The 72,089-nt window shown below is 32.5% G+C and overlaps 5 protein-coding genes and 1 long non-coding RNA gene across 10 annotated transcripts; 3 read left to right on the top strand and 3 right to left on the bottom strand.

The window, feature by feature from the left end:
* Window positions 1-8,442: 8,442 nt before the first annotated feature.
* On the bottom strand, window positions 8,443-14,827 carry LOC120088445 (probable galacturonosyltransferase 15). Its single transcript, XM_039045749.1, has 6 exons — window positions 14,461-14,827; window positions 14,325-14,371; window positions 10,787-10,942; window positions 10,131-10,712; window positions 9,203-9,505; window positions 8,443-9,117 (listed from the first exon to the last, which is right to left on the bottom strand). The coding sequence occupies exons 1-6, from the start codon at window positions 14,687-14,689 to the stop codon at window positions 8,830-8,832; spliced, it is 1,605 nt and encodes a 534-aa protein (XP_038901677.1). The 5' UTR covers window positions 14,690-14,827; the 3' UTR covers window positions 8,443-8,829.
* A 23,578-nt stretch (window positions 14,828-38,405) lies between these two features.
* Window positions 38,406-41,070, top strand: LOC120087615. The gene is made up of 2 exons (XR_005484631.1): window positions 38,406-38,556; window positions 38,745-41,070. It is a non-coding gene; the product is annotated as an uncharacterized LOC120087615 (long non-coding RNA).
* A 2,394-nt stretch (window positions 41,071-43,464) lies between these two features.
* Window positions 43,465-49,550, top strand: LOC120087610 (putative pentatricopeptide repeat-containing protein At5g08490). Of its 4 annotated transcripts, XM_039044438.1 has the most exons (3): window positions 43,465-43,605; window positions 43,944-44,041; window positions 46,754-49,550. In XM_039044438.1, the coding sequence occupies exon 3, from the start codon at window positions 46,863-46,865 to the stop codon at window positions 49,482-49,484; it is 2,622 nt and encodes an 873-aa protein (XP_038900366.1). In that variant the 5' UTR covers window positions 43,465-43,605; window positions 43,944-44,041; window positions 46,754-46,862; the 3' UTR covers window positions 49,485-49,550. The 4 variants fall into 4 exon arrangements, with proteins under 4 accessions (XP_038900366.1, XP_038900364.1, XP_038900365.1 ...); XM_039044436.1 differs by having other exon boundaries at window positions 43,944-49,550; XM_039044437.1 differs by lacking the exon at window positions 43,944-44,041 and having other exon boundaries at window positions 43,468-43,605.
* Window positions 43,467-51,947, top strand: LOC120087612. 2 transcript variants are annotated; one of them, XM_039044441.1, is made up of 3 exons: window positions 43,467-43,605; window positions 49,631-49,681; window positions 49,775-51,947. In XM_039044441.1, the coding sequence occupies exon 3, from the start codon at window positions 50,689-50,691 to the stop codon at window positions 51,727-51,729; it is 1,041 nt and encodes a 346-aa protein (XP_038900369.1). In that variant the 5' UTR covers window positions 43,467-43,605; window positions 49,631-49,681; window positions 49,775-50,688; the 3' UTR covers window positions 51,730-51,947. The 2 variants fall into 2 exon arrangements, with proteins under 2 accessions (XP_038900369.1, XP_038900370.1); XM_039044442.1 differs by lacking the exon at window positions 49,631-49,681 and having other exon boundaries at window positions 50,687-51,947.
* A 572-nt stretch (window positions 51,948-52,519) lies between these two features.
* LOC120087614 (protodermal factor 1-like) lies at window positions 52,520-53,826 on the bottom strand. The gene is made up of 3 exons (XM_039044443.1): window positions 53,580-53,826; window positions 53,227-53,476; window positions 52,520-53,146 (listed from the first exon to the last, which is right to left on the bottom strand). The coding sequence occupies exons 1-3, from the start codon at window positions 53,731-53,733 to the stop codon at window positions 52,816-52,818; spliced, it is 735 nt and encodes a 244-aa protein (XP_038900371.1). The 5' UTR covers window positions 53,734-53,826; the 3' UTR covers window positions 52,520-52,815.
* A 1,584-nt stretch (window positions 53,827-55,410) lies between these two features.
* LOC120087611 (peroxisomal and mitochondrial division factor 2) lies at window positions 55,411-57,364 on the bottom strand. Its single transcript, XM_039044440.1, has 2 exons — window positions 57,133-57,364; window positions 55,411-56,807 (listed from the first exon to the last, which is right to left on the bottom strand). The coding sequence occupies exons 1-2, from the start codon at window positions 57,347-57,349 to the stop codon at window positions 55,807-55,809; spliced, it is 1,218 nt and encodes a 405-aa protein (XP_038900368.1). The 5' UTR covers window positions 57,350-57,364; the 3' UTR covers window positions 55,411-55,806.
* Between the last annotated feature and the right edge of the window lie 14,725 nt (window positions 57,365-72,089).

Genomic DNA, 72,089 nt, shown 5'->3' with positions numbered 1-72,089 from the left:
AGTGATAAGGTTGCATTCTATAAGTGGATGAAATCAGTCAAATTTTCTGATGGGTTTGTATCATATATATCAAGATGTGTGAGTGGGAAAGATGGAAAGCTATGGTAGCTAAAAACTCACGACTCGCATGTTATGCTTCAGAGACTTCTTAAAAAAAGATGTGTCCACTATTAATGTTTGAGCATACTTAAAAAAAGATGTGTCCACTGTTGTCCTTGAGTTAGGAATTTTTTTGTGATCTATGTGCAAAAATAATATCTATAGGAGAGTTGAATCGATTACAAAAAGACATTATAATCATACTTTGTAAGTTAGAAAAAATATTTCCACGGCATATTTTGATGTAATGGTGCACCTAGCAGTCCATTTACTCTATGAAACAAAAGTTGCAAGTCCAGTTAGTTATAGTTGAATGTACCCTATCGAAAGAAGTTTACGGACATTGAAACAATACGTAAGAAACAAAGCACGTCCTGAGGGTTCTATAGCAGAAGCATATATAATGAATAAATCATTGGTATTTTGTTCTTTGTACATAATTGGAATTGAAACAAGGTTCAATAGAGATGAAAGAAATGATGATAGACTTCCAGAAAATGAGATATGTGGTGAATTTTCAATGTTTAGACAAAATGCATGACCATTAGGAGCATCAAGAGTAAGGATATTATCGAGAGAAGAGAAATGCAGTGCACATTGGTACATCTTGAACAATTGCATGGAAATAAAATCTTATCCAATGTATGTTTTGAACATTCTATTGTAATTAATGATTTTGAAACAAAGAGTGAAATAGAAAATAGAGACGTCTCTTTTTTATAGGAAATATTTGAGACTAATTCGACATGAAGCTCAAAGTTGGGATGATTTATATGGAAGGAACTAACGAGGCTTTTCTGATTGGTTTGAACCACACATAAGTATAGGTTTAGAAGACAAGTAAAAATTCCATTGAATTAATGTGATTTGTCATTAGTTTTTAAGATCTAGTCTGTTATACTGAATTAACAGGTTCTTCATTGTGTGAAAATGGAGATATGTCTGATGATATATATTCATTAGCAATGGGGCCGACTTCAGAAGTGCGCTCATACAGTGGATGTATTGTTAATGGAGTACGCTATCATAATATTGAGTGTGATAATTGTCAGAGTACACAAAATAGCGAGATCATGGTGCCTTCAAAAAGTGAAGGTGGAGGAGATCTCCATAATTTCTATGGTGTTGTCAATAAAGTATTGGACTTCCAGTATGCCAAGAGAAGGCGTGTAATTATGTTTAAGTGTATCTGGTTCGATATAGACTCTAAAAAGGCCAATAGAATACACATGGATTTGGGATATATATCAATGAATACATCTTGTCAGTGGTTTATTAACGAGCCTTTTGTATTTGTCAGTCAAGCTAAACAAGTGTTTACCTCAACGATCCCAAATATGGTAATAATTAAAAAGTGGTGTAAGTAATCCAAAACAAACATATGTGAGACATGTCAGCAGTAGAAGAACGTGAGAATGACCAACATGAGTTATTAGAAGTTGTGAATAGTATTCCTTGTACAATCCATGAATCAATGAACAATATCAGTTTATGTAGAGTTGATGTTGATTCTATACTCACAGAAGAATGGATAATTCAACGAGTTGATGATGACTTCATAAATGACGAGGAAGAGGATATATAATCATCTTCTGATAAGAGTTTGAGTCTTAATGAACATCTTAATGATACGGAATAATCATGTAAATATGTATCTTCTTTTTCATTTCACAACTTACGTATTGTTGTATAACATATATATTTTTGTTTGCACATGAACAATGGTAGATCACACTAATGAGGAGGCAGTAATGGAGTATTTAGAGTCCGAGCATATCAACGCATCATCCTCTGTGGGAGATAATTCAGTTTCTTTAGATCCACATTTTATTTGTATAAAAGAATGTATAATTTGTAATTAAACTAATGTTTATATAAATTAACGACATATAATTTCTTCAGAGGCCAGTTGTACGACTAATAGGATGAGACGCGGATACTCTCAGAATGTTGATTTGGATAAATATGTCCAAGCATTTGGGAGAATTCCTATCGAGATCGACCTTGTATGGGAGAAACCAATTTGTAACAATGCAACAAAGTTTAGTAATGCTATTGTTACCAACATTCGGGAATCCTTTTCTATTCGTTATGGAACATGGAGAGAGGTACCAATAGAAACTAGAGAGCTAGTTAAAAGTCGATTAATGGTAAGATGGTTATTTGATATTTTACAAATTATATATATGAGTCTGCATGGATACTAACTAGTTTTTCTTTTCTTTTCAATTAAGAACTATTTTATGTTTGACTTGTCCAATCAACTAGTCAATGATTTCATCGATGAACAGATGAAAAATTCGTTTAAAGAGTATGGAAGGGAACTACAAACACTATAGAAAATATGAAAGTTCTGAAGAGGCACGAGCATACCCACCTGATCGACTTAAAGAAGCCATTGAAGATTGGTACTTTTTATACACCAAGTTTGAATCGAACTTTTGTGTTTATTTTGGTTTACTTACATTTCAATTACTCATTTCTTCTTAATTTCTCAATTTCTTAAAAAGTGGTAGAGACTAATCAAAAGAATCGGTCAGCTCTAAAGTTCACTCATACAACTGGTTCTAAGATTATCATACGCATATGAGAATCCACGATAGAAATAAAAGTATTTCTATATTTTATTTCTAAGAAATTATTATTAATATCTTCTATGTGAATTATTTTACAAAAAGGACCTGACAGTGAAACAATGGACCTAGTAGACTTATTTAAGCGTACGCACTATAAGAGTGACAACTCGTTTGTTAATCAGGTCACTAATGATGCATATGTAAGTCTTTATTCCGCAATGTAACTTTATTGGTATACAGTTGTCATACAATTATTAGTCCTAATTATTGATGTAGAGTCAAATGGTCGAGCTGAGAGAAATATCCACCCAGGAAGGTCTGAACCAATATCAGAAGAAGAAATATGCGGGCAGGTATTAGCCATATGAGTGGGCCTTGGTAGGACACCAAAGTGTAAAAAACAAAAAAAAACAAAAACAAAAAAACAAAAAAAAAAAGTTATCATTGTCTAGTGCATCCTCCTCGAAAGTTATAGAGGAGCAACAACAAGAGATAGAATCCTTAAAGGCTAGATTGACTAAATTATACGAACTAGAAGAAAGAAGAAAATCTAAGATGGATGATATGAAAACTATGATCTTATAGCTCATGAAAGATAAATCAAACTAGGTATGACCTCTTCAACTTTCGTAGTAAACTAATTAGAAGACTGTGTATGTTGTTATCCTGCAGTTAAGGTAACAACATAAACGATAATTATGTAAAGTATAGTTAGTGTTCTGAAATTGAGTTTGAAGTTGAGTTTATGGTTAAAATAAGTGGGGTTTTAAGTTAAAATAAATTGGGCTTTAAGTTGAGTTTTAAGTCCTATATTGAGATTGAGAATAATTTGCGATTGTCTAATTATGTTTATGCTTAAGTTGATTTTTAAGTTATATATTGATGTTGAGATTGTTATTTGTATATTGAGTTTGAGTTTAAAATGTGTAAATACGGGTTGATTTCAAGCTAGTGTGGGTTTTATTTGTTAATGTTCTTATATAGGGTTTAAAGTTGGTATAAGGGTAAATGTATGATTATGATTAAGTTTAAGTGACGTTTTAAATTCTATATTGAGTTTGAGATTGAAATATGCAGATATGAGTTGGTTTGATTCAATTTTTAATGTTCACAGTTGAGTTTTAAGTTCTATATTCATTTTGAGATTGGTATATGGTATATTGAGCATTAAACTTATTTAAAATTGTATTTTATAGGTATCTCAAAATTTATGTTGAAGATGCATCTCCTGACAAGCTTAGTTAGGTTGCAGAATTGTGTTTTATAGGTAGTTCGTTATTATGCAATGTTATTTTGGAATTAAGGATTTGAGGATGTTATGTTATATTTAAGACAAATAATATTAGTAGTTGTTTACTTGAAAAACTCTTAAGATTCAACTATGTTAGATATTATTTACTATTGTAGACATCTACTTGATTTTGGCAATTTTTATTTTAGTTTATTTGATATTTGTAAGATTCAAACAGGTATGACATTTGAAATATATTATATATAATATTATATATATAATTATAATAGTAAATAAAGAAAAAAGTTATTTTTGACGCTTAAATATATAATCCCGACGGTACATGGAGACGGAATAAAGTATAATTTCATGTATTTTTTTACTTTTTTCCGACATTAAAATAGATTACCGTCGGCTTAAGTAACCATCTCCCGATGGTCTAGGGATCGAAAAAAGTGTAATTTTACGCTAAAATAGTTCCACAATAACTTTTCCCGATGGTAGCATCGTAGAGCAAGCATCGGGATAAGTAACAATATTCCGACGACCAAAACGAATCGTTGGCATAAGCTACTTCTCCTGACGATCGTAATTTATTATTATCGTCAGGAGAAAGGACTTAGCCTGATGCTTAAAAGGAACCGTCGGCATAAGCTAACATTTCCTCATGGTTGTAAATTATTCTTATCGTCCGGAGAAAGGACTTATCTCGACGACTTTGTAAAGGGTTGACAAAAAATCTCATCCTTGATCTGTTGATATATCTTTTTCTTTCCTACGACACAGTTTTTTTTGGGTCGGGAAAGGTTCCCCTGATGATGCTTTCTCGATGATTTTGCCAACAATTGAATGACCGTCAGAATAGGTTTTGCCGATGGTGTTTTAAACTTTTCCCGACGGTTTCCGTCGAAAAATGTCCAACTTCTTGTAGTAGAACATGTACATTCTATAAAAGTAAAAATTGGAAGATGAAAATGCCCATTAAAATAATGATTGAAAAATTATAAGAGGAAGTACCAAACACCTATTAAGCACCAACAAAATGTAATCCCAATTGTCTACAAAACTTGTCCACCATTAACAAAGAAAATGAAAATAAACTACTAATCAGTTATCACCATTTAACCTTTAAGGTTGAAACAAAGACTCGCATGAACTTGACCTAGATCTTTTATTATTTCCACGTGGATTTGCTCCTTCATCCTATTAACAATATTAAAATAACAAAAATATTATCAAAAGAATAATACTAAAATACATTAACTAATATCCCGTACCTCTTACACATTGTCATTCAAAGATGATGCACTACTCCTACCAGCAACTTGTGTAGAATTCATTTGTCCCAATAAAACTGAAAGTACTGTTTTCATATCTAACGGCATGTCTGTCATTTCAACATCTAATTTTGTTAGTCTAGCTCTTTTTTAGATAAATACCAATTAAACAACTCATCACATAATCATACTAGATAGCTATAATAACTCCATAATAGCTATACCACAAGATTTTATCTAAAAAAACAACCTAAATCCATATAAATCAAGCATTGTGGACTTAGGAGTTTAAAACAATTACAAAAATTCAGAATTGATACATAACGATATGCATTAAGCATAGGTATAACGTATTAAATTGTTACACAATAATAGGATGAATAACCAAAATACAAATTGATAACTTAATTCTGCTTCTCCCCTTTTTCTCTCTATCACTTGATGCTATAGATTTAGAGTTGTGTAGGGAAATTCAGAAATTCAGAACATTGGTAAGTTGTTATGTGTACATGAAGTCCTTTTGTTTCAGCTAATTTCATTTACCAACAATAATTAGCTTACATCTTTATTTTTCAGTAACCAAACATAAACAAAAGGACTCAATTTTACAAGTTCTCAACTCTGTAGCATGTAATTTTGGAAAGAAAAATTATGTAATCTTCGTACAGATTTGTCTATATGTTCATAAAAATTGTTGTCATTTTAAATGCACTTTTGGGATTGTCTTTTGAAATGATTAAAAATCACTCTCAAACATACATTTAATCATTGAAAATCAATTCAATATATTTAATTTTACAATTCCAATCGCATTTTTCAAACTACTAAAATTGATTTTAAATTATTAAAATTACATTTCGAGTTATTTTCAAAATGACGAAAGTGATCATTTTAACTATTTTAGAATCACTCTCAAACATGACCTAAACTATTGCAATAACTATTGTAATTGCATTAAAATAGAGTGACAATTTTTAAACATTGTATAATAACAGTAGTAATCAACTCTATTGTAACATTTACAAAAAGTCGTAACTTATGTGTTGCGATAAACCTATCTGTAACCGTTTGTAAATACATCGTTAGAAAAGTTCTACAGTTGAATATATATCATGACAATTTTAAAACCATTGCAAAAGAACTATTGAATTACATACGAATTTGCAACGGTCTTTCTATGTGTTGCTACAAATTGTTGTATGATTTGCGTCTTTTTTCCATGATTGAATTTTTAGCCAAATTTTAAAAATAAAAACTACTTTTTTTAGTTTTCAAATTTTGGCTTAGTTTTTTAAACCATTGATAAAAAGTAGATAACAAATGAAGAAATTTGAGGTCTATAGACTTAATTTTTAAAATTTAGCTTGATTTTTTAAACCATTGGTAAAAGTTTGATGACAAAGAAAGAAATTTAAAGGTGGAAATAGTGCCTACATACTTAATTTTTAAATTAAAAAAAAAAAAACCAAAAATCAAATTGTTACCAAATGGGTCTTAGTTTTTTTGCTTTTGATTTTGAAAATTAAACTTATAAACACAATTTCTACTCGTAAATTTTTATGTTTTGCTTTTTCCTTTCTACCATTGTTTTAAAAAATTAAGTCAAATTTTTTAGAACTTAAAAGAATAGTTGGTAAAAAAACTTGTTGACTTCTTGTTATTTGAAGAATTTAGTTCGAAGTTTAAGTGTTCTTTTTAAGAAATGTGGAAACTATAATTAAAAAATTGAGTAAAAATAATAAGTATAAATTTTGAAAACAGAAAACTCAAAATCAAATTATTCATGGTTGTAGTTAGGGCAATCAAGGAATCCATATAAGATTTGAGTGTCATGAGACTATACTCTATACAAGTTCAATATTGTCTAAACAATATAATACTGAAGTTTAATTAAAATATCATGGTGTATCTACTAAATCTACTTGCTAAAAAAAAGTTTAATTAGAATATATGTTTTTATTTAAGTATTTAATTTGTCATTTTCAACACCATTTAGAACATATGTTTTTTTTTTTAAGAAAATGTCCAAGTGTTTGCTATATCGTAATCAGATCAGAATTCAGCCAAAATAATTTCATGAGTATGTTATATTGGAGGTTTTTTTTAGATTAAATAGAATCATAATTCCAAATTGAGAACATCATGATAACTTTTTAAAAAATTTAATAACTAAGGTCTCATTTGGTAATCATATAGACTCCATTTGGTAATCATTTTGTTTTTTATTTTTTTTTAAAAAAAAAATTAAATCTGTGAATACTATTTCCACCTCCAAATTTCTTTCGTTGTTATATACTTTTCACCAATGGTTTAAAAAATCAAGCCAAATTTTGAGAACTAAAAAAGAGTAGCTTTCAAAAAGTTATTTTTGTTTTTGAAATTTTGTTAAGAATTCAACTATTATACTTAAGAAAGATACAAATCATTGGAAAAAAAATGTGAATGAAATATGCTTAATTTTCACAAACAAAAACAAAAAACCAAATGGTTACCAAAGGAGACCTTAGTTTTTAGTTTTTAATTTTTGAAAATTAAGCTTATAAACACAATTTAAGCCTCCAAATTTCTTCCTTTATTATCTATCATTTACCAATTGTTTAAAAAACCAAGCCAATTTCAAAAACTAAAAAATCAGTTTTTAAGAACTTGTTTTTGTTTTTGGAATTTGACTAAGAATTCAACAATTATACTTAAGGAAGATACAAATTATGGTAAAAAATTAAAAGGAAATAAACTTAATTTTAAAAACAAACCAAAATAAAAAAACGAATCGATTATTAAATGAAAGGTCAAAGTAACTGTAATTCGTTCAAAGCTAACTTATGTTGACTAATGAAACTACAAGATTTTGCGTCATTTGACTGTGAAGGAAATCATAAGCTTTCTCCATCACCAAGTTCATAACTGTTCTTTGAACATATCTCAACTTTATCTGCCTAACTCACGACCTCAATGCATATCTTTATCTTTTCTAGCAGAAAAACCATCGAGTGTGGGTCCTAAATTTCACTTAGCCAATACCCAACAAGTTGTGTACAATGTACAAAAGAAAAATGCTCAAATGTGCACTGTAAGCTTTAGCACACCAACAAAACAAGAATAAAAACAAATTTTGCAAGGTTGTTTCCCAATGACCCAACTCATTGCTTTCATTCTTTATTTATATAGTGCGCCATTCGATAATGCCTTTCACATCAACACATGAACCACAGTAATTTATAACTTTCCAAACAGGAAAAGTCGTTCCAGACAAGCCATATCTATGGCAGAGTCGCCAACAATTTTCATAACAGCATCAAACAAAGTTAATACAACAATACTCGGTATCTAAAATATGATATTAAATTGATATACAAAGTTGTAGATAGTTACATCCATGATCATATATAATTTATATCCTCGAGGTTGTAAGACTGATCTGAATTGTATTGTGTAATATTGCATTGGCTAATGGCTACCTTCATCTATTACCTAGTAATAGTATGGACATAATTTAACCAATATTTCATATTTTTGTAGAGATTAGTCTGGGAAGAGACTGAAGGCAAAACCTTCTTCCCTCTTATCTCAGACTATATCTTCTTCATTTGGTATCTAATCCCAAAATGAATAATTTAGTGCTAGAGTGAGACAAACTTTGTTTTCCTCACTCCATTATTCTACATCTTTTAATAAACTTGTTTGAGAAATTTACATGTTTATTCCATATGTTTCGTACCTCTGGCGACCCGATCTCGAGCCATGGCTTTGCCGGGCCACTGAAATGTACGACCGCAGCATCTTCGAGGATCTCCGTGGAGAAAACTTTTGGGGGTCTTTCACCTAATCCGGCTACATGCCATGATGGATCAATGGGATACATATGACCCTCAAAAGCCATCAAGGATGGAGCAAGTTCCCCTGGAAGCCACAATGCCAATCCAGAATTGAGGTTCTGTAACATAATAGCAGTGTTTGTTAAGGCTGAACTAAATTTCTCTTTCCATTTGGCATTTACTTGAATAAGAGTGGGAACTAACATGTTTCAGCCATTGGTGATATGTAGATGTGATGTTGGATTTTCTCCATGCTTCAAGATTGAAAACGTTCACGCCGTAGAGCCACGCGCAGCGATTGGGATCAAAGTTGGATGATATCAAAGGATGGGAGAAATTCAGGTAGTGGCTGTATTTCCTTCCTGAACAACAGCCATCTCCACACCAAGAATCAAGGACAGCACCAACAACATTCCCACCAAGGTTTATGTCCGACAAAGAGGAAATATCATGTTGTACCACAATGTCGTCATCCAGGAAGACGATCTTTTTGAGATCTGGAAACAGCTGAATGAGACATATTTGTAGCTTTAAATCAAGGGGTGGACAAATAATAGGTAGAAAGTTCAGTTTCAGTTCAGTTTATTATAATTCCTAATATTTATGGTCTATTTGGAATGACTTTCTAAGTGCTTAAAAATAAATCTTTTAAGGATAAATTCTAAAGCAATCTCTTAACTTTGTCCTTTGTTTCAAAAATGTCCTTACCGCCTGTCCAAGGTTGAGCCCTTGGATTTGATGGTGGACATAAAAAGCCATCTACAAATGCTTTACGCTTCAAACGTTTGCAATATCATCCTTAACATTTCATAAATATTTCAAAACTATATTTGTAGTAGAAAATCGTTAGAATTTTAAATGGATTATGACTTGGAACAAGTGCAATGGATGACTTGAAATAGTATTGTGGCAATTTTCAGATCGCAAGTTCCATTCCAAGTTAACACCACAATATTTCAATCACAATATTTGTTCAACATGCTAAAATATTTCCATTCCAATAGTAGTTTTGAAAATTGAGGGTATTTTTTGAAATAAAAGACAAAATTTAAGATGTTTTTTTGTAACTTAGAACATCATTTCAAATGGACCCTACAAGGAAATAATGTGATAAGATAACCAAAATGATTACCTCGGGAACATAAATGTGGAGGTGATTCAAGAGGGAGAGACTGCTGGGGCGGAGAACATCTAATTTTCTTTTATCTTCATCAAAGTCAAAGTTAGCTCCTTTGAAATCATTATAGTAACGCTTCCAGATCAACCGATGAATCTCCAACATATCTTTAACTCTGTTGTTGACATCCTCAGACCAGTCAAATTGATGCAATCCCTTAACTTCCACCACAACCGAATCATCAACCGAATTAGTTGCAAACCAGGCGTGCATTGGCGTGTATGTTTTCTTGTCAGTGACAATGTGAAACACCAATTTATGAGGATCAACCGAATTCCGAATAGCAGAAGAGACGACAACAGAGGCAGCGAGGACATTATCCGTTAAGAGAACAACGTGACGAAATAAGGGGTCGGTAAGTCGAGAAACATACTCAGGCTGTGGCAAACGAGCTCGAGCTTTGGCATTTACAGCATACTCTTCAGCAAGTTTAAGAGAAAGACAATGAAGGCCCTTTGGAACACCATGTGAAGCTAAATACCAATACACAGATTCACGATTTCTTGCAGATTTAACTTTTTGTTCCATAGTGTGTAGCTGCCATGGAAGATATAAAGGTGAAAATGAATAAAGTTTGGATAAATTTCATTAGATTTCACTTTGAGGATTACCATAGCTTTAGTCTTTAATGCAAAGGCCCTTATATCTTGTCGTTTAGAGATCATATCTTTGACAAGCTCGTTGAAGGATGCCACTCCCTCTTCAATCCCCACAGATCCACTTTCTTTTGAATCCACAATTGCTCTTGACAATTCCTCGCTCAGTCTCTGTCATTCATTATCACCGCAAAAACAAACCCAAAACCAAAATACACTGTCATTTCTCTATTCTAGTAACTCTACAACGTGGCTAATGGACAAGTTCATCCATTAAGGTCCGTTTCGATAACTATTCAGTTTCTCGTTTTTTAAAATTATCATTGTTTTCTCGTAATTTGGTTTTGTCTTTCAAAAACTATAGCCACATTGGTTATATGATGATTTCACTTTAGTTCACTAAAATACACCGTCACTTCTCTATTCTTGTACCTACTTTTTCCATTTCTCAAAATTTTGCTTGATTTTCAAAATATTCTTAAAAGTATACAACAGTAACGAAAAAGATTCATAAGAAAAGTAGTGTTTATAGCATACATTCTATCCTATAGTATAGAATTCAACAAAAAAGACATGTCCAGATAATTAATCCCAACCAAAATGAGTTTAGTTCAATGGTAATTGACATGGTCTTCCATCCAAGAGGTTGGAGGTTTAATTCCCTATCCCACCGTTTTTATACTAAAAAATAAAATAAATAATCCTGACACACTCTTTAGATTTATTTAAGGCCTTCAAAGACTTGTATGAGGTAAAAATCTCTACGATTCTATAATAGCAATGAGAATAATGATACTATTATCAACTGTGATTATCTAACAATTTGAGTACAACTGATGTAATTGTGGCTCAATCAAAATATGGTTTGGGGTGGAATTTGTGGCTATGTTTAATGTTAAAAATCAAAATTGTTTTCGAACAAGAAAGCAAAAATTAAATTCACTAATTTGGTTTTTTTAATCATTTTATTTTTCTTTGAATAGTAGCTTAAATGGCTAAAGCCATTATTTTTCTCAACATTTATAGACCATCATAGTCAGAGCGACGTGGGATCAAAGATAGTCAAACGGAAGGTTGAGGAAAAATATCAAATAGAAGACAATAATTGTGTGCATTATATTTTTCTTTACTTTTTTTTTTTATTAAATATTATTTATTTTTACCAATTTCAAGTGGACCAAAATAAAATGATTGCTAGCAAGTAGCCACATGTCTCAAAAGCTGCCTAGTGGAAGAAAATTCATTTCCATTGTTTTATGACCAAAATGCCATCTCACCTTTCTCAATAGAATTTTAAATAAAATAAAATAAATGGATAAATAATAAAAATAAATAAATAAATTTATTAGCGTATATCAAATCCGAATTAAGAAAATGATGGGTTTGGATTTACGAAGGTTAGTCGGTCACTGTCAAGTCAACGCAACCACCCTATTCAAATTTAAATCTTATTTTGATGCTTTCAAGTTTGTCCTAAATTTTTAAAAATATCTATTTTAGTTCCAGAATTTATAAAATGCGTTTATTTTATTCCCTATTATTAAGATTGACTCTTAATTAAAATGATGAGATGACTAATATTTTTAGATGATTAGACTATCAAATAAATTAAACTATGCTAAAAAATTTAAATTCCAATTTTGAATTAAATGATAAAGCAATTTTTTATAGGAAAACTCAAATGTCATTTTGCATTCAATATTTTGGTTGTTCAGTATTTAAGTGTGTTAGTTGTTGGCATTTTACTTTATCTTCATTTTGCTCAACACATGTTAGACGTAATTTTATCAGAGAGTTAACAAAATCTTAATTGTAAGGATCAAAATAAACATTTTAAAAGTTCAAGAACTAAGTTTTTCAAAGTTTAACAACCAAAATCGAAAAATATTCCAAGTTTATGGAGAGAGAAAAAACATTTAACCCCCTATTTACAATTTCGGACGGAAGGCTTTGAAATTTTTAGGAATTTTCTTAAATAATTTATTTTTGTACTTTTAAGGTTATAGATAAATATTGGAGTTATTTTCAAGTTTAAAATATTAAAAGAAAAGTCTATTTATAGTTGAAAAAAGGTATGATCGTATGATTTTAACTTCTACCATTTATCCCAATATTTAAAATTTTAGATTTTAAAATAGAGTATCAGACTATTTCACAAAATTTCTGAAGAATTGATTGAGTATTTAATTTTTCATTTTAACAAACATATTTTAAATTATTTAAAAGAAAAAAAATGTGTGTATATAAGAAGAAATTAAAATTAAAATCCAGTCGTAAAATATGCATGAAGGTATGATACTCTGACCAAGAAATTTGTAATTTGAATCTTTTACTTTTTATTATATTATAATAAAAAATTAATTATAAAAAAGAAAGAAAGAAGGAAAAAAAACCTTGATGGTGCCGTAAATTAAATGCATTTTTAGGGTTTATAGGAAAGAGTATAAAGTAGTTGGAGAAACGTAAATCCTAAATCTTTTTTATATAGAAAGATTTTAATGAGACACAAACACAAACATATAGGGTGGTTTTGCTTTGGAGTTTGTTCTAAAATGAGGCCCTACATTGCAAAATGCAACGTACCTTTCCATTTTTCCATTATTAAAAAGACTCATTACATTGAGACAATAAGTAAAAAATTAGTACCTTTTGTAATAAATAATAATATTAATAAATTAGTAACTTTCGATGTATTCAAAACAAAAAAAAATTACATCACTTCCAAAACTCAAAACAAATGAATAGAGAGAGAAAAAAAATGTATTTTCTCTAGTTTTCATTTAATCTTTAAATTTCAAACAAATATATATATTTTTTTTAAATTTAATTTCTAATTAATTCTTAAATTTTAAAATATTACACTTTACCTTTAAGTTAGTTTTCGATTAGCTTCCATTTAATTTTTAGAAATTCTAGATTTATATTGTTAACATTAAGAACACTGTATATTTACAAGTTATTTTCAAATATATAAAAATGAATCAAAATATTTACAACTATAGTACTTTCTATATGCAGTAGATCGTGATAGACTATTACATATATTTATCTCTATCATAATAGGTACAAATAGTAATCTATCACAGATTTATGGTGATTTTTGTTATTATTTATGAATATTTTCAAGAATTTTTCCATTTAAAATATTTCACTTTATTAAGATTAATTGAAAATTTTTCATACCAATATTTATTTTCAGTTAATTAATTGAAAGTGGGCCTCAAATGGCCATACGTGCCTTGGTAAAAAAAAATATAAAATATTGAAATTTAAGAAGAAAAAAATGTAAAAAAATTGAAATTAAACTGAAAAATGATGAGTAAAAAATATAACGTCGTAGAAATTTATCTAAGAACTAAATTGAAAAGTTATGGATAAAAAATGTATTTGATCAGATAAATAACTAGATTCGAGTAATAGCAATAGCTAAACCATTAATTAATTTTTTTTTTTTTTTTAAAAAAAAAAAAAAAAAAAAAAAAAAAAAGGAAAAAATGCAGTGGGAAATGAAAAAAGGGGGATTGTGAATTTGGGGGAAAAAAGAAGAACTAACCGAAGACGCGTCGTGATTTTCGGGGAAAAGCGTCCATCGAGAGCAATCTGCAAAAAGAAGAAGAAAATTGAGGAAGGAAATGAAGAAATTGAGAGAGACGAATAAGAAATTGAAAGAAGGAGAGGATGAAAATAACCGAGAGAGGAAGAACAAGCGGCGGCAGATTCGAGTAGCAAGAAAGCGAATCGAAGGAAAAGGAAAGGGAGAAGAATAGCGAGAGTGAGGAGGAGAGGGAAAACAGAGCGAGTGGAGATTCTGCGAAGAGACGCCGTGGAGGAAGGCGGAGAAGGCTTGAGAGCGGCGGCGGAGTTGGAGTTGGAAATAGTGAGCCGCTTAATGCCGGTGGTGGAGATATAGAATTTCATGGTGATGAAGAAGGAGGAAGAAGAAACTGAATGGATTCCATTCAAGAAAAATGGAAGTGAGGGGAAAAAAAGAAAGGGGGAAATCCAATGGGGATAATAAAATGAAATAAATATAAGAAGAATCAGCTGCTGGGTTCTATTTTTCTTTTTTCTTTTTTCTTTTTCTTTTTCTTTTTTTTTTTTACATAGAGTCACGAGTTCATACTCTGCCCAATCCAGCACTTATGCCCAACTGCCCTGTTATGTCTTTTCATTTTTTTTTCCCTTTTTCTCTCTTAAATATTAGTTTTCTTTTTTCTAAATTTTATTTTTGTACGTATAACCAATTCACAAATTTATTTATAATTAATGATCCGCTCTTATAAATATATAAAATTTAACCTTGTGCACTACCTCATATTAGGGATGATCATATCTATTATAGTTGTATTATATTAAAAATGATCATGTCTATTATAACAGTAGGATAGAAAAAAATCATCATACCAAAAAAAAAACTTTTATTTCCGTCTTTATGAGTCTATCTAGTTGTCAATTCATATTATGTTGTTTGTTTCTAGATTTATTGAGTTCGGCTATTATGTATTTGATAGACAACTTGAATTCTGTCTTTTAAAACTGTTTCCGAATTTTGTTTTGAAAACAACATTTTTATCTTTTCATTGTTTTAAGATTTCGAATTTTAAATTTCAAAATACAAAATTATATTAAATAAAGATAACAACGTCTAAAAATACAGTATGACATGCTATTATTATAAACTCAGGACATTTAAAAAAATAAAATATTTATTATGAAATATATTATAAATTATATAATACTACAAAATAATATTTATAATTGATATAAAACATATTCATACATAAATTAACGGTAGTTTATTGTCAACTATTATTTAGTGGATAATTACAATTATTTTTATATTTATTAATATCACATCAAACTCATTTCAAACCATTGTTTAAATTATAATCTAATTTTTAAATTACTACAAAATGCATAGCATGCTTCAAATCTTTGTTTGTAGGTACTTTTAATAAATTTGAAAGTTAGTATTAATTAACTTCATGAGATTTAGGATTCACTGGAATAAATTGACTGAGTTTGAGATGATAAAATTTTCTTTTTAGCTTTTAGATCTTAAGTATAGTTTTTATTTTGTCCATAAAATTCAAAATGTTATACTTTTAGTTTCAGTCATGAATTTTTTAGTTTGATTTTAATTTAGCCGACAAATTCCATAATGTTAAAATTTTGTCCGATTTACATTTTGTTGTATTTTAGTTATTAAGTTCAAATATTTATACTTCTAATCTCGAATTTTTATTAAATATTCATTTTTAGAAAAATACTCACTTTAGTGTTTGATGTTAATGCATGTTAATTAATTCAAAATAATTATGAAGTGAAATAATAAAATTAATTTTGATAATGATTATGAAGTGAAATAATAAAATTAATTTTGATAATGATGAGAAGAATACAGTAAAACTTAATAAATAACAATTCTTTTAAGGTAATTAATAAATATCAGTGAATAAATGGGGCTAATAATATGAATTTAAGAATCAAAATGAAATGAACTAAAATTTCAAAAGAAAAATATAATATTTTAAAATTTATGAACTAAATTAGAACCAAACTAAAAACTGAATTATTATAAAATTTGAAATTATAGAGACAAAATACAAATTAGACCGAACATCTAAGTACTAAAAAGATATTTTTTCATTTAAGATTTTTATTGTTATTATTATTATTATTATTACTCAATTTAAGATTTATTGGAGGTCTAGTCAAAATTTGTATTTTAACTTATTATTATTTTTATATACTGTACTGATATTGATCAAAAGAAAAAATAAAAAAATAAAAAAGTAAATAAGGACCTCCAAAAATAATGCCGCGTTCGAAGCCGCGGGAACGAGGGAAGCTTTGAAATATCACCCTTGATTATGAATGTAATTACGAATCTGCCATTTTGGTTTCCACTTTCCACCGACACATTCTCCTTTAGCTCAAGGCCGTTACGTTTGTCTATAACGGCGGAGCTGAAGGTATTTCCCCTCATTGGTTTATTTTCAATTTCTAATCAATACTAAAATGGTTAATTTATATAAGAAAAAGAAGATTTTCAAAAATAGAAAATTATTTACGTAAAATAGCAAAATTTTAATGATAGAATTAATAGATGTTGATAGAAATCTACAGATGTCTATTATTTCTTTTTATTGTTTTTTTAAATAGTTTAACATTTTTTCTATCGATAGAAATTTCTCTAAGAAAAACATATTTTTAAAACTTTTTTTTGTTAATATTATTTTATACATTTTACAAAGGTCTCAAAACTAATCTTATGACTAAAAAATATTGGATTGTTTCATAAAAATTTGATGAATTTTAATATCATTATTTAAAATTTAATTCAAGTAAGCGTCCTAATCACTCTCAGGTCGTTTTAAATTACTGTTATGTCAAATTTGTATTTAGTGTAAAACATTTTATCTACTTTAAAATCATTTTGAATATCGAGGATAAACAAAAAAAAAAAGAACATAAAAAATTAATAGTGTGTTCGAAACAACAAGAGCTAGGGAAGCTTTAAAATGTCACTCTCGTCAAATATTATCATTTTTTACACAACTTTCATTGTCATCAAATTATATTCCAAACCTCGATAAGAATTCATAATTGTAACTTTTAAACTTGAAGAAGTGTAGCAATTTTTGCCTTTTAATATTTTTTTAATTCAAAAAACAATAATCGAGGCTTCTAAAAAGAGATTGTGAATTTTAGCCAAGTAATTAAATTGTTTTAGTTTGTATTTTAAAACTTGTCCATATGTTTTTTTTTTCTTTGTGTTATAATAGAGTTGAATTAGCGAAATATGAATAAATAAATAAAACAATAAATATTTATAAGTATTGATTTTTCCTAAAATAATAAATAGGTTAAATTAGAACAAATATTCTTGAACTTCTTTTTTTTTTAAAAAAAAAAATACTCCTATACTTTCAAAAATTGCAATATTATTTTTCGACTTTCATAATCGTTCCAAAACTATTTTTTGGAGTATAAATTCTTTAGAATTTTGAATAAAAATTGGAAGTTAAAATTTGTGTGAAGATAACCTAAAACGATATGGTGATTCAAATTTTCGTTCTACATCACCTATTACACTATTTCATAGCTCAATTTTCGTCCAAATTCTAACGAATTTGGACTTTGGGAAGTATAAAGGTATTTTTAAAATATATGACAAAATTTAAGAGTTTTTTTTTTGTATAATTTAACCTAATAAATAAATAAAACGACAATTTTTCTTAAAACAAATAAAGTAATATTGTTAAGAAAGCAAATAAGAGAGAGTTAGTCCCATCTTTCATCCTTAGCTTAAAATAGGCAATACCACATTAAAAGTCCAAAAACTGTCCTAACATTTTAGAACCGAAATGATTTTATATTTATAACTTATAAATATCGTATTGATATTTACTTAAGCTATCATTTCTAAGTCGAGGTTTATACTTATTTAAGTTTGGAATAGAGACATCTAATTTAGAAACTCTATTATTATTATTATTATTTTCCCCTCCAAATCGTTGCACGCTACCATCTTTAGATTTTCTTTAATTAAAGAGCATGTCAAATATGACTAGACAATCATTAGACTATTTCAATCAAAATTTTATGTTATTTTTTATTCGAGAAAAAAATATTTTTTAAAATTTTATTTTTATTAAAATTGGTTAAAATATATTTAAAAAGTTATTTTGAGTGGATACTAAATACTTCAATTTCTTATAAAATGACTTATTTTTTTAAATTAAATATTTGAAAATGTATTCCAAACACACTCTTAGATTATATATCTTTTTTAATATATACAAATACATCATTTAGGAAATTGAAACCCTAATCATAAGATTCCATACGAGGAATATTAACTTTATTAATAAATTATGATTTTAGTCTATTGTATTTTGAAATTTGTTTAATTTTAGTCCATAGATTTTCAATTCCCACAATTTACTCCCAATGTTCTCAATAAATCTTAAAGGTTTAAATACATACTTTGATTCATGTGCTTTTTGCTTTTGTTCATATTGGTTTATGTACTTTTTAAATGTTCATTTGGTTCCTATACGTTTAGCTTTTGTTCATTTTGATTCTTAAACTTTCAAATGTTTACTTTCAACTTTGACTCATTTCGACCCTTGAACTTTCAAAAAGTAATTACTTTGATCTTTAAAAGTGAAGTAAAAATGAAAATGACAGAATCAAAATGGTCATTTTTTAAAGTACAATGACCAAAATGAATTAAAGATGAAAATACAGTGACCAAAATAAACCAAAGCTGAAAGTATATAGTTTATGGTTAACTTTGTCAATGAAGAAAAGTCTCTATTGACTTTCTATATGAATTTTGGAAAGATATTTATATAATATTTAATTTCTTGAATGAAAATTATTATTTTTATCTATCAATTTCAATAATAAATCATTTTAATTATGCCAAGTAAATATTGTTCAGCTGACATGTAGTAACAACTAAGAATCAACTAAGAATGTATATGTAGTTCGAATCCCCCACTTAAAGCTTCAAACTAACCATAAAACTAATTATAAGATTTATTGATCATCAAATCTAGAGATTATAAAATTTCGAGATTTAAAAGTATGAAGATCAAAGTGATGTGAGTCTCAAAATAAATGGTTTAGTTTAAACCTATTAAGCCAAAATGAGCAGAACTCAATTAATATAATATTTGTATTATCAATCTTAAGGTTAAAAGGTTCAATTTCCTCATCCACGTATTCAACTCAATACCTCTGTAAAAAAAATAATAAATAAAACCTATTATTTGTTTTAATAATCTCTCTCTCAAATGGAAATGTAGATAAAGTATAACTCAATTTTCCAGTAATTAATGAAGATGAAACTATATTATTATTATTATTATTATATTATGAATAGTTGGATCTCCCTAAATGATTATGTTGAACTAACCAAAATATTTTTTTCATCGTGAAAAGAAAAAACAAATGGGTGATTAACAAAATAAACAAACATTTTATTTATTTATTTATTAGGAAAACAAACTTTTTGGAACTTGTTTTTATAAGGACGTCCATTAAATCTCTAATCAATGGCATTAGTTGAAAGTGAATCCCGCCAGACTGTAATTATTTAATTTTTTTCTTTTCTCTTTTTCCTAAATTAAATGTGATTAGTTATTTAGTTTCTTTATTTACGAGTCAAAAGAAGAAATTGCATTGATAGATATATTTGGAAATAGGTTATGGGAGCAGCCGTGGCCATTGTGCATGGAAAATATTTTGACTTAATTAACAAAGCTTGACGTGACACCATTTCAATTATTTTATTTATGAAAATGCTTAGCCTGTAATAGGGAATCTTTTGTTACCTTTTTTCATTTCAATTTTCTTCATCCCTATCTTTTATTAAATCTATTATATTATTTCATATAGCTATAAATGTTTTGGTTTCATTCTCAAACTTTTCAATAATGTTTACTTTTATTCTTACCATCAAATTTCAATTTCATGACGATGTTTAGAAGATCAGTTTTATAGATACATTGAAAATTTAGCATTACTATAAAGTTCATAAATCAAAACAAACTCTTGACGATGGCAATGATAATGACGATTAAACACAAAATTAAGTATACTAGTTAAATAATGTTAAAGTGTAATTTTAAGAAATAAATAAATTAATATTCAGTAATTAAATATAAAATTATTATTTTTAGTATTAAGTGGAGTATGAAAACATAATGCATGTGAAACTTATTATTTTATATATTATATTTAATAATTATTGTGAATTAGAGATTCACCGACCAAATATATGTTAATACAAAGTTTTTTTTTTTTTTTTTTTTTTAAGGAATAAAATGTGTTGGACTTAACCTATGAAGTTTGATTGGAATCATGAGGGCTTAGCTTTGTTGAGATTGTGTGTGTCTTACAATGTTGAAATTGGTATTTTGTTTCATAAATATTTTAAAGAAATAATGTTGAAATTTGGAAAAGAATGTGAGCCCAATAAAAAAATTTCCGACAACCCAAAAACATTGTTTTGTTGTACCTATAGATTCTTTCGGGACTTCTTTGAAACATTTTGAAATTTTAAAATTTACTAATATTCTATGCACAATTTTGAAATATATAAAGGTATCAAGATTTAAAATGTTGATGTCGATAGAAATATTAAGATTATAATTTTACGAAAATTTTGATGAAAATAGTGACAAAATGTCGATTTCAATTGATATTTCTAGAAATATTATAAAAATAAAGATTCATAAAATAAACATAAATTAGTAAATAAATATTTTATGATTTTTAAATAAGTTGACATGTTATTTATATCACTAATATTTTGATGTTTATTTTTTCTCTTTCGTGAATTTTATTTACTATATAATGAAAATATCAATTCACCTCTCATGTGGATGGTTTAATCCATGATAATATGAAAATATCTATGAAAATTTAATACTATCGCTGGCACTACAACAAAAATAGGTGTTTTGGAAGAAAAAAAAAAAGTAGATTTCTATACTTAAAAATGGTCAAAAACACATTCATTAACTTTTTTTTCTTCGATTATTGAATTGAGGGTCGGGGAAAAGCATATCAATGACACATCTAAAATCAGTTATTATTAGTTATTTTGTAATTTTTTCAATCAAGTCAACAATAAGTAATTATTGACATTATTTGTAATAGTAAATTTTTTTATGACAATTTATCATTGCCAATAAATTATCCACAGTTGAATTTTCTATCAACTAAATCTTTATATTGTCATTGCGAATTTGTCACAAAATCGTAATAATGACAGGTTTATAGTGTCAATAATACTTTAATCAATACTAAAAAAAATGCTTTAATCGTGGCCCTTCTAAACGTCACAAAATTACATGCATATATTGACGCTTATTTATAGTCAATCAAGTTCAATATGGATGGCAGTATATCAATGTCAAGTAAATACATATGTAAAACGTCAAAGAAATGCTTATAGAGATGAATATTTATTTGATCCACATTTGTCAATAAAATTTTACACGTCTTGTTGTCTTTATTAAAATCCTAAACTAATAATTATATCAATCGAGACTCTCGTTTAATGCATTGTATCTATATTTTCATCTAATTCTATTTAAAATTAGGTACAAATTATCAAAATTAGCACAACATGGGAGCTTTTTTAGGCGCTAAATTGAGATATGATGTCTGAAGTTCATATGTATGTGGAGCTCATATATTTGTAGAGTTCATATATCAATGTTTGGAGTGCAGAGTTATTTAATCTAAGTTTATATGTCTGTGTTTGGGGTGCCTAACTGAGTTCATATATCTAAGTTAACCATTTTATTTTTTGTTTTGTTTTTAAAAATTAAGTATACGAACACTACTTCCATCTCCAATTTTCTTCCTTTATTATCTACTTTTCACCAATGATTTAAAAATCCACTAAATTCTGAAAACTACAAAAAGTGGTTTTAAAAAAGTTGTTTTTGTTTTTAGAATTTAGCTAAGAATTCAACCATTGTACTTAAGAAACAAACCATGGTAAGAAATGTAGACGATATGGACTTAATTTTTAAAAAAAGATAAAAATACAAAAAACAAAATGAATACCAAACAGGGCCAAAAAAACTGCTTTTATCATTACTATTTTTGTTTTGAAACTTTTTTATTCAATAATTCTACCAATCTTTGAATAAAATATGATTGTAATTTTTTCTTTTAATTTTTAAAGTTTTTCTTTTCTTTCTTTCTTTCTTTCTTTTTTGGTAATAAACAACAATTAGCCATTTCTTGAAGAAATATGGCTAAATAAAATGAGAAACCAAAGAGAAATCAAAACTTTTAATTCCTAATTTTTTTTCTTTTGGTCGTCGGAGTTGGTTGCGCAAAGGTGGTTATCGGAGTTGGGTCATTGGAGGTGGTTGTCGGAGCCCAGAATTAGTCGTCGAAGTTGATCGCACGAAGGTAGCCATGAGAGTTGGTCGTCAGAGTTGTCATTGGAGGTGGTTGTCGGAGTCCAAAGTTAGTTCTTGGAGCATGATGGATATAGTTGCCGATAGTGTCCAATGGGTAGAACCATTGAAAAGATTATAAGAATTGAGAGTTGAGGTGAATTGGTAAAATATACCTACTCAACTCCACCGACATTTAAAGTTGGTGGGCCAAACATCGAATTGCTAAAACACCCCGTAATTGATATGCACTACTTTCTCTTATAAGTTGGAGGATTCAAATTCCCATAAAAAAAAATAATTACTTGAATAAAGTACTAGAAAAAAATATTGTCTTGGTCACTTAATTTTTAATATAGTTTTCATTTGGTTAGATTTATACTTTTATTTTGAGTTTTCGTGTTTAATTTCGTTGATCTTTAGATGTAAAAATATAACATCTTTATAGTGAATCTTGAGTTTTATTTCCATCTAGTATTTGTAATTTTCAAGATTTACATTTTTACTCTTGATTTTTCTTGAATTACACCATTGATTTTTTATATTCATTTATATTAATTTATTTAAGGGAATTAAATTATTTTCAATAGTTCTATCACTATTAAAATTAATTAGATTTTAAATTAATTATTAACTAGAAGTGGACATGCAATTGCAAAGGACCAAAAGGAAAATATTAGTGAAAATATGATGGTAAAAATATCAAATATTGAAACATAAGGACGAAAAACTTTAATTCAAAACTCAAAAGTAAATATTTAACCTTTTGAAAGTTATAGACTAAATAAAAATTAAATTAAAATTTGAAAAAAAATAGATTTAAAATCGGAAATAAGACTACGTTATTTTCCTTTAAATTATTTCTCTCCTAACATTCTAGATTACTTTTAGGTCAGATATTATTAGACTTGAAAAAAAATGGAGAAATAGAAATGGGAGAATGACAATTTTTAAATTTTATTTGAAGATATGAAAAACTGATTTTAAGTTTTGAAAAATACAAAAATGGTAAAATAATTAATTAATTCATTAATAATTTGTGAAGGTCATAAATACCCTCATTTTCCATATATTAGGTTTCATCTTCCATAGCTTATGTTCTCTGTTAATGCTTACAAAAAAAAAAAATCATTCCTCTCGATTAGATTGTTACTAACTAACCAAATCTTAATTAAATGGTAAAAAAAAAAAAAAAAAAGATAATGCACAACAAATCAAAAGCTAAAAAGAAACTCATTATTTATATAGAAATTATCCAAATTTTAATATAGAAAATGGATCAAACCTCTCCCGATTGTTTTCCCGTAGTATACTAATTGGAACATACCACAAATGTAATAATAATAGCTCCTATATGACAACAATATATGTGAATATAATTACTATATATTTATAATCTAGAACTTAGGCTCTATATAAATACTTGCACAGAAAATGATGGATGAACGATACTTAGTTCCAAATTATAAATAATAACACATTTTCTCGATCAAATATAACAAATCATCAACGAGTTTTATGATAATGAAAAAAAAAAAACAAACAAAAATTAAATAGGAAAAACAAAAAATTTAGATAAAGTGATATTTTGAAAATAACATAATATTAAAGAAAAAAAAGAAGAAGAAAGGATAAATGACAATTGGAGAGAGTGAAGTTTCAAAAGAAAGATTTTGATACCAATTTTAAAAAGTGAAAAAATAAAAGAAAGAAGCAAATAATTGCATTACACCTTATAAAAATGGTGCTATATAGCCCATTTTTTCTCTTCCTTAATAGAGGTTTATTAAAACGATACTCATAAAAGGAAAAGAAATAAGCAAATAACAAAAGAGCAACAAAAAAAAAGAAGTCAATAATTGAATTTTCAAAATCATTATTCATTAGTTAATTATACATTGTAATTTTAATATGTTGTTGAAGAAAAAATGATGAATAAAAGAAAAAAAATAATGACTACTTAGTGGATACAATTGATAGTTTTGTGAAACAAGAGACTGAAATTGTTGAGAATAAAAAAACAATTACCTATTAATTGTTTCTCTTCCTCTTCATCCTCCGATTTCAAATTCACCATCTCTATTTTCGTCAAGCTTCCATCGCATTTTGTCTTGTCGATAAGTTCATCTAGAAAGGTTTGTTTCTTCATCTAAATCTCTAAGGACGATGAGTGCAAAACGTGATAAGATATTTATACGTCGAAGAATCACAACAACAACTTCAATCCTAATTTGTAGAAATCGATTAAGAAGATCAAATACTTCTCACAATCACGATTTTCGTTGATATTTAAAAAAGAATTGGCGTAGAATTATCCAGAGCATGAAAATGTAACATGATCGTACTCTAAGAAAATCAACTCCTGAAGTTTTCAAAAAGTATTTAGGCAATAACTTTGGGAAAGAAAGTAGAGGGAGATTTTTTTAGTAATTTGAGATATCAAAGGAAACCAAAAATTGAGATAAAATGAGATTTAAAAACAAATATTTTATATTATCTCAAGACACAAACAAATAGGGAAGATTTTATAGGCTATAATATATGAAGATCACTATAATATAAAAATATCAAAATTTAATTACGGTGTAATACAATATATTGTTGAGGACATTTTAAGATTATAAAAAAATACATTATTTATCATAATTCAAAAGAATCTTCCCGTTTGTTATTTTTACAAGTGATAGTATAATTAATGCTATATATCTGAATATCTTAATAAATAAAAATCTATATGTAATATGTAAATTCTCGTCCACTCAGTCCAACTTTGAAAAGGTTTCATTGAAAATTAGTTGGTTTCGTCATTATTATTGTTTATATTATTTGGAGAAGGTTTTATAATTAATATTAATGGCATTCAAATTCATTAATTACATGGACTCCACATTGGGCATTTTTCTTGACTTTATCATATAATACGTGGTCACTTGTCATACGTTGTCACTTATGAAAGTTGTCTAATAAAATGAATGCATCCAAACTCATATTTTTTGTTTTAAGTACTTTAAACGCTGACGTTGGGTTAGGAAATCAAATCAAACTTCGAAAATGATAGTTCAAATATTGTATCAATTGAATTACATTCATTTTAACGTCTCTTAAATATATTTTAGTATAATAATTTAGTTTTATAATTATTAATTATTAGAGTGGGTTTCCTCGATAAAATTTCTTTTACTTTAATCTATTCAAAATAAATTTTAAGCACATTTAAAAACAAAAGTAATTACTAAAAACCACTCATTACTTTTGTTAGTGTTTGTGCTTAAGATCTCATCTACGGGGCTCTGATAGACTTGATCTTTGACTTGCTTCTCTCTAGTGTGGTTTCGAGATATTTCGAGTTGACTTGCTTAAGAGATCCTCACATTTATGTAGTGTCAAGTTGACTATTTTTTTTTTAATGCTTGAGTTAGTTCAATAAGTGGCTAATTTAGCTTAAAAAAAAAGTAATGTTTGGTCTTTTCTTATTACTTACTCTCTCATTTAGGGGGGTCGAATAAGACTATTTATAAGCTTGTCTTCTAAAATATGCATCTAGCTATGTGTAATGGCTATGGTGTCAAGGATGTTTCAATTAAAGTGTGAAGTTGTCGTTTGAAGAGGCATACGACGGGATGGTAAACAATAGTAGTCAAAAGGTAGACGATAACGCCAACAAGTAGACGATAGTGTTAAGTGGTAGACGATAGCATTTAAAGGAGGTAGACGATAGCGTCAAGTGATAGATGATAGCGTTTAGAGGAGGTAAACAATAACGTCTGAAGGAGGTAAATGATAGCGTCAGGAGATATACGATGTTGTGTAGACGATAACGTCAAGAGGTAGACAATAGTATTTAAAGGAGGGAGACGATAGCGTCAAGTAATAAACGATGTCATGTAGACGATAACGTCAAGAGGTAGACGATAGTATCAAATAAAGGTAAATGACAGTTTTAGCTAGGTAGACGATAATGCAGAAGGTACACGATAGTGGCATGCCAACTTTTCCTTTATATTTTCTTGTGTTTTGAAATGTACATAGGTGTTCTATTTATACAACATGGAATCCCTAATTTGGGAATACAAGAATAACTCAACAAAAAAAAAAAAATGGTTAGACACTTGTTGTAACCATCCTATTCTTTTAGTAAAGAGGTAAGACCATAATTTACAAAGTCTTGCACTACTGACGGAGCTGCTGAGTGGATTTCCCTTTGGTGACATGGCTGGTTGTATTGGCATCCTTAACATCCTCCCTCAAACGAGAGGGTAGTTCTACTACACCGAGTTTGGATCGAAGGTGAAAAAACTGTGAGTGTGTTAAGGTCTTGATGAGGCAGTCCGCGATTTGGTCGAAGGATGGTACATAATGAACATCAAGCTGATCATTGAGGACTTGATCGCGAATGAAGTGAATTTCGATCTCAATGTGCTTGGTCTGCGCATGAAACACCAGATTGTTGGCTAGAGCACCGATGCTGAGGTTGTCACACCACAGGACTAGAGCCAACTTCTATTTAACACCAATCTCAGACAGCAGTTGTTTCACCCAGATGATTTCTGCAGAGGCATGAACAACCACTCTGTATTCAGACTCCATGCTGGACCGGGCTATGACAAATTGTTTCTTTGAGGACCAGGAGATAAGATTACCACCAAGAAACATGGAATAAGCAGCAACTGGTTTTCGATCGACTATGTTGGCTACCAATTGGCATCGAAGAAGGCCGAAACAGACAGGTCAGACCCATGTTGAATGTAGAGGCCAAAGTGTCGAGTGCCACTTACATATCTTAGTACCCTCTTCACCGCTTTCCAGTGAACGTCCATAGGTTGCTTTAAGTACTGACTTAGATGATTAACCGCATATGTAATGTCAGGTCTCGTGGTGGTTAAGTACTGTAGGGCACCAATCGTGCTCCGATAGATATAGAGATTGTCAAGAGGAGTGCCATCAGAGATGGAAAGTTGCTTGTCTAGAACACTCGGAGAGGGTGCCAGTTTTAAATCTCCAAGGTCAAGGCGGTGGAATAGGTCCTCGACATATTTTTCCTGATTCAGTATAACTCAATTTGCGACAGTGTGCAGTTGGACTCCAAGGAAGTAATGGAGTTGGCCAAGATCCTTTAGAGCAAACTTGGAGTCTAAGGTTGTTACAAACTTGTTGATTACCTGTGGATCGGTGTCAGTGATAATTACATCATCAACATATACCAGTAAGAGTATCAAGGCAAAAGTGCTCTGATATATGAGAGAGATGTATCAGACTTAGTATTCTGAAAGCCCCAGCTACATAATGTTGTCTTTAGTTTGTTGTTCCAGGCCTTTGGTGCTTGTTTGAGGCCACATATGGCCTTGTATAAGCGACAGACATGATTTGGTAGTTGAGGATGAACAAATCCTTGCGGTTGGCACATGTAAACTTCTTCATCGAGGACTTCGTTAAGGAAGGCATTATTGAAATCTAACTGTCTCAGTTGCCACCCTTTGGATACAACAAGGCTAATGATGATCTGGATGGTGGACGCCTTTACCACTAGACTAAATGTCTCGAAGAAATCAATGCCCGGGTTTTGATGGAAGCCTTTTTCTACGAGTCGTGACTTGTAGTGTAGAATGGAGTCATTAGGACTCCGTTTGATTATGAATACCCACTTATTCCTAACAATGTTCATCAATGGTGACGGAGGAACTAAAGTCCATGTCTGATTTTTCATCAGTACTTGAAATTTATCACTCATAACTTTGGTCCACTTCATGATTTTGAGTGCATCAGTGACTCGTGTAGGTTCGGTTAGGGACCAATCTTTGTGGGTTTGAGAGGACAGTATTTTAGATTTGAAGATGCCTGCCTTTTCTCGGGTAATTATGGGATGAGTAGATACGGGTATAGGGTGTGGGACAATATTGGGTGAAGACTTGGCAATGGACGACAAAGGTAAACGATCGGTGGGTTGGGTAGTAGATGATGGTGGGTCAGGAGGTAAACGATTGGTGGGTAAACGATCACTGGGTAAACAATTAGGTTGTAAACAATTGGTAGGTAAATGATCGATGGGTACACGATCGGTAAGCGAGTGCTAGGTAAATGATCGTTGGGTAAACTATTGGTGGCTAGACGATCGGTGGGCTGGACATTACACGATGAAGGTAAACAATCGTTGGGTAAACAATTGGTAGGTGAACGATCGTTGGGTAAACGATAACTAGGTAAGCAGCTAGTGGGTAGGCGATCAGTGGGTTGGATACTAGACGAAGAGGGTAAACGATCGTCGGGTAAACAATTGGTGGGTAGACGATTAGAAGAGGGAGGTGAGAAGGTTGGGTTGTTTGTAGAGTTATCAGTTGGTGATTGGGTGTGGGTTGTTCTGATAATTGGTGAGGNTGTTTGTAGAGTTATCAGTTGGTGATTGGGTGTGGGTTGTTCTGATAATTGGTGAGGGTGAGGTTGTAGACGTAGAGGGCATAGAGTCACTGTGCGGTGTGTTCTAACTGAGGGGCATCCAGGAAATCGGGTTGACGGTAACTGCTTGCTTGGCCGGTCTGCAAGCTGAAGAAGACACCTGACAAGGAAAATCAGTTTCATCAAACACAACATGCCAAGAGATGAACAACCTACCATTGGGGTTGAGGCTTTTGTAGCCTTTGTGATTCACAAGCAGGGCCGAGGTAGATGCACTTCTCTGTGTGATAGCTCAACTTATGTGAACTGTATGGTCTCAAGTAGGGGAAACATGCACACCCAAATATTCGAAGCTTCTCAAACTTGAGCTTCTTTTTTTAACATCACTTTCATTGGAGACTGTCCATTTAGGACAGAAGTGGGAAGACCATTAATCAGCAGAGTTGAGTATAAGAAAGCATCCCACCAATGATGTAAGGGAAGATGTGCTTGGGCTAGTAGGGTTTGCCTTGTCTCCACTATGTGTTTGTGCTTCCTCTCAGCCCTTCCATTTTGTGCTAACGTATATGGACAGGTATACCTGGAGGCAATGCCATGTTGATGACAAACTTTTTGTATCTTGACAATTTCTCCACCATTATCCGACTGTAGAGACTTGATCAGTGTATTGAACTGAGTTTGTATCATGGTGAGAAAGTGTTGAAAAGCTGCAAGAGTGTCAATTTTTAACCTCAGGGGATAAATCCATGTGTACCTGCTGTGGTCATCAACAAAGATAGCATAATACTTGTACCCATCTTTAGACAGGAGAGGAGATGGACCCCACAAATCAGTATGTATAAGTTCAAAGGTTGCAGATGCTCTCGAGTTAGAGTTAGTGAAGACTAAAAAGTGCGATTTTCCATAGCTACAAGAATCACAAAAATTGAGCTCTTCATTATATAACATAGGGAGATTATAGCCTTTGATAATAAATTCTAGTGTTTTTTACGAAGGATGGCCAAGTATTCTATGCCATGTAACCTTAGACACCCTATGCTTTGAAGATATGCTAAGAGCAGACAGATCTTTATTCTTGTGCACTAGCTGCGATGGTACTCTGTTTCCTACTGACTTCGAGCTGACTTCTGCACCTTCTAACTAATACAGTCCATCTTTAAGCACTTCCTTCATTACTGTTTGTCCCGTACCCTTATCCTTAACAAGACAGTAATCAGTGTGAAATTCAATAAACACGTTATTATCTTTTGTTAGCTTAGATATACTGACCAAATTTTTTACTATGGCAGGAACACATAGCATATCATTTAATTTCAAATTGCAGGCATCACTAGACAGACATGCAGTTCCATCATGAGAAATTTCTAGAGTATTACCATTAACTACAATGACTGCTTCAGTACCTGAGTATTCAGTCGGGTTGCCAAGATTGTTGAAGTCTGAGGTAACATGATTGAAGGCACCACTGTTAGCATACCAATTTTCATCAGTCATGTTCTCTTGTCTTGTCAAAAAGGGATTACTTCCATAAGCAGTGGCTAGGGTTGTTGGATGAGGTTGTGTGTTTTTTGTCTAGTTGTTGAGGAAGGGTTGTCCCTTGTTTTGAGGACAATTGGGAACAAAATCTCTGTTATACCTGTTGAAGCAGTAAAATGCTATGTGTCCTACCTATCCACAAACTTGGCACACAGGTTTGTTATTGTTTCTTCTCCTGCCTTGACCTCTGCCATGGCCACCACCACCTCGGGTTTCCTCCCCCAGTAGACTGGTTGCTGCTATTGGTCATACTATTTTGGTTGACATGTCTAGTATTTGTCATATTCACTGATGCATTACTGACTTGGTTGAAGCCTACTGTCGTCTTTTGGTTTGACTGATGTTCCAATCTTCTTTCATACAGGAGAATTTTCGATTGCATATCAAGCCATGACATGTCCGCTCTCCCTTGGATCGTGGCCAAGATGCATTGTACTCTTCATCAAGTTCTAGTAGCACTTGTAAATAAGAGCTCTTGGTGGCACTGGACTACCAGCTTGCTCAAGATTGTCAGCATCATTTTTCATAGTTCGAAGGTACTCTTCCATTTTCAAATTACCTTTTCTGGTTGTTTGAAAAAACATGTCTCAGATAATCCTCTTCAGCCCTGGACTGAACACCAAAGAGTTGTTGAATACTGGTCTACAGATCCCTTGCACATTCACATCCCATCACTCGAATGGCAATTTCTGGTGTCATAGAGTTATATAGCTAGCCTAGGAAGAGTTGATCTACAACCATCCACACTTCATATTGAGGATTTACCTCAATTGTTGTCGACGAGCTGGAAGCACCACTGCCGGAGCTTCCTTCTGCGCTGCGCGGAGTAGCTCCTACTCTAGTCGATCTAGTCGATATGCTCTCACCGACTGCAGGTTGCAAAAATATTGGGGAACAAAACTTTTTGTCCGGTCAAGTGCCCTTCGAGTCGGCTAAGCTCCAAAGGATTGGAAGCGCCAAATTTTTCCATAGAAGGAAATTGTTGCGATCAAGTTTGATGGAAGTTATCTGATTGAAGAGTTATTTTAAGGGTGGGCCGCTGAAGTTGGTTGTGCCAAGAGTGGTTCCCAGGTTTCCTTGATTGACGTTTATCATTGTGAGCTCTGATACCAAGTTAAAGTGTGAAGTTTTCGTTTGAAGAGGTATATGACGGGACGGTAAATGATAGTGGTCAAAAGGTAAATGATAACGGCAACAAGTAGACGATAGTGTCAAGCGGTAGACGATAGCATTTAAAGAAGGTAGACGATAGCGTTTAGAGGAGGTAAATGATAACGTCTGAAGGAGGTAGACGATAAGGTCAAGAGATAGACGATGTCGTGTAGACGATAACGTCAAGAGGTAGACGATAGCGTAAAGTGATAGACGGTGTCGTGTAGATGATAATGTCAAGAGGTAGACGATAGTATCAAACAAAAGTAAACGACAGTTTTAGCTAGGTAGACGATAATGCATAAGGTACACGACAATGGCATGCCAACCTTTCCCTTATATTTTCTTGTGTTTTAAAATGTACATAGGTATTCTATTTATACAACATGGAATCCCTAATTTGGGAATGCAAGAATAACTCGACAACAAACAAAATTGTTAGACACTTGTTGTAACCATCTTATTCTTTTGGTAAAGAGGTAAGACTGTAATTTATGAAGTCTTGCGTTGCTGACGGAGCTGTTGAGTGGATTTCCTTTTGATGACGTGGCTGGCTGTGTTGGCATCCTTAACAGTTTCTAGCGCTCAAGGTTGCAGGGTACAAGTACGGATTTGACTCGGTTATTTTCTGATTGGTATATGTTCACTAACTTGAATGGTTGACCCAAACCAAGACGTTGATATCTCTCTTTTGGGATGTGCACTCCCTTATGCCTCCTGTTGATACTCTATGGGCTTAGGTCCTTCCATGGGATTTGAGCCTTGCATTTGACAACATTCACCAACTTTCTACTAGTTTCCATATTTTAGCAATATTTTTAAAAAGTAATAAAAGTAAAAATAAAAAAAACGACACGTATGTACTATTTAGAAATTTATCTCTGAAAGAAGAAAGTAAAAACAAAATGATTATTAGAAGAAAAACTTTTAAGGAAAATTTCAAGAAAAGAATTAATTAATAAAATGCTCTAACTTTTCAGGTGAAAGTATCACATATTATTTTTAATTGTTAAAAACATTTTTTTTTATTCTTTTACCGTGATCCAAAATTCACCGTTACCTTAGTTGTTATCATGTAGTAAATCATACAATTCTTTTAGAATTAAATTTGATTTTAAAAAAATAAAAAAAAAAAATAGTCATCATATGGATAATGTGTCCTAATGAATAAATAAAATGGAAGAAAAACTAATGATTGATACAAGGATGTAGTTTGGAATAAAACCAACGAAGAGATTAATATTATTTTACAGGAGTTATATTATATCATATATATATATATATGGACATTTGAAAAGAGATATGCTCGAATCTACACAATTTTATCAATAAAATTAAGAGCGAAGATATAATTTGTTAAATTAATATTTTTAATTTAAAATATGTCATAACTTTTAATAATAAAAATTACTTTCACTGTTCTTTTAAATCTATTTTTAAAAAATTTGAGGACTCAAATGATATAATTAAATAATTTAGGGACCAAGCACATTAATTCTTCAAATTTTGGAGATTGAATAGATAAATTTTCCTTAAAAATTAACTGGGTTTCATGTATACAATTGCTAAAATCCAAAAGATTAGCCCTTAACCTCAAAATTTTATTTCTTCGATTTGAAAAAATATATATATTTTTAAAATCAAGATTATAAATATTTCTTTTGCTTAAGTGGTTTTTGTTATACAAAGTCAAGGGTTGAAAAGGAAGGTATTTGAAAACTTATTCTTATTTTGGGAATATAACTAAAAATTGAAATGTTTCTTTTTGAACTGAATGTATATAATCAATCAATCAAACAGTTGAGAAAATAAATGATATTAAATAAAGTAAAATGGATATAAAGATATAAAGATAAAAGAAGAAAGAAGGAAATCTGATTTTACATTTGAATGAAAGTGAACATAGTACAAATTTGAAATTTATGTGTGGGTATTAAACTTGACACACATATCTCTGGCTCCCACCCTCACCTTCTACCACTATCATATTTCCCTACCAATAAAATTAATAATAAGGAACTCCACAAAAAAATATATATGTATTATAATAATAATAAAAATAAAAGTTTTCTAAAGAAAGGGTACCAAAGAATGTTTTTCTCTGCTTACAATCTATGTGCTGCTAATGCAACTTCATGTTGTGTTTCAGAGGGAATAATGGCCCTCATGCTTGTAAATAGAGGCGGCAAAAAGGCTATAATGGTAAATTTTGTTATTGAATCATACATATATATATTTTTATTTCCTCTAAATTGTTCAAAAACTTGTTCACAAAACGTCAAAATTATATATATATATATATACGTACACGTTTTATATGTATATATATGTATATAAAATTTTGACCGGACAGGATAGGACTAAGGATGACTTCTACATACTCTATCCCCACTACTCACATCATTTTTCATCCCGCGAAATTCCGCATGGGGATCAGGATGGGGATTCTCCATAGAAAATTCGTGGGAATCAAGTTCCCCGGAAAATTTTTCCCATTTGAATGTTTAATATTTCACTCATAAATAACAACTATATGATCAAAATGTTTAATTTTCATAATTTCTAAAAATTGAAATTTAAGTATTGCAACAATATATCATAATCTCTACTCAATAAGAAATATAAATATCAAATAAAAAATTATATATATAATCACACGCGCACACAATAGGCCAGAGAATATAATCCTGGTCTCGTCCGTGTTTAGTTAATGGAAATTTTTTTTATTTCCGCTCCCTCCTCCCTTTTCTGTCTAATCAGGAATTTTTCACCCATTCGAGTGCAGATTCTGATCCCACATATTAAATGGACTTCCTTAGGAGTTATTTTTCTGAACTTTTAAAACATATATGGTCTATGATTTGAATCTTCAAATTTTTTATTATATTAAATATTTTGAATTTGAATTTTATTTTTAGTTTAGTTTTAACAAGTTAATGATGTAGTTTTAATTACGTATACTACTATAATTTCAAATCAGACAATTTTTTTTAACGGCAAATCAAATAAGTTGAAAGATAATTATTGGATAAGGCAATTCTATTGTAGTAAAAATAACATAATATGGAACAAAATGATTATTTTAAAAAAGTTTAGAAAGGTAAAATAAATTTGAAATTCAAATATGAAATTAAAATAAATTTAAAAAGGTAAAAATACAAAAAATAATGTTTTACAAATTATGAAGTAAAATAGAACAACTTTGCGTGAATAAGATCATTTCAACTTCGAAATATGAATGATATGGACATGAAAATCAAAGTTGATAATTGTAAATTAAAGGCGTATTTGGATTAATTTTTTAAGTGTTAATTTTAAAAATAAGTCATTTAAAAAAATTGATGTATTTAACAACCACTTAAAATGATTTTTGAATTACATTCAAATTTTATTTTAAACAGTTTTTATTAAAATAATTTGGGTAAAAATTAAAAAAAAAAAAACTACAATATTTTTTCCTCAAATCAATCCAAATGGATCTAAATTTAGGTTAGAATTTTATTTTCACATTGTCGATAATCATTTTATTCATATCTAAATAGATAGTATTTTTAAATATGAAAGTGCAATATTTTCAATATTTATATTTAATTGTTCATAGTCACAACCATGTCTTAATATTATACAAAGTACAATTCTAATTCGTTGAGTCTACATATATATAATTTTATTTTTAATTAGGAGAATATCTCAAAACTTTGAGATAATTTATCTATAATTTTTATAGGTGTTCATGGACTCCATCCAATCGGATTGTGACATATTTTAAACCCAACTTGATTATTTGGGTAGTGATTTTTTTCAACTCAAATAACTTTAATTAAGTAATGTAACTAATCATGAAATATCTGGATTGAGTTGATTTGAGTTATTTTGGTTATTCGTTCAAATATCTGTTTTAAGAAAGAATAAAACGTTGATGTATAAAATATACTTTTATTTGTTTTTTAATATCGAATTAAGATATGTAACCCAATTTCAATTATTGAGAATAAACAATCGAAATACAATCTTAAAATTATTAAATAAATAAATTTATATTTATATATATATATGTACAAACTAAATTTGGATATACAATACCAATATAATGTTTATTAAATACACACTCTACTATTTAAAGTCAAATTTGATTGAAGTAGAATTAGGTATAGAAGATATTTTTGCAATGAGCAAGGACTTTCTATTTATGAGATATGAAACCATCACTACTTTACTATACAATATATAAACTTTACCTCATCACCTCTATTTTTTGCTATGGGTTGAAAATTAGAGCAAAATTAGTTTATAAGGAATATAATTTTTTTTCTTTTCTTTAAATTAATAACGTTGATGACTTTTCATTAGAGTAGTGTCTCCGATGTTACTCTGCTATGTGTCTTTCACCCATTAAATGTAACATTGTGACATGGGTATGGTAGCATGGTGCGTACCATATTTGAGGATTTTTACACTACTAAAAGTCCATAGATAAATATTTATAAATCTATAAGACACGAAATTAAATATTTCATATTTTGTTAGTACGAATATAATTATATGTGTAATAAACTCATTCTTTAAAAAAAATGTTGAATATGTTATGAATCTATTAGATACAAAATTAAAAGTTTAGAGATATATTTTATACATTTATAGTTTATGAGACCTATTAGATACAAACATAAAATATAATTTTGTAATTTAACCATAGCAGTAGCGATAGCAATAATAAGTGCATAAACTAGTTTAGAAAAGGTTAAACTGCAAAGTTTTAATTTGTCTTTGTTTGATTCTTGTTTCAAAAGTGTCTAAAAGTTCATGAACTTTGAACTTTGTGTCTAATAGAACTATATATATAATAATTCTTTGAATTTTAAATTTTGTGTCAAATACGTTGCTGATATTTTCAAATTTTCTAAAAATAAATTGATATATTTGATTATAAATTTGAATTTTATGTCTGCTATGCATGGATTATGAAGTCAAAGGTAAAATAGTCAAAGGAGAGTAAGAGAAGACTGAATGGGTAGGCCCAAGGACAAATTTAGTTTGGTTGGCCTCGACCCAAGTGAGGTCGAGCCTCTTATGTTAGCCCAATGGCTAGAGACCTAGCATAGCTAGGCCTTAAGGGATGAAACCCTAGCGCGCCAAGCAAGAATATTGGCTCAATTGACCTTGACCTCGACTGAGAATGAGGTTGAGGGCAAGGTTCAAAGTTTGATGAACAAGGCATGTTAACTGCACGACGGGACCCATATGGCTTGAGAGATAACTTAGTTCATTTAGGATCAGGAAGCACATACCCTAATCAAGATAAACCCTATATCAAATCCCCTATAAATACATCCTCATGGCACCACACGAGGTAACTTAAAATTTTTACTTCTTATCTATTATACAATTTTCTTACTAACTCAAGCATCAACTCTTTTTCTTTATTTTGCAAGTTATTTCTTCCCAAAAATTACAAATTTACGTTCGATATCAAGTGGAGGACAAGTGCGTTTTCCTTTAGTCAAAACTTAACATTAACAATGTCTACTTGTCTAGTGAAACTATAAACTTTCAAATTTCTATCTAGAAGATCTTCCCACAATAAGTTAATAATCTACTATAGACACAAATTTGAAATTTTGACGACTCATCGGATACAAATTTCAAAGTCTAAAAATGAAGACATAATTTATTGTAAAGAAAAAAGAATAGTAAAAAGGAGGGTTAAAAATTAGTCCTAAAATCACGGAAGGTGATACTTGTGGCATTTGAATTGGTGTCGGTGGAAAATAGCATATGCAAATAAATAAGATAAATCTTAATTAATATGAATTTAAGTTAAAAATAAGGGAAGAAAAAAGACTTAAAAAGAAGAGTCATAACGTGGAGGACTTTTTTTTTTTTTTTTTTTTGACATAATAATAAATAAAGTTTTAATTTTAAATTTTAATTTTCAAAGGACCTAAATGTCGTGTCGGGTTCCTAAGGAAATAACGTAATCTAAAGTTTAACATGAAATGCTGATGTTGTTATTATTTCTGCTACTATTACCTACCCAATTAATATTAACCACGTGGACATTAATTAGATTTGGGGTTACGTGGCAAGTGATGACGTGGTAATTACGTGACAAACAAAAAAATGCACCCAATCCCTTGTCGGCCAAAATGCTAGGCAACTAACATGCCAAAACTTTAGCCTATAGCCCTTGGAAAACAAAAGCAAGATGGTCAATATCATCTTGGGATCCATGTACACGTGGCTTCGATTTAATAAAAAATTGTTAGTTAACGTTATTAAATACTACTTTCATTTAGCTTTGACTTGGGACGTAAGAAATCGAACCGAACTGAATCAGATTCTATTTAAAATATAGATTGAACCAAATCGAATCGTCAAAGGTCTGGTTCGATTCTCCGATTCGCTAATCCGCTTAAGTTATGAAATATATATACTTCACGTGAGATGATAGACACGTATCAGATACCAATATTTTCAGATACTATGTATCTGACGAATAATCTTTTTCAATTTAAAACCAAATAATTTATTTTTTTAGAGAAATTTTCTCGTTTTTTTTTAAATATATATTAAAATAATATATAAAAAATTAATATATTTTTAAACGAATCCATATCTTAGCTTTTTTAATCGTATCATGTAATCGTATATGTGCTCTTAATAGTTAAGGTTAGTGAGAGTGACATAACCAAATATCTTGATTACATCTTCTTCGTTCGGTCACCGTCTGCCGTTCCCCTCTTTCCCTGTCCGTCCGTCAGCATCGATAAGGTTTGTTTGATCTGAAATTTATTCTGGGTTTTGTTTATTTTTTTTATTTGAAATTTCTTCTAGGTTTATCGTCGACTTCTTCTGAAATTTCTTCTGGATTTACTGTTTTTTTTTTTTTTTTGGTGATCTTGATTTCTTAATCGACCCCATGTTTATATGATTATCATTTTGGATGTTATTGGCTTCAGATTAAATTACCCACTCTGTTCTGGTCATAGCATCTTGATTTCAAAGTGTTTGATCCGCTGTCCAACAAGATCAAGAGCGTTTTAGGATGTTTTGTTGTGTACTGGGACTGTAGAACCCTTTTGGATTAATTGTAGTTGTTGGATATTGAGTTTCTAATCCTTATTCTTGGTGTATGAATATGTTGGAACCGTTGTTTAAGGTTTGAAGTCGATTTAGATCAAGCCGCAATTTCGGTATTAACGGTGTCATGGGACTAGTAGTGATGGTGTTTCTGCATTAGTTCATGTTTCTAAATGTTTTCAGTGTCATAATCAAAGCTTCAGAACTAGCAATTTTGCCCTTATTTTTATTAACCTTTCTTTTGAATGTTTCTTCGGTGATCCCAAATAGAAAATTTATTTTAATTTGAACAAATTGATTCAATGATACTCATGTTTCCTCGAAGCCCGCATCCTTCCACCCAACCCATAAACAACTCCTGTATTTGCCCACCCTTTTGCTATTCGCCTCTGATTTTTCCTTTTTCCCACCTCCTCCTTGTTTTTGTTCAGCACCTTAAACACAGACAACATTGGTTTTTCAGTTTGTGGAATCTTTTGCTTCCTCCTCTCCTTTTTCAAGCCAGTGGAGTGTCGATTTCTGGCTAAAACCATGCTATTCTCAGCACAAGAGTTGTGGGTATGTTTTATAGATTCTTGGGGCGGGCTTATTTTTATGTAGTGGGAGTTTTGCTTCTGTCATTGACATTAAAAGTAGGATAATCTTGAAGCTTTTCTTCTTTTTCTTGATTTCTTGATGATGTAGTACAGTTTTTCCTGTAAGTGGTGGTCTAAATTCATCATATGCTTAATTTCTGCCGAAAGTTGCATCCTGGGAAGTGGGAAGATTATGAGGCTACTGCATTTCTTGTGAAGTTTTTCTCTTCAAGGAACAATTTGAAGGTTGTTTGTTTTGTTTTGTCTGTCTTTGTGAAATTAAAATATTCACAGAAATGGTAATCATTTATATACTTTTATAGTATAGGAAACCTTGCTGTGTTTATATTTTCTGAAACATCGATGTTGGAATCATAAGAAGGTAGATATTGACCATGAAAATTTCTGTTTTTTTCTTCTGAAATACCTCTGGAATACATTTTTGGCTCTATCAATTGTTGGGATCATAAGCAGGTAGATATTGTATTATGAAACCAACTTGATTCTTGTGTTTTAGACCGGCCCGTTGGATTCTCAAAGATGACTTTCCCATTTGATAAGAACGTAGATATTGTATTTGCTCTGTTTTAAACCAACAGAGCAAATGTAGATATTGGATTCTCAAAGATGACTTTCCCATTTGATTTTTGATTTCTTACTCCATTTCAAAAGGTTTTTTTTTTTTTTTTGAATTGCTTCACTTTGCTCTGTTTGTGCTTCATTTCGAGGTTTGCAATGTTTTGAACTGGAAAAGGAAATAAGAGTTCTGTTGCTGATTTGATTGAAATTTGTATTTGGTACTATCATTAATCTTTATTTTCTTCTTTATTCTAACAACAGTGATATTGAAGGCAGCAATGCTTTTGCTTAGCATTCATAATATTTTTAGCTTAAATCAACCAATAAACTTCTATTTTAATTGTAAGGTTTTGATCTTGGCATCCATAATATTTAAGAATTGGATGAAATGGAGATGTTAGCTTGTTTTGTGTTAATGTGTTAAGAGAAATATAAGTCTTAATGGTTATTTTATGGTTTTCTCCGTGAGTTATTATTTGATATAATTACAATGAATCATGATAAAGTAGGGGAGGACGAACCGTATGCATACCTAAGTTTGTATAAGATTGGCCACAAGATAATTAATCTTGGTTTCATAATACAATATCTATCTTAACTTGATTCTTGGAAAGAATTGTTTCACTTTTGGTTAGATTGTCTTTTCTCAAGGCGAAATTGCAAATTGTGTGGAAAGATTTATGTTCTCACATTTCTAGTAGGAGTTGTTTGATAATATTTTATTTTTCATAGGATGACTTCATCGTTTGCGAATGAGACTTCAAATCAAAGTCGTTCTAGTCCAGTAAGATTGTTAGGAAAAAGAAAACCTATTAAACCAGCTTCATCAGCATGGGACCATTTTATTAAAGTAGAAGGATGTGATCCTGAATATTCTAGGGCTGCTTGTAAGTACTGTGGGGTTATGTATGCCTATGATTTCAAGAGAAATGGTACAACAAATCTAAAAAGACATATAGAGAAATGTAAGAAGTATACAAATAAGTCAGAAGATTATGTTGAAGGAGAGAGAGATTTTGAAAGTAGTTTGATGGTTGCATCCTTCACTCAAGGAAATTGTAGAACAATGCTGGCTTGTTTAGATGAATTGCCATTTACGTTTGTAGAAAGTGAAAGATTTCGTAAATTTTGTCAGGTGTCAAATTCAAAGTTTGTAATTCCATCAAGAGTAACTATTGCAAACGATTGTTTTCAAATGTATATGGGGGGACAAAAAAAGTTAAAGAGTGCATTGACTCGAACTTTCAAAATTGAAATTCCTAATTCAAAATCGGTTTTATTCTTGAGGCGATTTAGGATGATTATACACTAGTTTTAACAAGTTCTTTAGCTACTGCTTTTTTATCTCCCAACTTTCAAACTTGGAACGTCTAACTCCAAATAATTTTGATACTTGTTTGAGTTGATTTAGGGTGGTTTTACACATGTTTTAGCAATATTTCTTACGTAATATATTTTTTTTATCTCGCAACTATCTACCAACATCCAAACTTGAAATGCCTAACTCCAACCTATTTTAGGTGATTTAGGGTGGGTATGAACATGTTTTAGGATGTTTTTTAGGTACTAATTTTATCTTGCAACTATTTTCCAACTTCCAAATCGAACACCTAACTCCAAATCACTTTTCTAACTGTCTAGAGGATGGGTAGGAACATGTTTTAGGGTGTTTTTAGTTTTTTTTTTTTTCTTACAATGATCTTGCCATTATCTACCAACATCTCGTAAATCACCTAAAACATGTGTAAACTCACTCCAAATCATCTAAAACAATTATAAAAGTGATTAGATGTTATGCGTTTCGAGTTTGGAAGTTGGAAGATAGTTGCAATTTGCAAGATAAAAAAAATGACTTAAAAACTATCTAAAACATGTGTAAACCTACCTTAAATCATCTAAAACAAGTATGAAAATAATTTAGAGTTGGGTGTTTCAAGTTTGGATGTTGAAGAAATAGTAACTAAAAAGTTAGTTAAAACATGTTCATATCCACCCTAAATCACTTAAAACACATATAAAATTAAGTTTAAGTTGGGCGTTTCAAGTTTGGATGTTGAAAGATAATTGTAAAATGTTGCGAGATAAAAAAAAAAAAAAAAAAAAGTAGCTAACAAGCTAGATAAAATATATATCCAGCCTAAATCACGTAGTAAAAGTGAGTTTGAGTTAGACGTTTCATCTTTGGATGTTGGAAGATGGTTGCGAGATGTTGCATGATGGTAGCAGGATTTAAATAATAATAACAATAGTAACAATTTGTGGAGAAAAATTGTCTGAAATAATCAGTTTCACATTTCATAATTAATGCGTTTTTTTTTTTTTTTGAAAATTCGTTAAAATCATTTTTCTCGATTCTTCTTAGTCGATAACAACCCCAAAATTTAAATAAAAAAACGTACCGATGAACATGGAGATCAGACTTTCTCGATGAAAGTTTGCTTGGGTTTAACAATGAGATCCACAAATTTTTTTGTTCATGCAATCTTTCCAAAATCTTATACCAACTTTTATTTCTTTTCAAATTTTTCTATAATCTTTTTCAAATCTTATATGGAATATTGCCTAATTTTGCAAATCTTATGTCCATTTTATGTTTCCATAAATTCTCAAATTAATTTATCGGTTATTTGAATGGATGCATACTAGTTGTGAAAACCTATTTTAAAGAGTTTTTAAAAAACATACTAGTTGTGAAAAGTGAAACTTAGGAATATAATTTATGACAGTTTTTCTTTCTTATCAATCTAATAATAAAATATAAATATATATCTTCTTAATCGAGATTTATAAAATTAAAATCTCAATAAATAATGATATAAATTTAAACTCTAAAGTAAATCTGATTTATAACCATTTCCATTTAATTTCATATGTATTATTCTTTCAAAAGGTTACTATAAAATATCAAGAAAAATCACCAATTCTTCTTAAGCAGGTAGAGAAAAATAGAAGTAGAAAATGATTTTCATTAATTTTAGCATTTCTCTTAATTTCTATATTGTTTATGATTCCTATGTTAGCAGGAGGGATGGGTTTTGCTCCCTATTTATTATCATATTTGCATATTTTTTAATTATGATTATTGAATTTTTAGCCAAATTTAAAAAACAATAATTGTTTTTAAAAATTACTTTTTAATTTTTAAAATTTGGTTTGATTTTTTAAAATGATGATAACAAAGGAAGAAATGAAGAAATTTGATGGTAGAAGCAGATTTGTTATTTTATTTTATTATTATTATTTTTTAATGAAATAGCTAAAAGTAATACCAATTGATTACCTAAGGTATACAGAATTTATTTAAACGATGAGAGGAAACGAAGCCCAGCCCAGTAAGCACAAAACAGCAGCAGCCCAGTTAACATGAGGCCCAAAACATAAGCCCATTTCTCCAAAAACAGAGCACAGAAACACATCGAGTTCGACTGTGCTCGTGTGGGAGGGAGGAGCTTTTCTTATTCCTTTTCTATTTTGGCGGTTGGGGAAGGAGAGCTTTCGGAGGGCTTATAGTACTCTCACCCGAGTTCAACACTTGAGATTTATCCTTTTGAATCGAGAACCCTTTCGCCGTTCTTACATATTCAAGGTGACATTCTCTCTGTTCCTTTAATTTGTGTCATTGTTCGATAAATTATTTGTTTGATTGCTGGAGGAAGAAAGGGGTTTAACTTACAGATGAGAAGTGAACAATTTCTCGTGTTCATATCTTGTTTAACGATCATATTGTGCAATCCCCCGTTGCAATGTTTTTGAATCACAAAGAATCTGGTCTTCAAATTGTTTTGGTTAGTTCTTTGGGAAATTACAAAAATAATAGGACAAATATTTGGGTATTTGGGATGAGTTTTCAAAATAAAGACTTGCAAATGAACATATGAAATGTCCAAAATTGCCCCTAAAAAAAGCTCTAAAACGAACGAAAAGGAAACCGGGAGATTCACAACAGTGACGGCGATGGCGATTACTCCGATGATAAAAATTATAAAGCCGTTGATCAGAATACCCTCTTTTATCTCATATTGGTGAGTTTCTTTTTTCCTACTCTCCGTGTTTTTGTGCGGTTATCTTCGAATTAAGGTTCTTGTTGTCTCTGCTTGTTATCTTCTGTCAATAATTTGGGGATTTTGGATTACTTGTGGCATGTAATTTAAGTACCTTATTTAGAAGGTTTTTTCATGAGCTGTCATTTTCTCCTTCCTTCTTCTACGAATTGGCTATATATCTTGGTGCTTTCTTTTGTTGCTACAATGATTGGATAGATCCAGTCTTCTGTAAAGCTCAGGTGGAATAAAGCACAATAGTCTTTGGGACTAAAGTGCAAGGTACAAAAAAGTACTACAATTGAAGTGGAAATATGGAAAAAAAAATACCCCTAAATATAATAAATTTGCATTTAGGTTTAGTAAAATTTGATTTTTTGGGTTAATAAAGAAGAAAATCCTAATTATTACTATCTTTTAAAAATAAAGAAAAAGTCCTAAGGCCAGTCTTGGGACTTCACAGAAGGCAGGCGTGCATTATTTTGTGAGCCTCACCTATTCAAGGTGAGACACTACATTTGTGCCTTGAGCCTAGGTGCGCCCGTGAGGAGGTTTTTAGAACACTGGATAGATCAATCTTGCTTCCTTGTTTTAGAAAGCAACATGGAATTGAAGATTACTTAGTTGGTCCTATCTTTTTGGTAGGGTATGTTAGAATGTTTATTCGGATATGATTTAGGCCAATGGGTCCTTTCCCTTTTGCTCTCTATACATGGGCCTTCCCATTGCTGGTTATGGACAATAATGGGTGCATTTCTAGTGCCCCCAATTCAGGCTGCTAACTATCTGAACATTAAGAGTCTACTGGATCTCACATGCCAGACTGTGGAGAGGAAATTTGAAAGACAAAAAAGTTAATATCTTGTTTTTTGGAATTCAATAACTATTCTGTTGGCCAAAAAGTTAGCTTTTGACATGATTCTTCATGCATAAAATTAACTTATATTTAGAGCGGGTATGTACGTCTTAGCTAGGGTTTTTTTTTTTTTTTTAAATATATAATAATAATAATAATTATTATTATTATTTAAATCTTGCTACCGTTATGCAACATCTCGCAACTATCTTCCAACATCCAAACATGAAACGTCTAACTCAAACTCATTTTTATACTTGTTTTATGTGATTTAGGCTGGATATGTATTTTATCTAGCTTGCTTGCTACTGTATTTTTTCTTTCTCGCAATAATTCGCAATTATCTTCCAACATCCGAACTTGAAACGCTTAACTTAAACTCAATTTATATGTGTTTTAAGTGATTTGGGGTGGATATAAACATGTTTTAACTAGCTTTTTAGCTACTATTTTTTCAACATCCAAACCAAATTATTTTTATACTTGTTTTAGGTGATTTAGGGCAGGTTTACACATGTTTTAGATAGTTTTTAGGTCATGTTTTTTTATCTTGCAAGTTGCAACTATCTTCCAACTTCCAAACTTAAAACGACTAACGCCAAATCATTTTTATAATTGTTTTAGGTGATTTAGGGTGAGTTTACACATGTTTTAGGTGATTTACGAGATGTTGGTAGATAATTGCAAGATCATTGTAAGATAAAAAAACAGTAACTAAAAACACCCAAAAACATGTTCCTACCCATCCTCTTGACATAGTTAGAAAAGTGATTTAGAGTTGGGTGTTTCAATTTGGAAGTTGGAAAATAGTGGTGAGATAAAACCGGTACCTAAAAAACATCCTAAAACATGTTCATACCCACCCTAAATCACCTAAAATAGGTATAAAAGTGATTTGGAGTTGGACATTTCAAGTTTGGATGTTGGAAGATAGTTGCGAGATAAAAGATATTACCTAAAAAAACTTGCTAAGACGTGCAAAACCACCCTAAATCAGCTCAAACAAGTATCAAAATTATTTGGGGTTAGACATTCCAAGTTTGGAAGTTGGGAGATAAAAAACAGAAGCTAAAGAACTTGTTAAAACTAGTGTATAATCATCCTAAATCGCCTCAAGAATAAAAACGATTTGGAATTAGGGAGTTCAATTTTGGAAGTTCGAAAATAGTTGCGAGACAAAAAAAATAGCTAAAACACTTTTCAAACTATTGTAAAACCACCCTAAAGCACCTTAAACAAGTATAAAAATGACTTGGAGTTTGGAATTTCAAGTTTGGAAATTGGTAGATAGAGGCGAGATAAAAAACAATTGCTAAAATTACTAAATCACCTAAAACAAGTATAAATATGATTTGAAGTTAGACATTCCAAGTTTGGAAGTTGGAAGATAGTTGCGAGATAGTTGACATAAAAAACAGTAGCTAAAAGACTCGCTAAATTGGTGTAAAACCACCCTAAATCACCTAAAACAAGTATAAAAATGATTTGGAGTTAGGCATTTCATAATGCACTTTCCAACAATCGATGTAATTCATAGGTTTAATGGTCTTTCTCCATTTATCTCTTATTTTGTCTAGTAGCCATTAAGTTTCTGTTATATGATTGCTTATCGGTTTTTTATTTTTTGCTATTATGGCTTTAGTATGGTGAATCGTTTTGTAATATTACAATTGTCCAAATGCATGGATCCAAAGTTGGAATAAAAATTTAAAACTAGATACTAACCTGTAGTCGTAGCAGTCAAACTTGTACATCAAAATAAGTTCAACAAAGAAAAACTTCATCATGTTGCGAGCCTATCTAATACGTAAATCCGGTGTCTTGATGGAAAAATACAGGCCCTGTTGTTAGTCTTGGATTCAAGAAGGCCTTGATTAGAGTTGTGACCAGACTAATTTTATTGATTCCGGTGATTTGATTATAAGCATGTAAGAGTTCTCTGTAGATATGCTTCCACTGGATTCCATGTCATGGACTTCGACGATTAGAAATCTTTGTTTAAATGCAAAACACCAAGAAGTTTTGTCCCTTTTTGTTCAGAAGTTCCAATGCTCATCAGGCTTTCAAGCTGATAGCCACACTTTTGCTGCTGTTTTCAAATCATGTGCTGCCCTTTTTGCTATCAATGTAGGAAGGGCACTTCAAGGTTATGCAGTGAAACAGGGGGAATTAGCATGCCAATCCGTGTACAAGGGATTGCTGAACTTGTATGCCAAATGTGGTGCTTTTGATGAATGTTGGAAATTATTTGAACAGTTGGATCACCGTGACGTTGTTACCTGGAACATAATCTTATCTGGGTATTGTGGGTCTCAAATACATGATATTAAGGCTATGAGATTGTTTGTTAAGATGCATGCAGAGGGGGAGGTGAAGCCAAGTGCTATTACAATTGCTAGCATTCTTCCTGTATGTGCTCGTGTAGGGCGAGGTGTTGTTGGGAAGAGTATACATTCCCATATTATGAAATCTGGACTGGAAAGGGATACACTTGTTGGAAATGCTCTCATATCTATGTATGCCAAATCTGAGCAGCCACAGTACGATGCATATGCTGCATTTAACAGCATTATTCACAAAGATGTTGTTTCATGGAATGCTATAATATCTGCTTTAGCAGAAAAAAATTTAATGTTTGATGCATTACAATTGTTTAGTCTGATGCTGGAAGAACCCATAGAACCAAACTATATAACAATTGCATGTATTTTACCCGTTTGTGCTTCCTTCAGTAAGTATGTTTCCTACAGGTTTGGAAAAGAGATCCATGGTTTTGTACAGCGTAGGACTAAATTGATGGAAGATATTTCTGTTTGCAATGCATTGATGAACCTTTATTTGAGGGTTGGACAGATGGAAGACGCAGAGATTTTGTTCTCGCACCTGAAGCAGAGAGACTTAGTTTCATGGAATACTATAATTTCTGGATATTCATTAAATGACGAGTGGTTGGAAGCTGTAGATCATTTTTGCAAGTTACTGTGCTTAGGAATTGAGCCAGATTCGATAACTTTAATTAGTGTTTTACCTTCTTGTGCATACTCCCAAAACTTGCAAATGGGGAAAATGATTCATGGCTATATTCTTCGTCATCTTATCTTGAGTGAAGATTCAGCAGTTGGAAATGCTTTAGTTAGCTTCTATACAAAATGTTATGATGTAAAATCAGCATTTCATTCATTTTCCTTGATTTCTAGTAAAGATTTGATATCTTGGAACTCAATGCTTAATGCTTTTGCAGATTTTGGAAATTATACTCAATTCCTGCATCTCCTTGACTGGATGCTGCAGGAAAGATTCAAACCTGATCATTTTACTATCTTGAGTATAATCAGTTTTTGCATTACAGTCTTAGGAGGGTGGAAAGTTAAAGAGATGCATTGCTATTCAATTAGAGCTTGTTTCTTTGAAGGTGATTCCGGTTCTACTATACTCAATGCTCTTCTTGATGCATATTCAAAATGTGGTAATATAGATTATGCTTTAAAGATTTTTGAAAGCTCATCAGGAAAAAGAAACTTGGTGACGTGCAATTCAATGATTTCGTGCTATGTTAACTGTAAGTCACCCAGTGATGCACTTACGATATTTGCTGGTATGTCTGAGACTGATCTTACCACCTGGAATCTGATGATGCGGGTTTATGCTGAAAATAATAGTCCTTTTGATGCTCTCAGTCTTTTCCGTAGGTTGCAATCTGAGGGTATGAAACCTGACGCAGTGACTATTATGAGCCTCCTTCCCCTATGCAATGAAATGGCATCATTCCGCCTGTTAAAAGAATGTCATGGATACTCAATTAGATCCTGTTTTGAGGATGTATACTTAGACGGAGCCTTACTTGATGCATATGCAAAATGTGGAGTTGTAGGTTGTGCTTATAAGCTTTTCCAATCGAGTTCTCAAAAGGATTTAGTTATGTTCACATCGATGATAAGTGGGTATGCCATGCATGGGATGGGAGAGGAGGCACTCAAGGTTTTCACTAACATGCTCGAGTCGGGTGTTAAGCCAGATCATGTGGTCATGACCTCCATTTTATCTGCTTGTAGTCATACTGGTCTTGTAGATCAAGGTTTGGACATATTTCAGTCGATGGAGGAGGTTAATCATATCAAACCTACCATGGAACACTATGCTTGTGTGGTGGATCTCCTTGCACGAGGAGGCCGAATCGCCGATGCGTATTCTTTTGCGATCAGGATGCCTATTAAGCCTGATGCTAATATATGGGGGACACTGTTAGGTGCCTGCAAGACTCACCATGAAGTGGAATTGGGCCTTGTTGTGGCAGAGCAACTGTTTGAAACTAAAGCTGATGATATAGGAAACTATGTAGTTATGTCAAACCTATATGCTGCAGATGCTAAATGGGAGGGGGTCCTGGAGGTAAGAAAGCTGATGAAAGAGAAGGAATTCAAAAAACCACCAGGTTGCAGTTGGATTGAAGTGGAAGGAGAGAAGCACTTTTTTTTAGCAGGAGATTCTTTGCATCCTCAAAGAAACTTAATTTATAATCTGTTAAGTATATTGCATCAGCAAATTAAAAGGGCAGTTGATATAACTTGATGAGCAATTAAATTTTGATATGTTTTGAAATGTTATTTATATGGGCACTATAGGTGGTTGTCACAATTCTTCTGTCTCTATTCAGTTTATTCCCTTGCACATTACATATGTATCCAGTGGTCAAAACTCAATTCTTTTTCCTGCAGTTTTGAGAAATCCTTAGCAAGGTATTTGTAACCTATTGTGCTCCTGGCTCGGTGAGTTTCCGATGGAAATTCAAAAGTTCAGAAGTTCTTTCTGTTGATTATCAAGAAGTCATGCCTGTCTAAGAATTTTGTCTTCTTTTGCAGGTGTGTATAGGAATTATTGGCCACTGCAATGTATGGAGGTATTTGTAAATAGTTCTCCTTGGCCAATGCCTAGTGGAGAAACTACACTGCACCAAGAGGAGAATAAAACTTAACCTAACTCAACTATCACTAAGAGTAGGAGAACAAAAAATCTATAACAAAAAGAACTCATTAAAACTTACCACAAAAAGATTGTAATTGAGAGATGTTGAAGTTCTTAACAATCTTAGGGCATGCAAAAGGGCTTGAGAAAAGAGGAGTTAGAGAAAAGATGGGTGAAGGATCGAAAGTCATGAATTGTGAGAAATAGAGAACAAAAAGTTGGTTTTTCTCATTTAAGGGCAATATGGACATTTCACATCTCATTTGTCTCAAAAGTCTTCTTTTTTAAAAATCGATTCCATAAGTCTTTAACACACTAAAACGAGTCCTATTTTTGGCAATTTCTCTAATTCTTTCCAGTTATCACACTGTTTCTAATTAGATTAAATGAATATGTTTCTTAAAAAGCCCTCTGTTTGGATATTATATCACGTTTTGGTTCTATGAGGAAGGAATTCGAGGTGCTAGACTGAATGTGATCGTTCTAAGAGCTCTAGGTCTGGCTTGGTTGTATGCAAATGAAATTATGTCAAAAGATGTTGGTCAGATGAGATTATTGTTAATTATGAAATTTTATAATCCTGCTCGAGTCTCTAAATTGTCCTGTTCAGTGAGACAGTGTTCTAACTTTTAAAGATTTCAACTAGTTTTATGAGATCGGTAACTAACTAAAAAGTTCTAGGGGTTGCTGTGATCAGATACTTAGAAATAGAGAAGTTGACTAAGTGAATAGGGATTGCATAATAGAGGTTCAAATATGATGGATAGTTTTGTCACATCACTTGTAGGTTAATGTCTTTCTTTCTTCAGATATGGTGAAGTATGGAAACAAATCAAAGGCGTGGTACAAACAGCAGACAATCTCAGTTCTTATTGTGTCTGCTTTTCTTATCCTTTTTGTGTTGATGATGTCATTTCGCAAGGAGTCTCAAGAGCACGATATTTTAGTTGAGGTGACGCCAAAGCAAAAGTGGGATAGCTTTAACTCTCTTGTGCAATTTAATCCAAAAAGAGAGTTTTACAATGGAACTGACATAATATCACAAATTCCTGATTCTCCGAAGGCTGTTTTGTTCTTTGCTCATGGCTGCAATGGTAAAGCTGTCAACTTCTGGGACAAATCTCCCGATTGCCCTTCTTGTGTTGGTTTGCCTGAAGAACGGTTGATTGTCCTCCATGCTCTCAGCAGACATTTTGCGGTTCTTACAATATCCAGCTCTCAGAAATGTTGGACATTGGGGAAGGAATTGGCAGTTGTTAAAGACATAATACGTTGGTGGGTTGAAAAGAACAAACTTGAGAAACTTCCTCTTGTGGGTTTAGGCGCCTCCTCTGGTGGGTATTTTATTTCGGTACTGGCCACTAAGTTGAAGTTTAATAGTATTACTTTGATGATTGCTGAAGGGTTGTACGAACAAATGGAGGTAACAGAGAGATACCCACCTACTCTTTTTGTACACATGCCGAAAGATCATTTTAGGCAACAAAAGATCAATGAAAACATGGAGTTTTTGAAAGGTAAAGGAATTGATGTTGCAGAGATTGAATGCTCCGAGTTTGCTCTGTCGCCACATTTTTTGGCTGACCGAATCCCAGGACTTGACAAGGGTGTTTCTGCTAAATTGTTTGAGCTTTTCCAAGCCAAGGGCTTTGTAGATGGAAATGGAAGGATGCTCAAAGATGGACGTGCAACACGATGGAAAGAAGCCCTCAAGACGAGTGGAATTAGTTTACCCGATAATAGTCTAACCAATCACATTCAAGAAGAGTTGAATCTTGCCTTTGCATACCACGAAATGACTAGTTTAGAGGCCGACAAGATTTTCACATGGTTTGAATCTCACTTGAAATGATTCTGTCAACATTTAAAGAAAATCCAGGTTCTTAGGACCATCACCTATCTAAGCACACACACGCAGAAGTACACGCACTAGAAGAAAATGTACAGAGAACAGTTTTCTCATCCACATTTTTTGTAATGCTAGTGGTGATGGTTTTGTATTCATATTTACACTGTTCAGTTAAGAAAGTTGAAGTAAGAACATGAATAAATGATCATTTTCAACTCGCATGTTGTTTGGTCTACAATCTAATCTTCAATTTGAAATGATTGGTACTGTTATTTGAAATACTGACATATTGTTCTTAAGGAACAATTGAATCTCCATTGCTGCGAGGAGGTTATCAGGCTATATTCATGCCTATGGACAACTGAACTTTTTGTTAAAGATTAGGGCGGTTGGCTTGGCTTGATGGGAGTTCTTAACTATTATTAGTTTTCCTTTTCCTGCTGTTTTACAAGGTAAAATATCTAGGGCGGTTGGCTTGGCTTAATGGGAGTTCTTAGCTTCGCCAACCCACCTTCTCAGAGCACTGGACGCTTCCTTATGAGTTTGTTTTCTGCACTTATCCTATTATGTCTTCTTTTTGCACCGTTGATATTTGTGATTTAGCATTTATACTGTTCACAAAATGAAGCTCTGGTCATTAAATTCAAACAAAGGGCATCCCAAGTGTGTGCTCTTTTGTAGGTTAACCTTATTGAATGTAGTGGATTTCCTCATTAATGCACCATAAATACGACAAGTTACATATTTCATGGATTTTTCTACCCTTTTAAAGCATAGTGATAGAAATAATGGATTAGTGTAGATAACAAGCATCTGAACTTTTAATTTCAACCCCCTTTTGGATAACCTGATTAAACAAAATCAACTATTTAAAACAAATCTTGACTTCACAATGAATTTGGATAACAAAGACTGAGCATCTCTATGTTCAAATACATGAACAAAAGAGATGCAAGAACCTAGAAACAAGAACAAAACAAAATAAAACAAGACATGCAATGCTAAATTGGTCTCACGTCTCACTAATAACTGCTAAGGCACACTCATTAGTTATTAAGGTAGTAAATGGTAAGACAAAGGGGGAAATCATCAAGCTCTGGGTTTGATTTTGCCCTCGTTGGCTAACTTGAAGGTGTTGGCCTGATCAGCTGCTGCTTTGTTGGAGCTAAGTGCTGAGACGAAACTCGTCCTAACTTGCTTGGTTGTGAATGGGAATCTGTTACTAGCAAGAGAGTTGAGGTACGAAGCAGTGCCTTCTCTTAAAAGGGCCCCGAACCCATCAGTCCTTGTGTTTGAAAGTGCTTGGAGCAAGTTGAGATTTGTTCCAAACCCTGGGACATTAGTTGCTCCAAAGGCATTTCCCAATGTTCCCCACCATCCCAGCACCCCCCATATCATTCCTGGATGGTTCAACCAATAACTGCAAACAAACACATTTTTAGAAACAAAGATAATGATCACTTCTCCATGGAAAACAATTACTATGAGTCTGTGACTTACTTGCAGGTAAATGGAGTAGTAGGAATGCTTGGTGTGCTTGGTGTGCTGGGAACGCCAGGAGTGCTTGGAGTGCTTGGAGTGCCTGGATCTACAGGGGTGGTCGGTGGGCTACCGCCACCAGAAGATGGAGGGTTGTAGTATCCACCACCACTGGACGGAGGCTTGGACGGCGTGGAAGGAGTTGGTGTGGAGTAATGCGGTGGGCTTCCTCCATAACCATGTGATGGTGGGATAGGGCTGCTATGTGAACCTGCAATGCACAAAATGTAGAATGTGGTAAGCCTTTCTAGTGACTACTATTACTACTACTATACCGATACTAAATGTGTGAGATTCATTGTGAATGTGTTAACCTGTTGGGGGAGTTCCAGAATGTGGGTCTGAAGGAGGAGAGTAATAGCTCTTCTGGTCAGCAATGGAGGTGGAGAATACAGGGATGAGCAGGCTTTGAGAAAGCAGCCCAGCAAGCAAAGTGAAAAGGAGAACAGAAGCTTGTTTGGTTCTCATGGTTTCTTTCTTCTGAGATGGGTAATGGTGGATGGAATGTTTAGAACAGAGGGGGAATGAATATATAGAAGGGGGTTGAGGTAATGCGAAGTTATTCTTTACAGGTGGAAGCGTATGTGGTTAGTTGCTGTTTTATTGGTGCATTTATTCATATTGCTTGCTGCTTTTAATTGTTCCAAATAATGTTCAAATTTTTCAGGGATGATTCATTGGGGTTGAGGTGAAATCACATGTATTTGAAAATTTTGAATCTCTCACTTCTCCTGAGTGATTTATTATAAATAATCTCTATAATATTAGCTATTATGATATATAATTCAAAATTGCATTTTTTTTCCTCTTTCCCTCTCTCTCTCATACGATTTAATAATGACAGGCTGACAGCTCGTTGTATTAGTTACATCAAATAATTACTGCCTTATACCCAACTTAGTTTCAGCATTGGCAAAATCAAGCTTGTTATTGATGGAAAATAAATAGGCTACATTATATATAAAATAAATAATATCATAATGAATAACAACTTTGCCCTTGGTTTGAGAAAATTTTCTATTATTACCCTGAAGTAAAAATTTGTTAAAATTTTAGATGAATATGGAGACTTAGAACTAGTATGCCAAACTTTTCTAAATCCCAATTATTGTCCGATAGCGTAACAAAAATTTACTCCAATAGTAGTTTTAAAACCTTTTAACAAGATTGCAAATATTAGGAGTATTCTTTCTTTCATTTAGCCCAATAAGTACAACATTAAACAAGGATGATTTTATTTTGTAACAAATTACGTCCTTTTAACAGCTCAGGTGAACTTAGTTCAACGGTAATGGACATGATCTCTCTTTAAAGTGTGAAGATTTCGATTTCCCATTCTAAAAATAATAATAATAAATTGAAAGTTCCCATTCTACAAAGAAAGTATCCTAGTAAAATATATACATCGAGTCAATTTTTGTGAATACCGGGGACAACATTCCAAATAACAAATCTCCAATCTCCATCTTATGAATAAAGATATTAATAATTAGATTCTGTTTTAAATTACATACAAAGAATAAAGTTTAAGAACGAAATAAAACAAAGTAAAGATCACAAACATTAGAAAAGCATAATTATGGACCATAAGAGCAGGTTAAATTGTTGTAGGAGAAAGCGAGACCAAGCAATTATGAAGCAATGTCCTTTTCTTTTCCTTTCCATTAATTCTTGTTAATGACCACAAGTTGATCATTACACAAGTCCTCAGTCTTAAAAAAATGTACAACATTTTATAGCAAGGACCAGTCAAACAACAAAACCAACCAACCAACCAAGGCCACTGAGGCCACATAAATTGGCTTAAAAGACAGGGAGGTAGTTGAGGCAATAGAAGAAAGAAGACTGAAGCAACACAGAGATGAGCTGTCTAGAATTAAGAACTTGAAAAATCTAAATGATATAATGGTGCTAGCTGCAAAATAATAGCAACAAATGCAATTATATATTACCAGATCTAAACACAACAGCGGCTTGCAAATGCCGCCGTACAACTGCATATTGTTTTGAGGATAAGTTAGCTGTGAGTTTCACCCATGAATTTATGAGTGCCGATCTGTCTCCATCAATGGTGGAACCAAGCACAACTCTTCCATGGTAATTATAATCAGTTGGGAGAATGGAAAGTTAAGAAGGTAGGGGCAATTGAAACTCAAAATGGGGCAGTTAAAATTTGCCAAATTTTGGTACAATCATACAAGAATACCTTGAAAACAACTCAGAAATGTAATCAACCAAAGTCAAAATCAAGTGTAGCTGAAATATTTGTCTGGGTAATCACCTATAACAGTGGGATTGAACTTTACTGCAGTGATTCCTCAAAATATATCAACTAAATTAGTTAACCAACAAGACTTGGCTTCATCAGAACATTTGAAGCAAAAATTTAGTGCCAACCATTATTTATTGGCTTGGAAAACACCAAATAAACAAACATATCTAACAAAACTGAAGCAGATTTGCAGTTCATGAACCTACCCTCTTGGCTAAAATTCTGAGTCAAGTCCCCATCTCAACTATCAGGCTTTGTGGCGTCACAATTTATCTTTGCCTTCCATACAAAACAAAGGCCAGTACAGCTGTGGCAGCAACAACTCCAGTCGAACCTGCAATTATAGACCAGTTCAAATTCAACTCCTTCTCCGCACCTTTGAAAGCCGACTTGAGCTCCTCTGCAGTTCCATTCAAAGCATTCACTGCTTTCTCCTTTAATCCACTAATGACTTTGTGCGCTTCCTCTACTTCCTTCTGCAACTGAACCATATTCGACTCTACCATTTTCGTTTTCTCCTCAGACGCTTTCAACAACTCTTCCACCTTAAGTTTCTCCTTGATCCACTTATCTAGTTCCAGCCCATTCTTTGTTACTACCAATTCCAAATTCTCAATAATCTTTTTAAAACTGGTGATTTCCCTCTCCTTCTCCTCAATTTTGTCTCTCATTTCCTCCTCTACCCTAACTTTTTTACTCTTCTCCTCTATCTCCTTGACCTCCAAAACCCCAACTTTTCTTTCCAATTCTCTGACTTTCTTTTCACTCTCTGCCTTTGCTTTCTTCAGGGCTTCCAACTCTTCCTCCAGAGCAGCAACCTTCACTCCCTTTTCCCCCAAAAATTTCCTCAACTCTGCAACTTCAGTATTTGCCTCATCGGCTCCATTCATTGCAGATATCAAATCATGCTGTAGCCTCGAGACTTCAGTCTCAAGCTCCAGCGCCCTCGCCGCAACCGACTCTAACACCTTATTTCCCTCTTCAGAACGTTCAACTTGTTTCTCCATTTCTTTCAGTCGTTCTTTCAGCGTCCCCTCTTCCCTCTTCAACCCTTCAATCTCCGCTGACAATCTTTTAATCTTATCTTTGATTTCTCCATTTTCGTCGACCAATTTTTTCTTTTCACCCTCCAAAACCTCAATTCTCTGGTTCAGCTCCGCTACCTTTGCTTCATTCTCCCGCTGGTCAACATCATAAAAATCCTCCGGGGTCTGATCGTCCCCCGACGCCCCGTCATTGGCAATATTAATCTCGTTTTCCATTAATACTCCTATGTTCAGAGAAAAAAGACCACCCAATTCAGAACATACCAGTCCATTATAACACAATTTCTAAAAAAAATAATACAAGAAAACGCGTAAAGGATCCCCATCTAGATCCAGAGAATTCAAAAAGAAATGTTCTAAACACTATCGAAACCAAAGAGAGAAACACACCATACGAACGCATCAGGTAAAAGGGATTAGAAATGAAATGAAAAGAAAACAACCCAGAAAAAGAAGAACAAATAACCAAGTAAGAGAGTAGCGATTAAAGAGGAAAACAGAAAGAAATTACTAGAAATGAATTTCTATAAAAGAAAATGGAGGATTAACCTTTTGATTTCTGTGGTTCAGCGGCCTCCTGAATTCGAATTAGGGTTTCGGATATTTCAAGCGACGAGATATGTCTGAAGCTTCTTCTTTCCCAATTTTTCTGGGGAAGAAAAAAGTGTGGAAAGGGAAATTGGAGAAAGCGCTGAGCAAATCTGATCTCTGAAAAATGGACGGCTGAGAATGGTCGGAGGAAAAGCGCGGTGGTAGTGCGAGGCATTCGATTATGAATTGGGCTAATTAAAAATAATATTTACTCGGGCCCAATTATATTGATGGGCCGGAGATCTTTGATTGGCTGGCCCATATCAGAATGCTTCGAACGAAGCTTTTGATTTCCATTTTTGGAGGAGTTTTTGGGTGAGGATGGGTTGTGTGTGTGTTGGGAGTTGGTGGAAGGTGTTGTGCCTTGTGTTGGTAGGGAGGATAGATGGGTGTGCGTGGTGGATTTGGTGTGTTCTTTCTTGGTGTTTGGGAGGTCCTGAGGTTGAGCCAAAAAGAGGAGGGTGTCGTGGTGTTCTAGTTGTAGTTTGGGGGTAATATCCCTTTGTGTTTCTTTTATCGTGTGGTTGGCGATTCGGGATAGGTTGGGGATGCATGATTGGCACATAAGAGGGATGTGGGTTTGGTCGAGAAGTTTGGAGTGGTGTGTCGTCGTTGATGTCTTTATACGATAGAATGGAAGGGGTGTGTGGTACGTAGAAGGTGACAACTAGTGTGGTGCATGACTCGTCAACTTCATGATGCTTCTACTCGACCTCATTTCCTTTCGTATGTCATCAAGCCTCTTTGTCCTTTTGGTTAGGCGATCGTGTTGGTTTTGCTGGTACATTGAGTATTGTTTGTTGTTTTGTTCTTTCTTAGGTTTGTTTCTCTGTGTTTGGCTCTTGGTTTGATTTTCTTTTGGGTTGTTTCATTTCTTGTTGTATGCTTTAGTCCGGATTATGGGGTCCTTTTATCTTTTTTCAAATCGAAGCTTGAAAAGGTATTCCTTCCATGAAGTCAGGGTCATGCATGACATATGTGGTTTGAGACTATTCAAAAGGTTAATTGAGAACTGAGTATTTGTCTTTATTTGCATTTCTCGTCTGTAACGAGATATGTTCACCACGAGTGCTTGTAAGCTAGAATGAAGATAAGAGCAACATCAAGGGTTCTCCCTGGACAAAATGTTTGAAATTTGATCAGAGAAATAGTGATGTTATATAGTGTGGTCCGCTGTCTAGTGTGTTTCTTCTATTTGTGATTTTTGGTCGTTTGGTGTTTGCTATGATCTCAAGTTGTGGATACCTCTTGTTTCGTTCTTTAATATATTGTCTGTTTTAAAAAAATTAACAAATAATAATGTGCAATATCTAAAAACTCACTAATTAAATGAAAATCAAGTTGGACATTTAATATTAATATTGTTGTTTTCAAAACTTATTAGAGAAATATTGTTGTTTTGAAACTTATTAAAGAAATATTGTTGTTTTGGGAGTTCAAGGCTAGAGGTCGAACGTTGAGAACTCGACAAACAAAGAAAAACTTGGAAACAATACATCTGCCGAAACTTCAACCCTTGACAAGGGAAATCTCGTGAATCTCGCTTAGGTTGTTGAAGGTTAAAGTTTCGACACACATCCACCCTCGACAAGGGAAAGAAATCTCACTAATTTTGTATATTAGGTTGTCGAATGTTGAAGTTTTAACACACACATGTCGACACATGTCGAAACTTCAACCCTCGACAAGGAACATAAGTGGGCTGAAGCATATTAAGGAGAAAGCGAGATTCAAAGCGAAATAGTAAGAGAGAGCGAGATGTTGAGCGAGATTTAAAGCGAAATTTTAGGAGAGAGCGAGATTCAGAGCGAGAATGTTGGAGAGAGCAAAATATAGAGAGCGAGAATGTAATATAGTATAATAATCTATATATTCAATATTGTCTAATGATTATTCAATTATGTATAATATCTAATATATTCAATTATTAGTCTAATGATTATTCAATTATAGTATGACTTATTAGCTCTTTTTTCTCAATTAGTGAAGACTATCTCTTTTTTATATTTTTCTAGGAAAGTTCAAATAAAGTGAAAACTCTCGCTCTCTTCTAAAATCTCACTCTCTCTCAATATCTCGCTCTCTCTGTTATTGTTGTTATTTTTCCATTAATGATTACTAGCTTTTTTTTCTCATTGTCATGTATATATGAAAGTAATGATTACAATCTCGCTCTATCTATGGAAAGTAAATAATTTATTGTATATTCAAATTTTTTTATTATAAAGTTGTACATTTTTCTTTTAATTAACTTGTACATTATTATTTTAATTAACTTGTACATTATTCTTTTCTTTTAATTAAGTTGTACATTATTCTTCTAATTAAGTTGTACATTTTCTTAATGATAATATAGTCAATTTATATATATATATATATTTCAGATCATGGCTTTAAACCCAGGACCTATTGATCCCGATGTTTGTACGACCAGTCCATTCATCGATCGTCTGTTCTATGGTGAGATCGTACTACTGGAGAAATATCTTGCAGGCGTCGAGAGATAGTTCTCTAGCGCACTATCATGCTCCACCCTCAAATACTACCGTTACTGCGCACATTTGGATTCTATGGGGTTGCCATATTAGAATTTATTCAATTGGACTGGCATCTAATCATAATCTTGGTCGAAAGATGGAGGCCCGAGACGCATACATTCCATATGTCTGTTGGAGAGTGCACTATAATTCTATAAGACATAGAAGTGTTGTTGGGGTTACCTGTTGACGGTGAGCCGGTCACCGAAGTGATGTACGATGACTGGTTAGAAGTTTGTCAACTATACCTCGGTGCGACCCTACCTGTCGACAAGATTAAAGGATCGAGGTTAAGTTTAATATGGTTAGGAATACAATTTTGTGAGCTCACAGATGATGCAGACGAGGAAACTGTCATAGGATATGCGTAAGCATATATACTACAAAATGATGGGTGGAAGTCTATTTTCAGATAAATCAAGTCATTTTATTCACTTGATGTTCCTGCCACTGTTAGTTAACCTCCATGATGCAGGGCGGTATTCGTGGGGTAGAGCATGCTTGTTTAAAGCCTCCCATTATATTCACATACAAAAGGAGGGACAAAAAGGTAAAAACACCACAAGAGTTAGTTAGAGAGATAGTAGAGTATAAGAATATGGGGAAAAAGGGCAATTCTGTTGAGGATCCGTTGGGGGTGGGACCACAGGGGGATTAAATAAATTGGAAGAGAAAGAGAAAGAAGGTAGAGAAAAGATTTTGTGTGCAAAGACGTTCGTCTTTTCAGGAGGGGATCCAACACCTCTCGAATTGAAAGCTGGAAGCTACTGTTCTTAGTTTTCTAATTTTTCCCACTGAGTATTTTAGTTTTCTCTCCGGTTTGGTTATGTTTCTTTTCATCTGTAATTTTGGGTTGAGAGGATTGATTTTCGGTAAATAAATAAAGATTGGAAAAAGTGTTGATTGCCATTATTTCTTTCTTTGATTTTATTTACTTGTTCTTTCGATGTGGGAGAAGGGTAGGAAGAATCTGGGGCTTAACAACTTGGTATCAGAGCCGTAACCCTGGGGAAAATACGCACCATGGCCCAAAACAATTGGAAGAGAGGATGGAAGCTACGGAGAAGGAAATGGTAGGGCTGAAGGAGCTCTTTGTCGGCCTGTGCAAGAACTTGGAGAAGTTGTCCGAGGAGGTTAGAGAAAATAACATGGCTCGAAAGAAAGAAGAATCGATGCGAACTGAAGGAAGCAATCTCAAGTCGAAGGGAAGACAGAGGAAGTCGAATCTTCTCATATTCCTAGCGGAGGCAGCTTGGACAGAGGTAAGTATAAACGTTTGGAAATGCCCTTGTTTGCAGGTGACAACCCGGAATCGTAGGTTTATCGAGCAGAGCATTTCTTTGAAATTCATGAACTCCTGATGCTAAGAAGGTGAAGGTGGTTGTGATTAGCTTCGCTCTTAATGAAGTTGATTGGTTCCGGTGGAGTAACAACCGGAGAGCCATTACTATATAGGAAGAACTGAAGCGTAGGTTGTTTGAACACTACCGAAGGGTTGGAGAAGGAAGCTTCTGCGCGAGGTTATTGAAAATTCGACAAGAGGGTTTGTACCAAGAATATGTAAAAAAAATTCGTCAATTATTTTGCTCCATTGTCGGACTTATCAGAGGAAGTACTGAAGAATGCATTCTTGAACGGGTTAGAACCGGAGCTGCAAGTTGAAGTGGTTTGCCGGAATCCCAAAACTCTTGACGAGTGTATGAAGGAAGTCCAATTGGTGAATGACCGGAACATCGCACTCAGGCTGGCCTTGAAAGAGTTAGGCCGCAATGGGCTGAACCAAAAGATGGGCCAAATGAACAGAGGGGAATCTAGTGATAAAAGTCAGGGAAAGCCTATGGACAAACCAACCATGAAACAAATCGCATTACCCGTGAAGCCGTTAGTTCCCATTCCTGCAAAACAGAATCTTCCCATTAAGAAGAAGGTCCCGATGAAGAGACTAAGTGACCTCGAATTCAGAGAACGACTTGACAAGGGACTTTGTTTCTGTTGTAATGAAAAGTATGCCCCGGGACACTGCTGTAAGTTCGAAGAAAATAGACAACTCATGCTATTTATAGCCAATGAAGAGGAGGAAATGGAGGAAAATGAGTTAATCGAAGGAGAAGAACCGGTGGAATTGAAGTATGGTGAAGTACAAGAAAAAGTGGAACTATCGTTGAACTCCCTACATGGTTTTTCACCAAAGGGAACAATGAAACTCAAGGGAAAAATTAGGGACAAGGAAGTGGTAGTCCTCATTGATTCATGAGCTACTCACAACTTTATCCATCAAGAAACGGTTGAGGAGCTGGAGTTACCATTGGAACAACAGAAGAGGTTCGGGGTGGTGATAGGAAATGGAAGTGAAATCGAGGGAAAAGGGTATTTGCAAGAGGGTAGAGCTCACACTCCCAAATTTAATGGTAAAGGTTGATTTCTTGGCTATAGAGTTAGGAAAGATGAATGTAGTTCTTGGAATGCCCTAGCTATGTACCACTGAGTTCATGGGAATCCATTGGCCTTCATTAATAATGGCTTTTTGGTCGAATGGAGCACCTATCGTGTTAAAAGAGGATCCCTCCCTCACTAAGGCTGAAGTTTCCTTTAAAATGCTAAGTAAACAGTGGAATGAGGAAGATATGGGCTTCTTGGTAGATTTCCAGCATCTTGAGTTTGAAGACCTTGATGGCACGAAGGAAGGGAGAAAGGAAGAAGACCAACCTGCATTACCTGTCATGATTCAAGCACTATTAGAGCAGAACCATGATGTATTCAACTTACCAACTTCGCTTCCCCCTAAAAGGGCAGAGATCGAACACTAAATATTGTCTAATTGTTTTATAATTCACAGAGATCGAACAATTGTAGACTCTGTGAGGTTGTGAATGATCTAAACCAGGTTATTGCTATATGTAGTGACAACCAAATCTATATGGAGGAAATTCATTATATGTACGATATACCTATTGTTCCTCCACTAGCTCCTAGACGTAGAGGACCTGTTCGGGAAGAGATGAGTTTGATGAGGTTGCACATAATGTGGAAGAGTTTCCCCCTATGATGCAGACGCAGAGTCAAACTGATTATGCTAGTCCGATGATGCCAGTATTTGGTTTAGGACATTATGATTCAGAGGCTGGTCCTTCGTCCTCATACGTGTATGGACATGGTCGGGGTCGTGGAGAGCATAATGAATATTTATATTATGAAGCGTCTGCAGAGGTACCAGAGCAACATAAAAAAGAACCCAGAGCAACCCAAGTTCGAAGTCAGGTTGACGACAAACCAGCTCGAAATCGACGACGTCCACCTTGTGGGACACATTGAATTTTTATTATGTTTTTTATATAAATGAGAAATATTTAATTATTTTTTTTTTATTTTTTATGGATTAATTTTTAATTTATTTTTTATAATATTATGAATAGTAATTATTTTGATATAGGAAGCTTTTTAAATGTCACTGACATAGAATAGTAACATCAGATAGTCTAAATCTAAAAAGTTAGGTAAAAAAACTTAATATTCAAATTTTACATATTTTAGATAATAATTTGGGGACATAATAAATCAAAACCAACACTCAAAACCTTCACATGCAAGTCTATAAATAAGAACTATTATGTATTAATATAAAAATAGAAATTTTAATCACAGTAGTGAGGTCAAAGATTTTGATGGAGTTTTTTTTTTAAAAAAAAAATTATAAATAATAATAAAAATCTTTATGATGTCAACAACTAATAAAAACATCAGAATATTGATGAACCAAAAAAATGAATTGACCTTATCTACGAGCAATAGCAGTTAAATTCTAAAAGATTTATCCAAATGAGTGTGTTTCCAAATGGGTTAGAAAGAATAACATAGGGGCGGGTTGGTCCAAAAAACACCATCAACTCAACCCAACCCAACCCAACCCTTAAAATTCGGATTGGGTTGGTTGGGTTGCCGGGTTATAATTTGTTTTTTTCTTTTTAATTAAAAATATGTAAATTTATATACAAAACATGATTAATAACTAAAATCTCATAAAATTCAAATGCTAAATACCAATTATATCTAAGATATTTATTCCAAACTTCAAATAAAGACAAATATCATAACAACTTTAAAATAAAAATATTTAAAATTCACAAATACAAAGTAATCAAATTTTAAACAAAGAGAAATATATATAATATATAAAATTCGGGTTGGGTTGGGCCAACCTAATTTTTTTTAGCCAATTCATGACCCAGCCCAACCCAACCCAACAAAAATAGAAAAAAATTAACCCAACCCAATCCAAAAACAAAACTGACCCAAACCCTACCCTTATATTTTGGGTTGAGTAGTCCGGGTTATTCGGGTTGTCGGGTTATTTGAACACCCCTAGAATAACATATCAAGCTGGAAACTCCCAAGTTAAAAAGAAAAAAACTGAAAACTCTCGCTCTCTATCAAAATCTCGCTCTCTCCACTCTCGCTTTCTCTCGCTTTCTCGCTCTCTCCGCTCTCGCTCTCTCTCAATTTCTTGCACTCTCCGCTCTCGCTCTTTCCGATCTCGCTCTCTCTCTCTTACTCTTCCCTCTTTCATTATCTCCGCTCTCTCCGATCTCGCTCTCTCAGATTTCGCTCTCTCAATATCTCGCAACCTCCGCTCTCGCTCTCTCTCAATTTCTTGCACTCTCCGCTCTCGCTCTCTCTCTTACTCTTCCCTCTTTCGTTCTCTCTGCTCTCGCTCTCTCTCTTACTCTTCCCTCTTTTGTTCTCTCCCAATACAAAATTTTTTTTAACACATCAAATAATTATGAGTGTTATGAGAAAGGTCTCCAGAATGAGGAAGGTCTTTTGTTCTCTCCACATCAAATAATTATGATGAAGGTCTCTGGAATGATAATTAAACAGACTCAGTAATAATGTTAGGGCAAGGTCGAGCGTTCAAAATTCGACCTATTTAAAAAAAAAACAATATTTTTAAAAATGGTTTGAAAACAACAATATTTTCCTAAATAGTTTCTAAAAGAACAATATCCTTTTAATTTTCCCTTTAAAAATGTATCTTTTTAGTCCTCAAGCTTTTAAAAATAAATGCATTTGATTTTTGAATTTTTATAGTGTACTTTTTTAGTTTTGAATTTGTAAGAATATGTAATAAAAGGTTCTTAAAGTATTTTTTAAATAATTATATGATATTTAAAATTAGATTTTTTTAAAAAAAATAATTTTAGAATATAATATAATTATTTAAAATAATTTTGAAGTATTTTTATTATATAATTCAAAATTGTTATCCTTATTCAAAATAGCATATGATTATTTAAAATAATAACAAAGGGACCTTTTAAACATATTTCTAAAAACTTAGGCGGTGTTTGAGGCGCAAAATAGGTATAATAGTCTGTGGGTTATAATATGTGTTATTATAGTTTGTGTATGGGGTGCAAACTATTGTAGTATTGTTTATAATAGTCTATGTTTATGGTGCAGATTATTTTAATATGTGTTTGAAGTGTCAGTTATTATCATTTAAATTATAATTGTACCTAGATTTTGAATGTAGGCTATTTTAGGCTGTGTGTAATTTTATTCCACTATTATTTTTTATAATACAAAAACTTGTGCATATGAGTTTTTTTTTTTTTTTTTTTTTGAAAATATAATTCAAACTATATGTTATACCAATTTATATAAAATTAATTGGATTTTAGTTTACATCAAAAGCTAACCATTTTTTTTCATTTTGGGAGATACATTGTTTAACATGGATGAAAAAAAAAAATAAAAGTACATTACATTAGGATGCAATTCATATGTTTCATATGTAGAACTCTCTTTTTTGGAGGTATAAAAAAATCTACAAAAAAAACAACTAACTCATAATTGCATGACTAAAATATTGACCAGTAAGATTACATACCAAATCTACTACAAATTTAAATTATAATTGAAAAAAGTAATTATTGTTCATTATCGTAAAACAGTCTAAAACACAGATTGATAAAAAAAATTCTCTTCAAGGAGGAAGTTGAAATAGTCCAACTTCAGGGCTGTGGGAACGGATAAAAAGCTCTTTGTATCTTGTACAGAGCCGGATATGATTTGCATAAGTTTCATCCTCTGCCGGTTATGCAATTCAAGAATATCTTGGAGTTGACTCACAACTTCCGCACGCAGTTCAACTTCTGTTGCACGCTTTTCTTTCGGCCATTATGTAATCGTCTTCAACTAGTCATTTGCAAAGTCCATCATATTCCTAACAATCTCTGTCATTTCAGATTGATATCCACTTCGCTTCCTCTTACTTCCTCTCAAAGCATTTCCTTCTTCAGTGTTTCGACCAGTACGTGCTCCATGCATCTCATCCCGTGACATGTCTATTCCGTGACTAGACGTCGTGGGGACACTATAGTTCATATGGTTTGGCACATTAGACTGACATTTGGATAGGTCTTTGAACGTGCTCTTGCAGCTCTATCTTTGTCGAAGATGTATGCTAAATCATCACAATATGAGAACGACTTGTGTAGAAGCATTTTTGTTGTAGGATGACTTTGCACGAACAATAAAGTGGATGTTATGATTAGGTTACGAATATTCGTAAAACAATTTAGACAAAATTGCACCTTCACCCATCTATTGAATGTCTCCCGCTCTATTGTGATGCATTGGAATTCTTCATTCTAACCAAATCCACTGCAAGTTGGTCTTCTCATTTCTGCAATTGCTTGATAAGTTTTTTTTTTAGATTTGACCCGATAATCTATAGTCGGCAATCCTTGGATATTACAATTGGGCAACTTCTCTGCCACTATATCTTGCAGTTGTGCCAAGTACCCAGGTCAAAACGTCCCATTATCCTCCGATCTCCATCCATCAAATGCTGTTAAGCCCACTGAGCACTCAACAAGCTTCACTTCTTCCTCATCGGTCCAAGTGTGCATCGGGATTCTAGAAGAACTTGACATTCTAGTGCATGCATGTACATATTTTAATACAATTAAGCTATAAAACATTATAAATTATAAATAATCAATGAAGTGAAGTACAAAATATGGCAAACATAATGATAGTAGGAGAAATCCAAATCGTCATTTTCATAACACACGACAAATAAAAATAAGTGCTCTAATTGATTAAAGAAGCATAAAGGCACTAATCATTACGTAACTCCTATTTAGAAAATATTTATTGCACCAATTCATCTCACCATTGGGTCCATTCTTTTGAACTCTCGATGTAATTGATCTCATCACCCCTAGTTGTAACAAAGTTGGAGTCAACCTCATCCAAATTCTCGGCCACCTCACTGTTAGTCATCTCCCTATTGATAAGTGTTGGGATTAGTATCTTAATTCTCCCGGAGTCTCATAGTTTGTAAACAGTTTGATACATTGTTATTAATAAAATAAATGTTATTTTATTTGCATTTACCCATATCCAATAAACTAAGATCCATGGTTATTTCATGAAAAATTAAGCATGTATATGAGGCATACAAGTAGATCATGCCTTAAGTAATAACCTAAATGGTCTGTAGTATAAGGATAAAGGAGGGATACCTTATCCTGATGATACTATAGATACGACCTGCTTTGTAGATAGTTACACATGTTGTAACGTGCTACAAATGGTCTGATCCTGACTATTCATGTGGAGACATGCGAGCGGGGGTGTCCTATACAAAAAGTTTGTATAAGACCAGACCACGAGATGATTAGTCTCTTTATATAACGCCGTTGATAATTAAGATTTACATCTCATTAAAATGACTATAGGTGACATGACCTTAATCCTGAGTGTTTTGGGAACTCCTTCCTATGAGGGCAGTCTTTTGATTAGTATGAGTGAGAATGGTCAGATTGCCAACTCAATTAGCCTACTTTTTTTAGGATTTGTCTAATTGGGGAGCTCAGTTACACAAGACGGAATTCACTCATTCCCCGAAGCAGGGGTAAGTAGATAAATTGCTCCATTAAGGGCCGAATCTGGGTCTTGTACATAGTGGCCACACCCTCTCTTTGAAAGAGAGGATTAAGTTATAGTAGAACTAAGACTTATTGTTCATTAGAGGAATCTGTGGTACTTAAGGAGTTAGATGTAACTATAGGGGCAAAACGATAAATTGGCTCAGTTGTACTTACGAGCGATTTGTGAAGGGTTATCTCACTGTTGATTGGTTATATGGACACAAAAATATATCTGTAGTGAGAAGAGTGCAGCTGTCGGTCTTTAGTGGAGTGTCCGACAATTAACGGATGGTGGATCTTGTGACTAAAGAGTTTAATCAGTTATTCATGTACCATTGGAGCTTCGAATTATAGGTCTATAGAGTCTTCTTGGTAGCTCAATGGGTTCATGTTGAGAATCAGATTTTGGGTTAGTTTGAAGTGTTCAAATTAACAAGAGAAAATTCAATTATATATGATATAATTGGTGTGATGCATTAGATACATTAATTGGAGAATTTAATATAAATATGATTTATATTAAGTACTATAAAATAGAAAAAGAACTACAGTTAATATGTTTCATATGATGAAATGTTAAAACTATAGATTATAAATATAATATGATAAGTTAGTTGTCATATTTATTTATAATATATTAATTATATGATAATTAATTCTTTTTCTCTAATAACTGATTGAATGGGGGAGGTTATTGGAAGTTTTATGGTAATTGTGAGATAAAAGAAAAATGGTTTTCCAAAATTAGAAGTTGTTCCATTCGAAAAATTCTCACGGAAAAAGGCTATCAAGTGAAAATTGTTTTTACTAAGTGATAGCCGTTGAGAGACTACACGATCAGCTAAACGATCGCTTAGAGTTGACTATACGATAGTTACTCAGCTAATCATTGCTACACGATTGAGATGCGATAGGCTTCAGTTTACTAAACAATCGAGTACATCGTCTATACTGCGATAGACAGTGTTTCATCTCCCACTTACTCGATCGTTTACTCGATTGCATACCTCCTCTCTCTCTCAAGCCAAAATCATATAGAGTCCACAACTTCTGGATTCTCACACCGAGAATACCAAGGTAACACTTGTGGTAGTATCCTTACTCTGTTTGTGAATTGAGTTGGACTTGATTGAGTTCAAGGAGAATTCAAACGTTTGTGGCTATTTGTGTGTTGTTCGTTGCGTTCGAGTGTTGCTGTGGACACATTGAAGAATGGTTCTTCAAAGGTACGTATACTTTATCCCTTGATTCCCTTATAGCATGCTGTAATTTTTATATATGCATGACCTGTTAGTTTCCGTTTAAGACTGTAATTGTTTGTGTTTAATTGGATTGGAATTTGGAATGATCCACTTCTGCTACTCATGGAAAACCCTGTTTATGATTTCCTTCAATAAGCGTGTGCAAAAAGTAACACATCATGATGGTTAGACATTGGATTTGCGCTGGTAGTATGGTTTTCCTCGTAAGATTGGCCATCTACTCTTCAACAACTCAAACACCCTCTCAATGACATTCTGTGCAGAAGAATGTTTCACGTTAAAGAATTCTCGTGGAATTGTTGGTGCAGTACTTTCTCCATGCCACTTTGAAAGATGACATCTTTTGCCTCTATATGGCACCAAAAAACCCTCCGTATTTGTATATCCGACGTCACATAGATAATAATACCCTATTCAACATTCAATCGTTTTAAACCTTATCTTAGTAATTATGAGTAGGAAGAGATAGTATGAGTAACTAGATATCCTTCGGAACCTTCAGTCCATTAGGTCGTGATATTGCATTTATGAGAACTCGAGAATTAGTTGTGGATCCTTCCCACCCCGATAAAACGAATACAAAGTTGTCGTTTGTACCGCAAATACTGAGTACATTTGTTGCAATTTCATCCTTCATCGTCCTATACCTCGGGCGATCAGTAGCATTGACATTTACCTTGATATACGTACCATCTAATGCTCCCAGACAATTCTGTGATAAAAAAAAAAAAGTATAAAATATTCATGTATGTACAATATACCTAACTAAAATATCATACCGAACTAACATTGGTTTTGTTGAACTGTACCTCAAACCATTTCCATCTCTGATCCGTACATGAGTTTGTGGTTGGCACAGGTTTTTTTAATAACGCTCCATGTAATCGTAACATTGCTAATAAAATGTAGTTGAAATGCCTAAAAACTGTCTCACTATACCATACAAGTTCTCTTCCAACAATTCGGTTCTTAACATCATGAACTAAGATGTGCAAGAACATTGCACTAATTATTACATAACTCTCATTTAGAAAATATCTGTTATGCCAATTCATCTGTCCACTGGGTTCATTCATTTGAACTTTTATTGTAATTGATCTCATTGCCCCCAGTTGTAGAGGTAGCCATTCAAACCGCAAAAATCGAACCGTTTTTAAAAAAAAACCGAATCGAATCAAAAGCTCAGTGAAATCGAAAATGTGGTTCGGTCTGGTTTAAATAAATTTTGAAACCAAATTAATTCGGTTCGATTCTATTTCAATTTTGAAAATCGAATTTGAAACCGAAATAAATTGTTTTTAACTTATATATATATATATTAAAAAAATGAGTAAAACCGAATTTAAAACGAATCGTTTTTAATTTAAAGAACCAAACCGAATCGAACCGTTTCCACCCTTACCTAGTTGGAACAAAGTTGGAGTCAATCTCATCTAAATTATCGGCCAATTCACAATTAGTCATCTAACTATCGATAAGATTGTGCAAAAGGCAACACGCCATGATGGTTAGACATTGAATTTGCATTGGGTGGTATGGTTTTCCTCGTAAAATTGGCCATCTACCCTTCAGTAACCCAAACACCCTCTCATGACATTCCATGTAGAAGAATATTTCATGTTAAAGAATTCTCGTGGAATTGTTGGTGCATTACCTCCTCCACGCCACTCTGAAAGAAGATATCTTCTTCCTCTATATGGCACCAAGAAATCCTCCCATTTGGGTACCCGATATCACATAGACAATAATACCCTGTTCAACGTCCAACCGTTTTAAACCTTATCCTAGTAATGATGAGTAGGAAGAAATAGTATGAGTAACTAGTTACTCTTCAGAACCTTCAGTCCGTTAAGTCGTGATATTACATTTTTGAGAACTCGAGAATCAGTTGCGGATCCTTTCCACCCCAATAAGACGAATACAAAGTCATCGTTTGTATTGTAAAGACGAAGTACATTTGTTGCAATTTCACCCTTCCTCGTTCTATACCTTAGGCGATCAGTGGTATTGACATTTACCTTGATGTACATACCATCTAATGCACCAGACAATTATGTGATAAAACAAATTATGGAATATTAATGTATGTACGTATACCTAACTAAAATATCACACTGAACTAAAATTGGTTTTGTTAAATTGTACCTCAAACCATTTCCATCTCTGATATGTACATGAGTTTGTGGTTGGCACAAGTTTTTTCAACAACACTTCATGTTATCGTAACATTGCCAATAAAATGGAGTTGAATGCCTAGAAACTGTCTCACTAGACCGTACAAATTCTCTTCCAACAATTTGGTTATTAACATCATAAGTTAAGATGTGCAATAACATGGCAACCATCTCCCTTGCATCTACAACTTCAATTCCGACTGATCCGCCAACAATCTTAAGTAAATTACATATAATGGCAAAATATGTCCTATCCATTCTTATACTTTGACGACAACATAAATTAGACTCGTGAATCAGTTGAAAGTATGCTAATTGTCTAATACAATGTCTACTATCATGTGGTGGGTTTCTATCCTCTTATGGTCATTCAATAACAACTTCAGTGTTAAGTAACTGATGTTGGGAGGTTGTGAATGTTTGGGTTGATGTCCTAAATCTTGTGGGTCCAGTAGTTTGTAATTGTAATGTACAAATAGTTTATTTGTTTAATAAAATCTGAGGTATTTTATTCGACATTTAGTAGCATTAACCCATAAAACCAACAAACTAAATCCAAAGTTATCTTCTGTAGCTTAAACATGTATGTAGAGACATACAAGTGAATCATGTTTAAGTGATAACTAAAATGGTTTGTAGTAGATGAATAAGGCTTGATACCTTATCCTGGTAACTACGAATACGGTCCGTTTTATAGATGTTACAATTTTTGTAAAGTTCTACAAATGATCTGATCATGGTCACTCATGAAAAGACATATGAGTGGGGTGTTCTATACAAAAGGTTTGTATAAGACCGGACTACGAAATGGACAGTCTCATTATACAAAGTCGTTAATAATCGAGACTTACATTTCACCAAGATGACCATAGGTGATATGACCTGAATCCTGAGTGAGTTGTGAACTTCTGCCTATGAAGGCGGTCTTTTGATTTGCATGAGTGAGAGTGGCTAGACCGCTGACTCAATATGCCTACCATTTTAAGGATTCATCTGATTGGATAG

This window comes from Benincasa hispida, chromosome 10, assembly GCF_009727055.1.
Source record: "Benincasa hispida cultivar B227 chromosome 10, ASM972705v1, whole genome shotgun sequence".
Classification (NCBI taxonomy): Eukaryota; Viridiplantae; Streptophyta; class Magnoliopsida; order Cucurbitales; family Cucurbitaceae; genus Benincasa; species Benincasa hispida.
The sequence above is the reverse complement of the archived record's forward strand: the minus strand, read 5'-3'. Positions and strand labels throughout refer to the sequence as shown.

Coding starts and splice junctions, on each gene's coding strand:
- LOC120088445 (XM_039045749.1), bottom strand. CDS start 14,689: ATGAAATTCTATATCTCCACCACCGGCATTAAGCGGCTCACTATTTCC. Junction 10,713..10,786: donor CATTAAAGACTAAAGCTATG/GTAATCCTCAAA, acceptor CTTCCATGGCAG/CTACACACTATGGAACAAAA. Junction 9,118..9,202: donor ATCACCAATGGCTGAAACAT/GTTAGTTCCCAC, acceptor ATTATGTTACAG/AACCTCAATTCTGGATTGGC.
- LOC120087610 (XM_039044438.1), top strand. CDS start 46,863: ATGCTTCCACTGGATTCCATGTCATGGACTTCGACGATTAGAAATCTT.
- LOC120087612 (XM_039044442.1), top strand. CDS start 50,689: ATGGTGAAGTATGGAAACAAATCAAAGGCGTGGTACAAACAGCAGACA.
- LOC120087614 (XM_039044443.1), bottom strand. CDS start 53,733: ATGAGAACCAAACAAGCTTCTGTTCTCCTTTTCACTTTGCTTGCTGGG. Junction 53,477..53,579: donor TTCTGGAACTCCCCCAACAG/GTTAACACATTC, acceptor TGTGCATTGCAG/GTTCACATAGCAGCCCTATC. Junction 53,147..53,226: donor ACTACTCCATTTACCTGCAA/GTAAGTCACAGA, acceptor GTTTGTTTGCAG/TTATTGGTTGAACCATCCAG.
- LOC120087611 (XM_039044440.1), bottom strand. CDS start 57,349: ATGCCTCGCACTACCACCGCGCTTTTCCTCCGACCATTCTCAGCCGTC. Junction 56,808..57,132: donor TGAACCACAGAAATCAAAAG/GTTAATCCTCCA, acceptor CTCTGAACATAG/GAGTATTAATGGAAAACGAG.